This window comes from Ursus americanus, chromosome 8 (genome assembly GCF_024610735.1).
Source record: "Ursus americanus isolate L20-20 chromosome 8, mUrsAme1.1.p, whole genome shotgun sequence".
Lineage (NCBI taxonomy): Eukaryota > Metazoa > Chordata > Mammalia > Carnivora > Ursidae > Ursus > Ursus americanus.
In genome coordinates this window covers 30,157,440-30,214,068 of record NC_142134.1, presented here as the reverse complement: position 1 = coordinate 30,214,068, position 56,629 = coordinate 30,157,440, and the positions used below count along the sequence as shown (strand labels likewise).

General features: G+C 35.5%; 1 protein-coding gene across 2 annotated transcripts; it reads right to left on the bottom strand.

Moving 5' to 3' along the window:
* Positions 1-20,496: 20,496 nt before the first annotated feature.
* LOC123786752 (sulfotransferase 1 family member D1) lies at positions 20,497-55,957 on the bottom strand. 2 transcript variants are annotated; one of them, XM_045789128.2, is made up of 8 exons: positions 55,830-55,957; positions 36,810-36,967; positions 30,453-30,578; positions 29,547-29,644; positions 26,901-27,027; positions 25,920-26,014; positions 23,186-23,366; positions 20,502-20,869 (listed from the first exon to the last, which is right to left on the bottom strand). In XM_045789128.2, exons 2-8 carry the CDS (start codon positions 36,955-36,957, stop codon positions 20,757-20,759), a joined length of 888 nt encoding a protein of 295 aa, XP_045645084.2. In that variant the 5' UTR covers positions 36,958-36,967; positions 55,830-55,957; the 3' UTR covers positions 20,502-20,756. The 2 variants fall into 2 exon arrangements, with proteins under 2 accessions (XP_045645087.2, XP_045645084.2); XM_045789131.2 differs by lacking the exon at positions 30,453-30,578 and having other exon boundaries at positions 20,497-20,869.
* Positions 55,958-56,629: the final 672 nt, after the last annotated feature.

Sequence of the window (56,629 nt, the reverse complement as noted above, 5' to 3'; positions counted from 1 at the left end):
CACTCTAATCATCTCTACAAACTCTCCGGCTTTTGGTGTTTTTTTTTTTTTTTTTGTATGCTGAGTCACATATACACAAAGAAGGATTAAACAAGAAGCTTGTATGTAGAGGGGAAGAAACTTTGCCCCAGAAATATGATCCTGTTCTCTACCCCTGTTATCTCAGCCACCCTGTGAGATTCTCTTATGGTCTAGTTGCTGTAATCAACCCTTTAGGTAAGGGCCCTTAACAAGACAGATACAGCTGTAACTGCCAAGCCCTTGCCATGGAGATTATACCTATGCAGAGCTGGGAAATACAAAAAAGCCCAGAAGGAAACTAGCACGCTCTTTAAGACCCTCCATTTTACTTACAGATCTTTAAGGACATTTTAAAAATGTGTTTGTGTCTTTAAAACATGTCGCCAACAGATTCCTAGTTTTCTTTGAGAGCTGGTGTTTCATTTTTGGTTTGTGTGGAGGGTAGGCGTGTGAGAAAACAGGGAGAAAAAAATGTTCATGTGCAGGGGGTATAGGGCGTCAGGTACACCAATCTGGAGAACATCGAGATGGAGCATAGTAATGCTAACCTGGCTCTCTTTGACTGGGGATCCAGAATTCTGATTTTTCTGAGATCTTCTCTGAGCTAGTTTGTCCATTTTTTTATATGATTTTATGACGCTGTAAGCTAAGGCTTGGATTTTTTTTTCCTTTTGATGACACATAAAGCCCATAAAGCCATTGATTCCCACAAATCACCTTCCCTTCCTGCCACGCTTCGTGTAATCAAATGACACGTTCCAAAGATACAGGGTCAACACAGTTCTTCCACTTGCAGCAGTGGACCACCAAAAACAAAAGCTAATGTCATTGTATTTTCTATTAGGTATACAGATCTATGATTGAAAATGAATTTATTGCTGTTAGTTAAAAACCAGTTAAATAGACAAGATAATAATGGACATCTAGACAACCTGGAATCAGGCAAAATTTAGAGAGCTGTGAAATGGTACCTCAGGAATTATAAGAATTATACCTGCATTTCTTAAATGAACTTATCAGTGAAATAGATGACTGTGCTATCCCAGCTGCAATTAGTGAAGCTATGGAAAACAACATCAGGCAAATTGAAAACAGTGGGAGGAGCAAGAGGGTGGTCTGCAGAACCAGACTCCCTGGGCTTTAAATCTCCAGCTCAGTAGTCCACCAGCTTTGTGAATAAGCCCACAATTTCAACCTCTCTGTGCCTCCATTGTTCCATTGGGACGGAGAATGCCATCTTCTTTAGCTTTAGTTGTGGGAAAATACACATCATATAATATTTACTTTATTTATTTATTTATTTATTTATTTATTTATTTATTTATGGAATAAATGGGCAGAGGGAGAGCGAGAGAGAAAATCTCAAGCAGGTTCCATGCCCAGTGCAGAGCCCAATGTGAGGCTTGATCTCATGACCCTGAGATCATGATCTGAGCCAAAACCAAGAGTCTGATGCTTAACCGAGTGAGACACCCAGACACCCCTTAATAATTTTTAAATGTATAGTTCAGTAGTATTAAGGATATTCAACATTGCGGTGTAACCAATGTCCAGAACTTTTTTTCTTACAAAACTGAAACTCTATACCCATGAAGAAACAGTTCTCCACTTCCCCCTCCCCAAGCCTCTGGACTACTCTTCATTCTATTTCTATGAATTTGACTACTCCAGATTTGACATGACACTTACATGTGAGTGGAATCATAATATTTGTCTTTCTGTGATTGACTTATTTTACTTAGTATAATGTGCTCAAAGTTCATTTATATTTAGCATGTGTCAGAATTCTCTTCCTTGTTAAAGCTGAATAATATTCCATTGTATGTATAAATCACATTTTGTTTATTAAGTTATCCTTTGATGAACACTTGGTCTGCTTTTGTCTTTTGCTTGCTAAGAATTATGCTGCTATGAACATGGGTGTGCAAATTTTTCTTTGAAATTCTACTTTCAATTCTTTTGGCTATATACCCAGAAGTAGAATTGCTGGATCATATGGTAATAAATATTTAAAAGTTTTTGAGGAGCCACCAGACTATTTTCAGTAACATCTGTACCATTTTACATTTCCTCTAACAATGCACAAGGATTCTAATTTCTCCATATAGTTCTTCTGATTATTAAATGAGCCCACACAAACAATGTGCTTAAAATCAATCCTGACGATGGCATCTTTCCAAAAAACTTTATTATCATTAACATGCTTGTTAAAATTTCGGCATTTGTTATTACAGAGATACAAATGAGTTGAAACCTTGGCATCTGTCCTGTGAGAAATTTCTAAATAATACCTAATATAATCATACTACCAACAGCATGTAAAATCCAGTCATATGAAGCTTAAAGGAAAAAAAATCACCTGATTTTTTTGTAATTTTAAAAAAAATTAAGGCATAGCATTAATACAAGAAAAAAATTCTGAAAGAACAAATTAAAAGTTGCTTAAGTATTACTTGAAGTCCACATTAGAATGATCTTATGAGTTCATGCGTCATAAGATTATAAGGGAATGGTGGGGCTCCATGCTATAAACATGGGCCATGCTATTGGGGCAGCACAGAGAAAGACGTGTCCATTAGCTTAGTCTGTTGTGTCAAATATATGAGAAGAAAAGAGTACTGGTAAAGAAATTTTCCATATAATAATTAGGCTTTTGTCATTCTTGTTTGTATGTTTGTTTTCGTAAAAAGTGTACAAACTGATAAATATGTGTACATTTGCCCTGATGTAATGAGGTTTTGTACAGAAACCAAACCCTGTGGGTGGGGAGCTTCACCAAAACCACATGCACACTGCACCCAGAGCCACTGCATGCCCTGTTTCTCAGTGTTGCTCTGTATCGACAAAACCATTGACACGGTTCTACGCTGATGCTCGTTTGGTAAGGTTTCTGTATTTTGGCTGAATTCTCAGTTGTTTGGTTTTGTTTCCACACACAAAAATAATGTTCCAACAAAGAACAAATTTCTAAAACAATACATTAATCTGTCTTTACAAAGCATGTTTATTGAACTTTTATTTATTTTTTTTTAAAGAAAAATCTCAATCAACTGCTACAATGCAAATCTAAATTTTGTTTGGTTGTTTTGTATGGGAAAATTGCTGCAAAACAAATTAAATTACAGTTTTGAAAGAAAACTGATTGTGGAAGCTATGAGAAGTTTCAGATTAAATTTAGAATAAAGTAAAGAATGGTATCATCCACAATCTTCCCTTCCTGAAAATATTTTTTATGAATATTTCTAAAGAAAATAAAAATTGACCCATGGGTAACGTTTTAGTAACATTAAAGCACGCCTGAAAGGTCTCCACTTAATAATTATGCACCACTTCTGGCAAATCCTGGACATTTAAGTTTAGGCCTCGTCACGATCACCAAACCAGTAGAAATGATATTTTAACTTTTATACATGTATTTACAAAAGCCTGTATTCTCAAAATATTATAATGCCCAACTATGGAATTTAAATTGGTTGGAAGTTTTAATCTGTTGTGTATTCTTTTCCAATTCAATTCAGCCAAATTTCTGAAATAGATTCAATGTGAGGAGTCATACCCAATACAATGGTATTTCAACTGATTGAAATAGATTGCAGACAATTTTGTCCTTTTGTCATTTTAAAGCCATGTCTTTTAATTTTAAAATATATATTATGATGTAGAATTAAAATTTTACATAGAATTTAAAACTAAATACAATATTTTTATTTTTTATAAATCTTATATCTTTTTAAAAAAAATTTTTATTATGTTATGTTAGTCACCGTACAGCACATCATTAGTGTTTTTGATGTAGTGTTCCATGATTCATTGTTTGCGTATAACACCCAGTGCCCCATGCAATACGTGCCCTTAGTACCCATCACTGGGCTAACCCTCTCTCTTCACAGATGACATGATACTTTATGTGGAAAGCCCAAAAGACTCCACCCCCAAATTACTAGAACTCATACAGCAATTGAGTAATGTGGCAGGATACAAAATCAATGCACGGAAATCAGTTGCTTTCCTATACACTAACAATGTAACTGTAGAAAGAGAAATTAGGGAATCAATTCCATTTACAATAGCACCAAAAACCATAAGATGCCTTGGAATAAACCTAACCAAAGAGGTAAAGGATCTATACTCTAGAAACTACAAAACACTTATGAAAGAAATTGAAGACACAAAAAGATAGGGAAACATTCCATGCTCAAAATATAGCATTTTAAAGACATTGTATTCTTGGCATACATGATTTAGGCTCTGCTTCTAAACTTGCCCTCTCTTCTCTCCCCATACCTAGGATAGCATTTACCTTCATCTTTTGTTGGAGGATTTCAATATTAACTTTGAAAAAGGATGGTAAGTCTGGAGTTGTAAAAGCAAATACCTATGAATAGGGTGACCTATAATTTATCATCCAAATCAAGATACTTTGGAGACAAAGGGAAGACTATGAATAATTATGTGGGACAAAGGTATAAACTGAATGTGTCCCAGACAAACTGGAAAAATGAGTCACCCATGCATTCATAGACAGTTTGTGAAACAGCTTGAGATTAAGAAAAATGACAGTTCAAGCAAGATAATAAATAATACTCAATCTCTGGAGTGGCAGAATAATGTGGTGATGATGCTGGAGGAGCTAAGGTCCAGCATGTCTTGCCATGCAGAAAAAGAGAGCAACATTTTTTGAGATCTAACTTCTTTTTGTGAAGTGTCTGAATGCTTAATGTTCAAGTATTGACAACCAATTACATGCACCAAATAAATGAACACTTTTGTAAGGCATAGGGCAAAGAATGCAATTTGCAAACTTTGGCATTAGGTGTTAATTTCAGAAGAATTTTACATAGATGGATTGCCTGGCACCTACGTTATCAATGAACTCATCAAAATCCAATCAGTACATACTAATTGAAAAGCAACCTAAGTCAGAGATTTTTAAATTTTAGCATGCTTCAGAATCATATTGGAGGGCTTGATAAAATGCAGATTACTAGGTCCCAATCCCCAGTCTCCAAGGTGTAGCCTGTGAATTTGTAATTTAAACAAACTCCAGGGTGAAGTTGTTGCTACTTGTTTGAAGACCATACTTTGAGAACCATGAATAAAAATTTGCTCCTGCTTTCAAGGAGATACTAATATTCTATGGTCAATTCATTCATTAATCCATCTATCCATTCATTGATTTATTTAGTTTCCAAAACTATCATGTTCTAGACACTAGATTAGGAAAAAAAAGAAAGGGATTGTGTTTGCCTTGCTGATTTCTAAATAATTATTGTTTAGGGCAATCTTAATCTGTTAGTAACTCAAATTTTACCTATTAGATTCAGAGATCCTAAATCATTTGGCTAAGGTCTTACAAATAATGTATAAAAAATCAGCTTCAGAAAATAATTTGTGACTTCCAAGTCATGTAGGCTTAAATAATAGAGATGGTAGAGAGATTAAGAAAGTTTGTGGGAAAGATTCACAGTGAATGTATTCTTTTTTCCTTGAAATTGATCCTGTACGTCAACCATTCTAAACAGAAGTTTTTGAGAAATTTAGATTCTTTCAGTGCTACTTTCAGTGCTACAGGCTCTTTCAGAGCCTAATAAAATAAGTAAGTAAGTAAATAAATAAATAAATTCTATGAGGTGTTATAAATATTAGGAAATTTGTTTATGGCAGGTGGGAAAGAAAAAAATTTGAGAGGCACTTAACATTGTATAATAGTTGCTTTTTCTATTTATGAAAATGGTATTTGCATATTGCAAAATAATTCTAGAAGTTACAGAAAACATGGACTTAAATTTGTTCTAAATTTCACTTACAGAAACAATCACTATTAATATTTGGGTATTTAAAGAATATTCTAAAAACCTAGAATATTCTTTAAATCCTCCCCAAAATGAAATTATATTATACACAGCAGTTTAAGCTGAATTTTACTTTTTTTTTTTTTTTTTGAAAGAGAGAGAGAGCCTGGGGGTGCATGTCCAGTGGGGAGGATGAGAGGGGAAGGACTGAGGGAGAGGGAGAGAATCCTAAGCAGACTCCATACTGTGTGTGGAACCTGACACGGATCTCCATCTCAGGACCTTGAGGTCATGACCTGAGCCAACATCAAGAGTCGGTTGCTTAACTGACTGAGCCACCCAGTCGCCCCTAGTTTTACTATTAAGAAGAATTATTTCTTCAGAAACATTTTTGGAAGCAGAATTGCTAATCAAAGGTATGTACTTTGTAAAGTTCCTACTAATTTAAATACTCATCAGAAGAACACCAATGCACCTTTTATCCACCCTAGTGGCCAGCATTTGATGTGGCGAAACTTTATGGGATTGTATAATCTTATAGGCAAAAATTGTCAGTCATCTCATTGTTTTAGCTGACATTTCCTTACTTATATCAGAGCTTGACTTTTTTTAGCTTTCCTGATTTAATGTTGTTTTTAAGGGGGTAGGTAAACTTATTAATCTTTTCCGGTTTTTCTATTAAAATATTTATGTTCTAATCATTTTAAGATCTCTTTATATATTAAGGATAATAATCATTTTTCTTCCACAAATAGAACAAAATATTTCCCAAACTTGGCATTTTAATTCTATTTATTTTCTTGACAGGAATTGTGGCATGCAATTTACCTTTGCATAATACCATAGTGTTTATTAATAAATTTCAGGTTTTTATTACTTATCTTATAAGAAGGTAAGTTCCTCAAAGACAAAGAATGTGTCTTATGCTTTAAAAAATTGCATGTGCAAAGCAATTGAAAGGAATGCTGAATAAATACTTGCTTTTTATATCAGCATTGATAAGGAAAAGAGCCTCTAAATTGTAACCACACATGCTTACAATGACCGCAATGCACGGTATTCTTCACTGCATATTTTAAAAAATAATATTCTCAAATTGTGAGCCTAGTGATACTGAATAAATGTTCTAAAGTTTTTATTTTTTAAAAAATTTTAAGGATTTTATTTATTTATTTGAGAAAGAGAGCCCCCAAGCATGAGCAGGGGGGAGGGACAGAAGGAGAGGTTGAGAAGCAGACTCCCCACTGAGCAGGAAGTCCCCCACGCATCACAGGGCTGGAGCCCAGGACCCTGAGATCATGGCCTGAGCCCAAGGCAGACACAACTGACTGAGCCACGCAGGTGCCCTAATTTTTCTAAATTTTTTAAAGCGCAAGTTCAAAAATGGAAAGTGAGAGGGAATGTTAGAACTGGAAATGCTTTTTTTGTGATACTTAACTCAGGGCAATGACAGTTTTTCTCAGATTATGTTGTTTTTCCTAGTTTTCTTTTAAACTTTGACCACACTTGTTTTTATTTTCCTTATCCAAGACTGTGCAATTTAATATTCGAATATTTATGTTCCTCAATTTCTTTGTTTTTATATCAGTGGTTTCTGCATGTATATTTTTTTTAGTTACCTCTCTTATGAATGTGTGAGTCCAAAGGAGAAGCCAATCTTTTGTGCAAATTTGCTTCCCTGTAAATTCTTGGGCATAGAGCCATCTTTTCCTTCCATGATAGAAATAATGGTAAGAGTCACTTCCTTGAAATTCCTTGTGTCATCATAGCTCATTTACCTGAGAAGGCAGGGATTAGGAGGGAGATGAATCTATTTCCCTCTCTGAAGGTAGGTTACACTGACATGTCACCAGATGCTCTCTCCTCACTTCCTTCTTCAGAACTGAAGAAGTCTCTCATCTGAATATTGACATCCCTGTATACTCAGTCATCTTTAATGAGCAAGAAGAATGATAGCAGTAGAAGGGTCATTATTCGATAAGAAATATCCACAAGAAATAAAAATTATTGACATTGTGAACTAAGTGAAACTATCCCAAAGTGGGCTGTCAGAATCTGGATCTTCTTTCTTTACATGTCTTCAAAATCAAAGTCATCCACTTGTTCAACACTAGTCAAAGTCCTTTGATGATGGCAAAACCTGGAGCTTACTCCTCTTCATAAACTAATTGTCTTTCAGGGTTTCACTTAGGGACACCAGGTGGTGCACTGTAATATGAATGACCCAGAATTGTGGAGCGCACAACATAAACAACTGTACTTGCTGGTGCTATAGACTAGCACTAATCCCGACCTTTAGAATGCACTTGGTAGGGGTGCCTGTGTGCCTCAGTCAGTTAAGCATCTGCCTTTGGCTCAAGTCATTATCCCAGGGTCCTGGGATGGAGCCCCAGATTGGGTTCCCTGCTCCATGGGGAGCCTGCTTCTCCCTTTCCCTCTGCCTGCCGCTCTGCCTACTTGTGCTCTCTCTTTATCTCTCTGTCAAATAAATAAATAAAATATTTTTTTAAAGAAAGAATGCACGTGTTAAATGTTTTGATGAATGAAAGGCTTTTAGATTTATGTTAATAACCATAGTTAGATGATGTACTATATGAGTTTTTAGTCCTAAATACAGGAAGTGAATTAGTTTTACTTAGACAATTGTGTTTGGTAAATACTAGCATATAATTAATCTCACAATTATTTTTACCTCTAATTGTTAATTTGGCCTAAAGTGTAAGTAATCAGCCTTCAGTGGGAACATAGTACAGTGATGACATCATGAACTTCTGTATCTGGAAGATAAACGAGTTCAAATTCTCCCACTTACTTGTCACTTGTTGGGTAAACCCTCCTGAAACCAAAATGAGCACAGAAGTAAATTCTCATATATAACTGCCACCAATCAAATATATATTCTCTTCTTCCTCAAAAAAGGGAGGTTTTTTGGTTGGGCAAGACAAGGTTCTTGGGGCTGTGTGTATGGATATGTATTCTTTCTTTTTCCTTTTTTCTTTCTCATTGTTAATAAAACTGATTTTACAGAACAATAGACGGTGAATGTCTCAGCACCAAAAGTTGCAATCTTGGGTGTTACCGGAGTGTTCAAAGAGAAAATCCCAGTTTCACAGCTGTGGTTTTTGTATATCACCCTGGCCTTCTCTTGCCCCCGGAGAAGGAAATAAGAAAACCTCCTACCTGATGTCTGGTCTTCTTCCCATTTATCCACACCCCACCCCACCCCACCCCACCCAACACACACACACACACTCCCTTTCTAGGCAGAAAGGGAGGCCAAGACAGCTGCTTTCCTGGGAACCAGGCCAACACACACACACTCTGACTCACAAAAATACAAGGAGCGTAATCCCGCTCTTGTTCATCGTAATGTTAAAGGGCTTGATTTGAAGACCTTCCCTCCTCTTATTCCAAGTGGGGGAAGAAGCAGGTAGAAACACAGGTTAACTCTCTTTTCTTTAACAGACCTGGGAAAGGTGAGCAATTGCCTCCACTGTCCATACTTCTGCCTGTGGCTTCCATTTCTTGAAAAAGAAAGAACAAAAGCTCCCTTGAGGAAGTGAGTTTTTGGCCTGAGACCTCATAGCTGTCTCAGCAAAACATGGAAATGATGTTTTCTGTTAATATTTAATTTGCACTTTAATATCCCAACCTTCGCCCCATCACTTCTCCCTCTCAGATCTGTACAGCTTTGGAAACACCTGCCCCATATCTGAACCTTGTCCACTCTCAGCCTCAGGAAGCATGTGGCTGGGCGAGAGTCCCTACTGAAGAGGATGCATGCTATACATTTTTTTTTAAAATGGATATTTAATAATTTGTGTTTTAGATTGAGTAGTAGTTTTTTGGACATACATCAACAACTGAGTCAAAAATACTATACAACCAATTTTTAAAGATATCTTTAGAAATTATAATTCATAGCTGAACAAGTTCTTAGAAAAGTTTTCTGCTGTCTCTTAATCACCTACCTTCTAGATTTTTACTCAAATTGCTTTTGCAAATAATTGCCATCATTCACTGCTTTAGAAGAAGTTGTATTCTTAATGTTTTTAGGAATTTTAGCTTTCATAACTTGAGGTAAACATATCAAAGAGCAGCTAGTCTAAGATGTTAGCCTTACAACTATTTGAAATATAGAACAAATGGCTGTTTTTATTTTACCTTCATGAAATAAAATATATTTTACCTTTAAAAGGTATATCAATAAAACTTGCATTTTGCTTTTGGTAAAATCAGGGTGATACTATATCTTATAGTTATTGAACTTTTCAAAGTTCAGATTCATTTGCGATCTGTGAGGCCTTTTATGGTTTTGTATATCTCTAAAGAAATAAAGAGCTTACTGTCATGTCACCTGACTATATAGTGTATGAATTGATGCAGCAATTTGAATATACATCCTGTAAATATCTCAATGTACTCAGAAAATAATAAAGAAATTTACTGGGATGTACTATATGGTGACTAACATAATATAATAAAAAATCATTAAAAATAAATAAAGAAATTTAACCAGGGAGTTAACACAGAATGGTGATTCAAACTTCTGTAAATACGCATGGCTCATGTATTTGCTATCCTGGTATCATTTTTAACTTTTCCTGAAGAATTGTAACTGAGATAGCCTGACTACACTGAAAATCTGTAAGGGGCAAAGGCATAGAAAGCATAGAACGGTGTATTATAACTCACATCCTTACCTCATTCACATTGTCTGAGTCTCTTTTGTCCAGGATATAATCTGTTTTGTTGTGTTATGACCTCATTTTTAAATCCTCTTCACCAGGGCACCTGGGTGGCACAGTCGGTTAAGCGTTGGACTCCTGATTTTGGCTTAGGTCATGATCTCAGGGCTGTGAGATCGGGCTGCAGGTCAGGCTCCATGCTCAGTGGAGATTCTGCTTGAGGTTTCTCTCCCTCTGTCCCTCCCCCTGCTCTCTGTCTCAAATAAATAAAATAAATCTTTTAAAAAAATAAAAAAATAAACAAATCCCCTTAACTATCTGGTCTGCACCATTTTCAGCCAATTACGTTAGAGATTTAGAGCTGAGGGTCAGAACTGAAGATACTTTCTAACCTGGTCTCTGTCACTCTGCTAGCAGGATGGCCTGGGGAATATCCCTTAAATTGTCCAGTGCCAATTTTCTAAGTTAAAAGCACTAACGTTGGTCAGCATGAAGTAGGATTGTATAGCAAAGCAGAATTGCCTAGATTTAAAATGGCAGTTCTCCTGCTGGCCATTAGGGAAGCTATATACTATCTCTATATTTCAGTCATGTCTTATACAAAAGGGGACAATACTGTACTAAATTCATAAAGACAATGTGCACATTTCAGAAAGTGTCCCTGAAGTGCTTCATACTGTGCTCCAGTGATAGGCAGCGCTAAGCAAGTATGAACTTTTATCATTATTTTTCCTGCATTCACTTTCTAATTCAATGGCAAGGTAGGCTGGAGCTATGGATATGGCTTATGAGCAGTGACTAGACAGAAATGAGCTATTTCTCTGAATTTTTAACAAGCCAGTTGCAGTTCTCCTCAGAGTTTTATGCACAACAAAAGTAACTTTATTCCACGGAACTGCCATCCACAGCTGGCTTCCCTCTCAACTCTGCTAGATCTACTTTGCTTTAGAGGGCAGTCCCTAGAAATTATGTTTAGGGTTTTCCATTCTATTGTCTCAGGAAGCTCCATCAGGACACCCAACATTGCTACTATGTATCGATGTGTGCCATTAAAGCGTCAGTGCATGTCTGCGTTCTTTCCCCTCCTTAGTTTTCTTACTGTCTTCTTTTATCAGCCCAACCCCCAAAACGCAGACACCATAGGAATCCACTGCTCCCTACACTGTTCACATCTGCTCTTACCAAATTTGTTCTCAGGAATTTTGAAGCCCTTGTAGTGCTTTGGACATAGAAGCTCTTACTACAGACACAACAATAAAAATTGTAACTTCTGTTTTTATTGAGAATTTATTTGCTTTGCAAAGCAAAGCATACCATGGATTGCTGAGTTAAAATATGATTTTGATTATCGGGTCTCATGTTCAAATCTTTAGCAGATATCTAACAAGGTAATGTAAGTGGAGCATGCTTATCAGTGCAAATTATTTGACTGTCCCAACCATATTGGCACGGATGCTACTCTTTTCTTGACATTGCCTTAAATGAGGAGTGTTTGTAGTCTGAGAGTGAAACAGAACATAAGGCTTCATAATTATTAGCAAGAAGTCACTTGTTTAATACAAAACTGTTTCTTTTCTTTTCCCAATTTCACTCCAGCTGAATACTAATGGAGTCTGGTTTCACAGGCACATTTTTTTAAAAAGATTTTATTTATTTATTTCAGAGAGAGAATGGGAGGGGAGGGTCAGAGGGAGAGGAAGAAGCAGACTTCCCGCTAAGCAGGGACCCCATGCGGGGCTTGATCCCAGGATCCCGGGATCATGACCTGAGCCCAAGGCAGACATTTAACCAACTGGGCCACCCAGGTGTCCCTCACAGGCACATTTTTGGGAGTGTGTCTTACAGTAAAAACCACCACAATCTATCATTAAACTCCACAGTGCCGAAGCCAGTGCTGCTTCAAATTGCATTTTTTAATTTTTTGGCAAAGAATCCATAAAATCTTTTATTTTGTGCTATTACGTAGTAACCTCTAGTCACCAGGAGTTGTTAGAAATCAGAAGGAGGGGCGCCTGGGTGGTGCAGCGGTTAAGCGTCTGCCTTCGGCTCAGGGCGTGATCCCGGCTTTACGCGATCGAGCCCCACATCAGGCTCCTCCGCTATGAGCCTGCTTCTTCCTCTCCCACTCCCCTGCTGTGTTCCCTCTCTTGCTGGCTGTCTCTATATCTGTCAAATAAATAAATAAATAAAAATCTTTAAAAAAAAAAAGAAATCAGAAGGAAAGAATGGAAGCACAAAACAGGATTTTTAACAATGGCAAACTAACATTCAAAAAATCTCTCCAGGATAAAATAAAATTTACCACAACAACTATTGCAGAGCTAATGAAATCAGAGAAACCCAACAACGAAAGATGTCTCTTTGGTAAGACTGTGAGTTGATAATATTAATAATACTGCACTAGAATTTGTTACCATAAGCCTGCCTTCATGTGAGTATGTGATCAAATGGGCACTATTTCCAGACCTGCATAGACCTCCAAAAGCCCAGCTATTAAAGCTGCAATAAAATGATTTCAGGTTCGTAGTGGCCACTGATGCCTGAGAAATGCAAATACAAATATTCTGTAAAGAATAATGTCTTAACTATGGGTCTCTCGGGATTCCCATATGTAAAGTTCACCCAATTATTACCTCACAATAAAATTGCATAGTATAGGAGGAAATAATCCACTACAAAAAAAAAAAAAAAAAAAGATCGTGGAAACAAAGATGATGGATCTAAGTCTTTCAATATGTGAAGTGTTGGTTTTATCAGGTGGGGAGTTTAAATTAATTATGATTAAGTATTTTAAGAAATAAGATATCAATAAAATTAAACTATTAAAATGGTTATGCAGCTGCAAGAAAACACTGAAACACAATTTTAAAAATTAAAATCATAGAAATACAAAATTCAATAGATGGACATACAACAAAATAGTACAACTGAACAACACTAAAAAACTGAACAGTCCTAAAAAAGAATGACAGCAAGAGAGAATATGAAAGAAAAGAGTAAAAGAACAGAGATGTAGAAAATAAGATAACATGGGAAATTCTAACATATGTGTAATTAAAGTTCCAGCAGGAGAGAATAGAAAGAATAGGGGAAATAAGTTATTTAAAGAAAGGATGGATGAGAATTTCCGGAAATTATGAAATGTGTGGCTTCCTAGGCTCAAGATATACAGCATGTTGCAAACACGATACATATTTTTTAAAAATCCAGTTGTGAAACTGCAGATAACAAAACGAAGAAAATACCTTAAAAACAAGAAAAAAGATGAACCGTAAAGGAGTAACAATTGGACTGCCAATCAAATTCACAATCAATGATAAGAGCTGGGGTCAGTAACATAACACACTGAAGTGTTGTGAAAAAATATCTGTGCAATTTGAGTTGTGTGTAGCAAAATAATTTTTTTAAGAGCCAATTATTAAAAACATTTTGTGCCTTTAACTAAAAGCTGAGAGTTTATCACCAATGGAACTTCACTACAAGTTAAAGAATAAAATTCAAGAAGAAAGAAAGCAATCCTGGTAGAAAGTTCTGAGGTTCAAGAAGGAATGTTGAGGGACACCTGGTTGGCTCAGTTGGTTAAGCGTCTGGCTTCTGCTCAGGTCATGATCCCAGGTTTTTGGGATCGAGCCCCACGTGGGGCTCTCTGGTCAGTGGGGAGCTTGCTTCTCCCTCTGCCTGCTTCTCTCCCTGCTTGTGCTCTCTCTCGCTCTCTCTCTGACAAATAAATAAAAATCTTAAAAAAAAAAAAAGAAGGAATGCTGAGAAAACATGATGATAAATATAAACAAATTATGATTGTGTAGAACTGAAACAACTTGGGAAGCATAGGATTAATAATAAATGGCAAAACTTAAATACAAGACATATTAGTTGAAGAGATGTGTGGATTGTTACACAGGATTCTAAGTTTCTTTTATTACTTAGAAGGGAAAGTTCAAGATTTTGATTATTTTTAAAACTTGTTAATTATCCATGAAAAATTTTGAGAGGAGTTACTAAACTAATAATAATGATAATAAAGCATATAACTTCCAAACAAGTAGAAGTGGAGGCATGAATAGGGAAAAATCAATCCAAAAGAACCAAGAAATAAGAAAAAAGGTGAAAGGCGACAAAGAAGGAAGATAAGAAAGAGAATAAATATAAGTATAAAATAAAATGGTGGAAATAAATCCAAATGTATCTGCATTGTAACAAAAAATGGGTTAAATTTACCATCAAAATACAGATGACTAGATCAGGAAAAAAGATGCAGCAAAAGTCTTTCACAAGAAAATACATAAAGCATAAAGAAGAGTAAGACTAAAAATAAAAGGATGTTAAAGATATACCTGCAAAATACTAATCAGAAAAAATTATTAGGCACATTAAGATCAGTTAAAACAGACTTGAAGACTCATAGCAATTCTAAAGAAAAGCAAGGCTTGGAAAAGTGATATAAATTTTGTTCTAAAACTGCAAGTTACTGGACACAGACCTTAAACCTTTTAGAAAAATTAACTCAAAATGGATCACCTACCTAAATGTAAAATGAAAAGCTATAAACTCCTAGAACGTAACATAGGAAGACTATCCAGATGAGCTGAGCTGTGGTAACAAGTTTTTAGGTACGACACACCAAAGGTACAGTCCATGCAAGAAAGAACTGATAAACTAGAATTCATCAAAACTAAAAAACTTTTTTGGTCCTTGAAGCACACAGTCAAAAAGAATGAAAAGACAAGCCACAGAGTGGAAGAAAATATTTGCAAAAGACATATCTGACAAAGGACTATTCTCCAAAATGAAACAAAAAACTGTTAAAACTTAAAAGTAAATAAACAAACAACCCAATTAAAAGGGGCCGAAGACCTTAGCATGCACCTTACCAAAGAAATTATAAGGATGGCGAGTAAGTACATGAAAAGATGCTCCACATCATATGTCATCAGGGAAATGCAAAATAAAACATCGGCGAGATACCACTAAAACACCTATCAGAATGACCAAAATCAGGAATCCTGACAACATCAAATCCTGGCAACAGGAACTCTCATTCATTGCTGGTGAGAATGCAAAATGGCACGTCCTCTGCAGAAGACCATTGAGCAGTTACTTCTAAAAGTAAACGCACTCTTATCACATGATCCAACAATCACAGTCTGTGGCATTTTCCCGAAAAGGTTGAACATTTATTTCTACACAAAAATGTGTGCAGGGGTGCTTAGCACAGCTTTATTCATAATGACCAAAAGTTGGAAGCAGCAAAGATATCCTATGGTAGGTGAACGGATAATTAAACTCAGACAATGGAGTATTACTCAGCGCTCAAAAGAATTGGACTACCAAGCCACAAAAAGACATGGAGGAAAACGAAATGCTTATTACTAAGTGAAGGGAGGTAATGGGAAAAGGCTATCTACTATACGATTCTAATTATATGACATTCTGAAAATGGCAAAATTATTGAGACAGTAGTAAGATTGGTTGTTGGTAGAGGTTAGTTGGAAAGGAGATGAATAGGCAAAAGAGGATTTTTAGGGCAGTAAAACTATTCTGTATGAGAATGATAGATACATTAATATATGTTTAATGTAATTATATACAAAAATTATATACATGTGTCATATATTTTATATGTAAATATTATACCCAGTTTATATATAAAATGCAATCCATTTTTTAAGTAATCTTAAAAAAATAAATCTGGCTGTGACAGTATTGGTTAAAATTTTTCAGGGATTCCCCCATACCTTTTGGTTAAAGTTATAAACCCTTACATTTTCACAAGAACTTTGTTAAAGTCCTTGGTTGAGATAAAAAATTTAATATTTTTCCACTTTCTTCAGCATAGTATATATATGTTTTCCCATTTCAAAAAATAAAAATACAGGACATACTAATGGACAGGATTCATAAAGCTAGTTTATTTTTGGTTTAAACTGCTCAAGGAATCACATGTAATTCTATACTTGCTAAAAAGACTTCGAGAGAAATACTGATTTTTTATATTGAAAAATTTTATCTCCCTAAAGAATTGGAAGCGATTGAAGGTAAGTCTCTTTCCCTCTTTGGATGCAGTAGTCTTATAGGAGAGAGACCACATTTATAAAATGGAATTCTCTCTCTCATTCTCTCATTCTCTCTCTCTCTCCTTCTTCTTTCCCTCCTCCTTCTCTCCCTATCTTACTAATTCTTTAAAACTATTTTAATGAATTCTTCCTTTGTTTTCTTTAACATTTAATATGAAAATTCTGGTCCATATCTATTATTGTTTTGATTCTAATAATTCTCTCGACATCTTCCCACTCCCTATCTTTTGGCACAGAGACCAGTGATAGCTAATCGTTTAGAAAGTTCTAATTTATAAAATTCTAAAGAAAAATGCCCCCCCCCCTTTCCTACTAGAGACACAAACAATGTTGACAGGCAATATATACTCTGTCTCTCACAGCTGAAAGAATTATCGTATCAGAATTTCAGAGATATTTCATATCTGAACAAGACAATTTAACACTTAATATGTAGTCCTATATCTCTCTTTGACTTATTCATTTGTAAGCTCCCCAAAGAAAGAAGCCATGTGCTCTGCATTTGTTTTTTTGTTTCTAACACTGATTAGTGTAGTGATAGAAACACATATCCCTGTGTTCATTAATTGGTTGATGGAAACCACTGAAAACTAAGTACAGGAAAGTGTGGTTTAGAGAAACATTCCCTTTAATGATCCCTTAAGAATCCTATTTATTTTTATAGTTTTAATTTTTCTAAATGTTGTTGTTCTGAATAGAATATGCATGAATTTGAATCGTATGTATTTTTATTTATATTTCTCTTTCCTAGGAGCAGCTCCAATTTCTTCCTTTCTTTCTTTCAGCTGTATATAAGCAATAAGGCTTCCAAGATATAACCTAGGATGGTACACACATATTATAACATTATGTAGTACAATAATATGGTATTACAATTTTATAATTGATATAATTATTAACATATAATCTTATAATAATATATAGTTACTGAATTTATGAAATACTTTTCACACTTTTTAAAATTATATAATCAACTAGAATAGGTCTATTTATAATTACGTATCAGTAGGATATTAGTTTGCTAAATTAATATGAAAAGAAAAGTGAGTGCATATCATTCACTGCAACATAAAAGCAACCACCTACAGCTCTAATCTTGAATATCTTTTCTTTTTCATTTTACTTTCAAAAGTGTCACATGGCTCTGTCTGGCATAGTATCACAGCAATTGTCTTATTTGTTTTAGGTGAATGTCAGGTACTCAAAGTGTAACTACCACATTTTCTAGTAGAGATTACGAACATGCCAAGCTCAATCACTCAACTACTAATTTACTAATTTCAATAAATTGAGATCCCCTCTCTTCAAATTAGAAGTCTTGATGGTTATTATAAAATTAGAATAGTTGGGAGTTAAAAAGGACCTGGTTGATGAAATCACAGGAGATTATAGTATTTATCAATAAAAAGACCCTTCACATTATTTATAGGTCAAATGGTTTACATCAAATGTAGATTTTAGTTAAGTCCACTTAAACTTTCCATTTCAACTGAGAGTTGTGAGTAGACAATATTTAATATTTTTAAGGTCCAAAGTGTTATTTTTATACTAAGTCAAGAATTACAAGTGCAGCGCTAATGTTTTCTGAATCAAAATACTGGCAACATGATCTGAAAATCGCCTTCACATATATGAGAAAAGGGCGAAATATCTGAAGTGAGAACTGTTATGAAAATCCAGGGTATGTGATTACTGTAGTTCATGGCATTGTTTTCCTTATCAAAGCCTGCTGTGCTTATAGTTGCAGCATTAATATTGAATAGGAATTATGTTTTGTCCACATTTGCATGCGGGCTATGTTTTTTAGAAATTTGAAATGTGTTTGATTCTCCACTGTTGCTCTCCAAAAACAAAATAAAACAAAAACCCCAGAAAACTAGCATATTTTAAGCCAAAAATAATATATCTTGATGTATTCAAAACACAATTTTAAATCTTCTTTTTTTTTAATGTTTTTTTTATTACATTATGTTAGTCACCACACAGTACATCCCTGGTTTCTGATGCAAAGTTCGATGATTCATTAGTTGCGTGTAACACCCAGTGCACCATGCAATACGTGCCCTCCTTACTACCCATCACCAGCCTATCCCATTCCCCCAGCCCCTCCCCTCTGAAGCCCTCAGTTTGTTTCCCGGAGTCCATAGTCTCTCATGCTTCATTCCCCCTTCTGATTACCCCCCCTTTCTTTATCCCTTTCTTCCCCTACCGATCTTCCTAGTTCTTATGTTCCATAGATGAGAGAAATCATATGATAATTGTCTTTCTCTGCTTGACTTATTTCACTTAGCATTATCTCCTCCAGTGCCGTCCACGTTGCAGCAATCTTCATTGAATAGGGGGAGCATAGGACATAGAGGATATTGGCAGAAATTTGGGATGACCACTGGTTCATTGATGACATTGTACTGGAAAACCAGTGTCAGTTATTTGTATTATAGAACAAATCTTATTACTTCCTAAATTTATAATTTGGGGAAAATCATTTAAATTCTTTGTGATTTTCTCTATCTTTAAAGTAGTCATAATTAATATTATTTTTAACTATTTTTTATAAGAGCAGGGGGAGAAGCAGATGGAGAGGGAGAGAAGCAAGCCCAATGGGGGACTTCCAATGTGGGGCTCAATCTCACAACCCTGAGACCATGACCTGAGCCGAAATCAAGAGTCAGGTGCTTAAACAACTGAGCCACCTAGGTGCCCCAGTCCTAATTTTTGAGAATATCTATAAGGTGAAGAAAAGTGAGGACACTTCAAGATCTACAGTAAGTCAAAATAGGAAATAAATATGGATTAAAAGAAATTTGAAAACTCAGTTTGGAGCATCTAATATAGATTCTTTTATTATTAAATCTCTACTATGTGTATATATCATAGTCAAGAAAAAAATAAAAACAAAATCCAAGAATACTTATTATTTATTCTAACTTGAAGATTTTTGAAACAAAGCAGTTTCTCTTATTGCCTCAAAATGTATGAAACTTGAGAACATCTGTTATTTTCCCCATCAGAGAAGATTTTCAGTGATCTTTGTAAATGTAACCACATCTGGGTTAGCTGGAAGTCATGAGGTATGATTAACATTCAATGGCAGGGATTTGAGAACATGGAAGAGGGAGAATACAGGATAAGTTAGTGAGGAATATGGAGATAAGTGTAAATGACTGTTTAAAAAAGATCAGAAACCAAACTGTCCTTTCTTTATACTTTTACTCAATATTTGACATGTGTGGTTAGGGGCACTGTCAGTTTACTAACTAGGAAAATTGGGAAAAATTAGAATATCTTTAAAGAATTGAATGAAGATCAGTTAAAGTAAAGCCATGTACATCGTATAGCATGGTGTTTGGCACATAGTAAGTTCTCAGTAAATATCAGCTCTTGGTATTGTGGCTCTTTCTTATGTTCTTCTTACAATTACTTCTCTGTATATTCTTTTTACTGCTAACCTGTCTTAAAGTTCTTTGAATTCAGGATCCATGTTTTATACTTTGTTTTCTCTGAGGCACATTATTTATACACAATTTATTAGTTTGATATTATGATAACTGGTGATTTTGTTTCTCTGACAGTAACTACTGCATTATTATGCAAGCAATACTTTGGTAACGTTTGTTGATTACTTTCTTGTTGCTGTTTAAGATCATTAACATATAAACTGTAGCAGGAGACTAAGATTGATTGATAAACTATCCAAAATGTAATCTACAGTAAACCATTCTAGGGCAATACTTTTCAGTGAACTCCTTGCACAAAAATGTCATCATCCTTGTATTACACTGGCATCATTCTAAGCATATAACTAGAGAAATTAAAGCCTTTTTAAGGGAATATTTTGGTTCTAATCTATCCATCTTGAAGATCCCCCTAATTATCTTTTTTGCAAGTCCAATGACCCAGAACTTGAATTTAAAAAATAAAGCAGGTATATTTATAGATTTTAAACTTCATTTTATTATTCTGTCTTTAAGAACATTGTCGAAGGTGATTAAAATCATAGCGACAGTATTGGTTTTTCATACGTAGACTTTGAAATTCTTTGAATATTCTATTACAAAGCATAAATATTAGTAAATACAGAAATATCAACATACAGAATTTTTGTCACTAAATGCTCGAAGGAATTGTTTTTCTTTTAATTTAAGTGCCAGCTAAAGGAGTCAGAGAAAGAACAGGATTTCTTAAATCTCTGAACGAAACCGCAGTGTAGACCCTTTCATTTTCTTTTCATAATCTTTTTCAAATCTTTCATACTGGGCTACAGTGAACTGGTTTTTCCAATCTCCTGAAATACCTGTAAAGAAAGATAAAGTGGTACATTTGAGACTACTATAAAATTTCCTTCTTAGATCAGTTTTCGTTTGAATTCCCACATGTGTGTTTTTAAACCTTTAACTTTTTCATATCTGCTCCATAATTCCATTCCTCACTCCCAAACTCTTGGACCTTCTTAGTTTTCAAAAAACAAACAAACAAACAAAAAAAAAAAAACAAAATCATGGATTTTTCCAGTAGCTTATATAAAGAAGTAATCCCTTCAATATTTCAAGAAATGTCACTGGGAGAAAATCCAGTGTCTCAAAATCTTTATTCTTTGGCCTCAAGAGCTTTGTTACCAAAAAACAGAGAATTTTTCAGTCCTTTTAAAACTATATTTTCCAGTGTCAAGTGATAATTTATGAAAAAAAATTTCTATGATCAAGCAAGATTTGGAAATGAGTGGGTTAAATGTAATTAAACATATATATTATTACAGGATAGCTCAATTTTCAAAAGACTAACCGTATCTTAAAACCTTGAAGGAAGGACAGAAGGTGTAGCATTTGCAAAGAATATCTGATAAAAACAATGCCATTTCTCACAGGTAATCTAGAAGTCATTTGCAAGCTGAGTTTTAGGGGGAAAAAGGGGGCAGGGAAGAAAACATGCCAAGATAACTTTGTTAATCCGTTCCAGAATTTCTCAACTTTGGCATTTTATTTTATTTGTTTATATTGCTGCTGTTGACATCAGCAGCCAGACTGTTGGCTGGGCAGACGTGAGACTGCCCTGTACATTACAGTGTGATTAGTGGCATCCTCAGCCTGTACAGATCAGATGCCTACAGCACACCCTTAGTCATGACTCTCAAAATGTCTTTGGATGTTGCCAAACATTCCCTGGGAACCAAAATCATACCTGGCTGAGATCCAGAAATTCCTAGAAAGACTTGTCCATGGCCTACTTTCTAACTTTCTAAAAAAAAATAAATGAAACAAATCTCTGGGATGCACGAAGACACATCATAATTAATGAAATTACCCTTAATAGTCCCTATATAAGCTGTTACCAAAATACTTGTTTCTCCAAAACTGTCTTAGATTATTTTAATAATTATTCACTCTCTACTGTAAGATTTTACACTTTGCCCACTGACATGTGTTGTGTGATTCCTCTTTGCCTCATTAAGTTTGGGCTTGGATTTTGGATATGCTTTGGTTAATGGAATTTGAATATGTCCAATATATACCACATCTAAACAGAAACTTTAAAGACATTGCAAGTTTCCAACGCCTCTCCTGCTCTTCCTGTCTACTATGATATTGGGCATATCCCACAAATGGGTGCCTTTTTCAGCCTGTGTTTCAGAAAGAGAAGACGTAAGAGGCTGAGACCATGAAAGTCAAGTAAAACTGATCAGAATCAAAAAGAGCAAACAAAACTGCCCCAGCCACTGGTGGCCAACATTCAGCAACATTAGACAAAAAAGAAAACTTGTGGTTTTAAGCCACTGAGATTCTTGGAGTTGTTGTGGGTTTTTGTTTTTTTGTTTTGTTTTGTTTTGTGGCTTTTGTTTGTTTGTTTTTTTTTAGATTTTATTTATTCATTTGAACAAGAGAGACAATGAAAGACCAAAGCAGGAGGAGGGTCAGAGGGAGAAGCAGGCTCCCCGCAGAGCAGAAAGCCCATGACCCTGGGATCATGACCTGAGCTGAAGGCAGACACTTAACCTACGGAGCCACCCAGGTGCCCCTTGGAGTTGTTTGTTTTATAGCAAAACAAATACATACACAATTAACAGAATATCTCCTTCTCTCTCTCTCTTTTTCTCTCTCTCTCTTACATACAACACATCTTTATTAAGGGACTATTTTTGGCCAAGATGCTAGCTATACATTGAGATAATGTTGAGGATGCAATGATTTACAATATCATAACAACCTCAAGGAATTGACGCTTTTCATTATTCATTTGGTATGCTTAACATCATTTAAGCTGGCTACCCACCACAGCAAAAATTTTAAGGAATATGAAGCATATCTAGAGAGTTCAGACAAATGGAAGGCATTCTTCTGATACACCAAAGGATGCCAAGACCCATGCTTATCAATGCATAGGCTCTTGAGTAAACATTTCTCATTAGAAGGTCTGTCTTACCTGTTAGGCTTATAGAAATTATAGTTTATTTGCCACAAATTATTTCCCTTAAGGTTTTTTTTGTTCCTATTTTTTTTCTTGCCAGCATACTCAATCTCTTTCCTTTTCCTATAATATTGCTCTTTGCTTCCCACCTACACTCTCCATAACTGTAATTAGCAAGTTGTATAGAAACTAATATATGATTTCTCACCCTTTCTCATGAAGGGAGATACAGAATGATCCATATCAAAATCTGGTACAGTGCTGTAATTTGCACTTGGATTCTGCTTCATCACATTGAAAGAGCTATGATAGAGGATTTTATCCACTGTTTCTTCTGATAGATCTTTGTCTAGAAACTTCAACAACTTCTGAATTTCATGCTTTGGATCCTAAAAAAATTATAAAGAAAAAGAATTATTTCAGGCAGATTTAGTCATGAAATAGGCAATGTATTTAATAAAGTTCTACATATGTCAATGTGGTGAAAGAAAGGATTTTGTATTTTTATGTGCACTGTTCATTTTGCTTTCCAAAGTACACATCCTATTCTTGGCCAGGCAACCATCTGCTAAAAGGAAGAGTAAATTTTGTTTGTTTGGTTTTTTTCTTTTTCAAATTTTTATTCAAATTCTAGTTAGTTAACATAGAGTATAATATTGGTTTCAGATGCATCTCTTACATATAATACCCAGTGCTCATCATAGCAAGTGCCCTCCTTAATACCCATAATTTTGTTTCAAAAAATGCAAAAAAAATCTTTCACACTCAAATAAGAATTAACCTGTAGGATAACAAATGGTAATAAAGCAAGCTACTATTATCATAAGGTATAATTTTCAAAATCCTTGATCTCCTTTTTTAAATCATATCTAATATGAAGAATAGATCACCTACCAAACATTTTTTTAAGATTTTATTTATTTATATTAGAGAGAATGATAGTGAGAGAGAACATGAACGGTAGGAGAGGAAGAGGTGCTGAGGGAAAGGGAGAAGCAGACTCTTTGCTGAGCAGGGAGTCAGATGCAGGACCCTGGGATCATGAACTGAGTGCAAAGCAGATGCTTAATGGACTGACCCAGGCACCCTTACCTACCAAACATTTAAAGAATAATTAATACCCATTCCCATGATTCTCGAACTCTTCCAAAAAGTAGAAGAGGGAGTAATAATTCCAAAAACATTTTACAAGGCCAGCATTACCCAAAACCAGATGAGAACAACACAAAAAAATAAAAGGCTAATATCTCTGATGAACATCAATGCAAAAATCCTGAATGAAATGCTAGCAAACAAAATTCAACAGCACATTAAAAGGTTTGTATACCATGATCAAATGGGTTTTATTCCAGTGATACAGAAGTGGTTCAATATCAGCAAATCAATCAATGTGATATATCACATTAACAAAAGGAAGGATGAAAATCTTATGATCATTTCAAAAGATGCAAAAAAGCATTTGACAAAAATAAAACAGGCCATATATGACAAGGTCACAGCTAATACACTCAATGATGGAAAGCTGATAGCTGTTCCTCTAAGATCAGGAACTATAGTATGTTTCAGACTCCTTAGGATAGCATGTAAGAACAGTGAAAGAGTAGCATTCATGCCAAATAGTTTGTGCCCTATTACCCATTGGAGAGGTGATCTTCTTGGTGGCCCAAACCAAACTGAGGTTGGGAGCCAGAATCTTAGTGACCTCGTGAGATCAGGCAGAAAGGTAATCTGTTTAGCTTTATTGAGGTACCCATCCGAATTCATGGAAACAGAACCACAAAGTTTCTATAGTGGCTCTAAAAGAATCTGTTTCTTGTAGAAACAGAAATGAACTTGGTGGAAATCAGATACACATCTTAATTATTCAAGGGGAAGAATCAATCACAGTGAAATCCCAGTTGTGTCAGGTCTATCCTGTGAAAGTTAAATGGAAGAGTGTTGGGGAAAAGGTACATTGCGCAGGCTTGGAATGGGAATATTTGGGGTGGATTTGATGGCACAGTGACTCTGGAACTCTTGAGTAATTTTGAGCCTTTTCCACCAACAGATGTAGATTCTCCTTCCATATTTGAGGAGACTAAACTTCTTTTGCTTAAAGACCTTATTATATCTAATGTGCGAAGTTTTCTTTCCAGATAACACCTATCCTCTTCAAGATCCTCCCCAACCGCTACTTGTTGCTTCTAGACACATAATTAGGGTAATATGTCACCCCTTAATCCAGAGTGGCAGGTAAAAAAAATGCTTTAAACAAGATGTAGAAGAAGCTGGGAATTTAACTAACAAATCTGACAGAGGGGGTCACCTTAGCTGGGTAAAGTGGTTTCCCTAGAAACTATAGAACAGATTTCCCAAATAAGAAATGAAGGGTAGTCATTGTTATCTAAAGGAATTTAGGTGTGGACAAGCTTCCTGAAACATTCAATTTAAGAGACATGGAACATTTCTTAAATAGACTATTTAAATAATCAGATCAGGATAAATTTTTTATCAAATTAGAGAGTGAATTAATTTTCATGCTAATAACCAGATAGAAGATGAAAAAATAAAAACAAGATGTTTTATAAATTAAATTACATGTTTTCCCCACTCTAAATTGTCTTAATGATTTTGTATTTCATGTAGAGGCAGAAATCATTGGCATATTTGAAGAAGGCAGTGGGCATACTCTCATTTAGGTTTCAAGATCATTTTCTCTGAGTGGACAATTGAAGGAAAATGAGGTACTCCAAATAAGTCAAGTTAGATGCCTGAAGTAGAGCAGGAGGCAGTAGTACTAGAAAAAAAGTAGTTGAGTAAAAGATCCATTTTCAAGGCAGAGTTACCAGGAGAGTGGATTAGTAATATTTATAGATTAAGAAGAAAGGAAAATGATTAAGAACAAAAAAAAGATGAATCTTAGGTTTCCTTAAAAATAATTAAAAAATTTATAATTGCCTCACCTCTTTCATGTCTTCATAGAATAGGTAAAGGATACGATAATCATTCCTCTTCTCCCACCAGCCCTTCACATGGTCATACCAAGAACCAAAAGCCACTAAATTGGAAGATATAATGTTTGGAAAATTAAAACTATTCACATAAAGAATTGTTAGATATTATTCCAAGTCATCATTATCAACACAAACACACTTATTAGTTCAAGAAAGAGGGATGGCAGGATAATTCCCCCTGTTCTTACTGAATTTGCAATCTATTTGGAAAAGAGTGGCAGGGAAGTTCATAGAAGAAAGAGAAAGGGAGAGAAAATCATAGGGATGTAGAGGTTAAGAAAGGGTTGCAGAGGAAGAAGAGTATATTTGGATCTAAGAAGAAGAATTGGGTTTTGATAATAATAAGAATAAGTAGACATTCTATGGACAGAGAATAGTCCAAGAAGCATTGGGAGTAAAAATTTGCAAGATATTATTGAGATGTTCTTGCCTTGAAAAGATAGTTTTTATAGAAGAATGTTTATATGAAAACTTTAAGTAGAGCTACTACTATTGGCATAAATATGTTTCCCTGAAAGAGAGAATGTACAGGTAGAGAAACAGAAACTTGAGGATAAAATCTTTAGCCAAGAATTTTCAGTGTATATAATAAAAATAAGGGAATGGTAGAGAAAAGAGAGTCCAAGAAATATGCATAAAATCAAAACAATACAACAGATGCACAGTAAGAGAAGAAAACGGTCATCACTAAGCACTAACGAAACAATAAGACTAAGAACTGAAATATTTGCATTACATAGTCCCCAAAAGTTCTTAGAGGGAAGAGACAACTATGTATTCTGCTTCCTCTATAGTCTTCCTAAAACAGTAGTAGAGTGTTGGGCACATATTAGGTTTATAATAAACACAGATTTAAATTTGACCTTTCTATCTCTTTGAAAAAAGACTCTTCATAGAGAATTCCTTGATTAAAGTAAGAGTTGGACCCACCATTCCCAGTGATGAATTTATCCAGGAACTCCTCCCAGGTGCCAGGCTCTGGGTGTAATTTTGCCATCTGGTAGAAATAATAGTAAGACACAGCCACGTCCTTAGCATTTCTTGCCACATAGACAATCTGTGGGGAGATATGGGAAGTCGTCATTTCACTTATATTATTTAATAGTTTGTAAACTTTTGCTTATCTTGAAAGAATGCTTATTTCTCTTTTGTATTTCCTTTTTAGATTTTGAAAAGAATATCTCTTAAAACACAGAAAACCAAGTATCATAAGAATTACAGTAAGTATTAAATTAACAAAAATGAGCTAATATTGTTCTTAAATTTAGAATATTTTTCTGTATCACTTATTAAAACATACAAAAAGAAACATAAAAGTTACAAAACAAAAAGATAAACTTTTTAAAAATTTTTTCATTATTAATTTTTTTTAAAGAGAGAGAGAGAGAGCATGTGCGCATGAATTGGGGGGAGGTGCAGAGAGAGGGGAAGAGAGATAATCTTAAGCAGGCTCCACGCTCAGCACAGAGCCCATTGTGGGGCTCCATCTCATGGTCCTGAGATGACATGAGCTGAAATCAAGAGTTGGACACTTAACCTACTGAGCCACCCAGGTGCCCCTAAAGTAAAATTTTTAAAGCTGAAAAATGCCCTATTTTTAATTGAAAATAAATTACTATTTGGGTACATTTAATCAATAATGATTAAACCTTCTTCATTCTGTTCATGATCACATAACAAGCATTGCTGATTTGGTGTGATATTAAAATTTATTTTATTATAGATCCCTAAAATCTGCTTGGAAACAGAAATTTTGAGCATATTTCCCAATAGATATGACATTGTTATGTCTCAGTGGTGATTAGGTTTTCAGACAAGTCCACTGAAATCCATTAAGCTTACTTCTCCCCTAAAGTACATCTAATAATACTGAGGGCCCAGGCACCCACGCAGTAAATAAATCCCTAAGGGAAAATGCATTCAGGAAGAAATCTCCTTTCCTCTAATTAGAAACAGTTTTCTTCTTGTCTTCCAGTTGATGGGAAAAGGAAATGGGAAATTTTATATCCCCGAGTCACTGAGAGTAGTTCTCATTTTCTGGGATAAGAAGGGATTGGGTGGAAAGAGGTTTTTCGAAAGATTGAGTATAGAGTTCTAAGAGTTGAGATTGTTGCTGATGTAATTTCTTGAGATAAACATTTCCAATAACTTCCTAGTTTGATACCAAGAGACTATGGTAATGAGCCAACTGTTTTCTTCTAATATCATCACCTCTAAGTTCTTTAGTGAGGACTGCTTCCACTTGCCTCAGTGTAGATAGAATGTGCATTGAAGTACTATTTTAGTTACTGACAACTAGCAACTACCCAACTGTCCATTGATAGTCCTGTGAGTAAGTTGGTTGTGAAATATTCACGTAGACATAATGGAATTCCTTATATTAGTGGTTCTCAAACATGAGCATGACTCAAATTCACCTGGAGGTTTTACTAAAACTCAGATTTCTGGACCTCATTCCCATGATCTTTGATTCAGTAGGTCTGAATTGGGCCTGAGATTTGCTTCTCTCACATGCTACTTTTGCTCAGGGTACCACATTTTGTGATCCAGCAGGCTACATTAAAAAAAAAAAAAAACAAAAAAAACAAAAAAAACAAAAAAAAAACAGGGTGACAGCATGATAAGACTTGATCTCATAAATATTGTGTTAAATGAAATAAGTTAAATATTCAAGATTACATACTTTCCTATGACAGGCAAACTATAATAAAAACATTCAGGATAGTGGTTATCTTTGAAGATAGGGATTGTTGCCCAGGGTGTGAAGAAGCAGGGCTGTTGGGGTGCTGGTAATGTTCAATTTCCTGATCTGGGTGCTGGTTTCATGGGAATGCTTACTCTGTAAAAATTCATCAAGCCGTAGGCCTAAGATTTATGTACTTTTCTCCATATATGTTATACTTGAATTAAAATGGTTATTTTAGGGGCGCCTGGGTGGCACAGCGGTTAAGCGTCTGCCTTTGGCTCAGGGCGTGATCTCAGCGTTATGGGATCGAGCCCCACATCAGGCTCCTCCGCTGGGAGCCTGCTTCTTCCTCTCCCACTCCCCCTGCTTGTGTTCCCTCTCTCGCTGGCTGTCTCTATCTCTGTCAAATAAATAAATAAAATCTTTAAAAATAAATAAATAAATAAAAATAAAAATAAAATGGTTATTTTAAAAAGAAGCCTAAAATGAACCCATTATATATATAAATAATATAAAAAATATATAATTATAAATCCATATTTGTAAATTATAATTATATTGAATTCATGAAGAAGCAGTTCTAACATTATTTAAATATTTGGATGTTAAATATTTAAAAGTAGATACTAAGTAAAGAGATTTAGACAGAAAGACAGACATTTTAGCGGACAGAATACCTGAGAGATTCTCAGTGCTTGGGCACTAAGTCTATATCTATATATCAATAGCACTGGTGTCCGTCGGTGTTATTTCAATCCTTGGGTATAGGGACCATACTATTATTTTTGCAGTGATTTATCCAGGGATTGCAATATCCCATCATAATTTCTACATAATGAGCAAAGGAAATTTCAACACAAATAAGGATTTTTTTCTTTAAATGTTGCTACCTTGCAGTTATTTTTCCAAAATGAAGAAGGGAGAAGTTGAACAGGCAGGTGTGTTTTCACTAATCGAGGAGGCTGCATTTTTTTCAACTCCTCCACACCTACAAGTGCAAAAGTTAAACTATATAATAAATGTGGAATCATAGAGGTCAATTACAATAAAATCTAAGACTTTGTAAACATTAACTCCACTGTATGGCTTGAAATAACTATATGGCTTCAGATACATATAAAATCTACCATGAGATCAAAACTGATAAATTCTGGTTAGTGATGCTGTTTTATTTCCTATGTAGAACAGACAATAACTGTCTGTAGAATCTTCAGATATAACACCTTGCTGAGGTAGAAACAGCAATAGGCCAATATCAAGACATCCAAATTTTTCCTTCATTTATCTTTCTTTTTCTCATTTACTATATGGGAAACTTGAACTAGAAGATTTCAAAATCCCTTTCCAGTTTTCTTATATTCAAATTATAAGATCAAAGGAAGCCATGAAGCTCATAACTAATTTTTAAAATTTTAGTAATGCAAGACCATCCATAATTCTGTTTCTTGACTCTGTGAACATCAACTAACAAGCAATAGACATGATTTTATATTGGATCAAACCCTGACTTTTCTGTATATAATGATTATACATTTAAATGTTGAAGACTTCCATCTGTGCAATTAAGAAAAAATATATACTCATCAAAATGTCCTCTTATGCAGGTATTATCCTTGGGTGCAGAAGGACTATAATATGCACATTAGTACAACCAAATTCTTACTCTTCTATTATAGACACTTAGGATTCACTGTCCAAGCTCTGTATATAGCAATTCCTATCATGACTCCCCCAAACACCACAAAATGATAGGAGGATTTATTCCTACGGTAAAAAGGAACATTCAGAGAAAATACCATTCTCGAGTCCAGGAATGATCAATTCCATGAATGGCACTCGTTTGTATATTGCGTCCCGCTTACATTTCTCCGCATCCCCGTTGTTATAGATCAAATCCAATATTTCACTGACCCAGGTTGTTCCTAAGGGCAAAAAAATGAAACAACTATAAACTTTGTCAAAAGGCTGTAAGAGGTTCAATATAAGATCGAAAACAAGGGGCGCCTGGGTGGCGCAGTCGTTAAGCATCTGCCTTCAGCTCGGGGGTGATCCCGGTGATCTGGGATCGAGCCCCACATCAGGCTTCTCCGCTAGGAGCCTGCTTCTTCCTCTCCCACTCCCCCTGCTTGTGTTCCCTCTCTCGCTGGCTGTCTCTATCTCTGTCAAATAAATAAATAAAATCTTTAAAAAAATATATTGAAAACCAAACAGTGCTCTTCCTTTCCATCCTCCTTTTTTCTTCCCACTTTTCTGAGGAGACATCCTAATCTAACTTGAACATATACATATGTGTTGTGTGTGAGAGAGTGAGACTAAATTTAATTAAAATAATCATAAAGTAAGTCACAAAAGGTAAGTGAAACACGGATAATTTAAGAGACAGTCATGTAGCACACCCTCCTGAGTGGAATGCAGAGGGAAGGAGCCAATTTCAAGAAATCTGACAGCAGCAATTTGTACAGTTTTTATTAATGTCAAAAATGTGATTACACTTTGGGACCGAAGAGTAATTGAGGCAAAAACATTCCGTGGAGGTGTGAAAAAAGGATAGAAAGAGAACTTTGGGATTGCATCTGTGGAGCCTAGGTGCTACTCAGAAACAAAAGACCATAGATCCTAAGTGAGCGGAGTTAGATGGAGTCCCTGTGGTCGTTATGAGATTGTGTCTCATTAGTCTTGAGAAATGGATCTAAGGTACAGATGGTCCCTCCTTTTTTAACGATAATTTTTTATTATGTTATGTTAGTCACCATACAGTACATCCCAAGTTTTTGATGTAAAGTTCCATGATTTATTACTTGCGTATAAACCCCGTGCACCATGCAATACGTGCCCTCCTTACTACCCATCACTAGCCTATCCCATCCCCCACTCTCCTCCCCTCTAAAGTCCTCAGTTTGTTTCCCAGAGTCCATAGTCTGTCATGGTTCATTCCCCCTTCTGTTTATCCCCCTTCCTTCTTCCCTTTCTTCTCCTACCAATATTCCTACTTCTTATGTTCCACAAATGAGTGAAACCATGTGATAATTCTCTTTCTCTGCTTGACTTATTTTGCTTAGCATTATCTCCTCCAGTCCTGTTCATGTTGCAGCAAATGTTGAGAAATCATTCTTTTTGATGGCTGAGTAATATTCCATTGTATATATGGACCACATCTTCTTAATCCAGTCATCTGCTGAAGGGCATCTCAGCTCCATCCATGATTTAGTTATTGTGGACAATGCTGCTATGAACATTGGGGTGCATATGGCCCTTCTCTTCACTACGTCTGTATCTTTGGGGTAAATACCCAGTAGTGCAATTGCTGGATCATAGGGTAGTTCAATTTTTAACTTTTTAAGGGACCTCCACACTGTTTTCCAAAGTGGCTGTACCAATTTGCATTCCCACCAACAATTTAAGAAGGATCCCCTTTCTCCACATCCTCTCCAACAATTGTTGTTCCTTGCCTTGTCAATTTTTGCCATTCTAACTGGCGTAAGGTGGTATCTCAATGTGGTTTGATTTGAATTTCCCTGATGGCTAATGATTTTGAACATTTTTTCATGTGTCTGTTAGCCATTTGTATGTCTTCATTGGAAAAGTGTCTATTCATATCTTCTGCCCATTTATGATTTGTTTATTTGTTTCAAGTGTATTGAGTTTGAGAAGGTCTTTGTAGATCTTGGATACCAGTCTTTTATCTGTAGTGTCATTTGCAAATATCTTCTCCCATTCTGTGGGCTGCCTCTTAGTTTTTTTGACTGTTTCCTTGGCTGTGCAGAAGCTTTTTATCTCGCTGAAGTCCCCAAAGTTCATTTTTTTCTTTTGTTTCTCTTGCCTTTGGAGATGTGTCATGAAAAAAGTCGCTGTGGCTGATGTCAAATGGATTACAGCCTATGTTCTCCTCTAGGATTTTGATGGATTCCTGTCTCACATTGAGGTCTTTCATCCATTTGGAATTTATCTTTGTGTATGGTGTGAGAGAGTGGTCAAGTTTCATTCTTTTGCATGTAGCTGTCCAATTTTCCCAGCACCATTTATTGAAGAGACTGTCTTTTTTCCACTGGATGTTTTTTTCCCTGCTTTGTCAAAAATTAGTTGCCCAAAGAGCCGAGGGTCCACTTCTGGGTTCTCTCTTCTGTTCCATTGGTCTATGTGTCTGTTTTTGTGCCAGTACCATGCTGTCTTTGTGATCACAGCTTTGTAGTATAGCTTGAAATCCGGCAACGTGATGCCCCAGCTTTGTTTTACCTTTTTAACATTTCCTTGGCAATTCGGGGCCTTTTCTGGTTAGTCTTATTCAAAAGAATAGAGAAAGGACCCAGATTAATAAAATTGTGAAATAAGGGGAGAGGTCACAGCCAAACCAATGAAATAGGAAAGATCATTGGAAACTTTTATCAACAGCTTTATGCCAATAAATTAAACAACCTGGAAGAAATGGATGCCTTCCTGGAAACCTATAAACTACCAAGACTGAAACAGGAAGAAATTGATTTTTTAAACAGACCGATTAATTATGAAGAGATTGAAGCAGTGATCAAAAACCTCCCCAAAAACAAGAGTCCAGGGCCTGACGGATTCCCCAGGGAATTCTACCAAACATTCAAAGAAGAAATAATACCTTTTCTTCTGAAGCTGTTGCAAAAAAATAGAAACAGAAGGAAAACTACCAAACTCAAACTATGAGGCCAATATTACCTTGATCCCCAAACCAGGCAAAGACCCCATCAAAAAGGAAAATTACAGACCGATATCCCTGATGACTATGGACACCAAAATTCTCAACAAGATCCTGGCTAATAGGATCCCATAGTACATTAAAAGGATTATCCATCATGACCAAGTGGGATTCATCCCTGGGATGCAAGGGTGGTTCAACATTCACAAATCAATCAGTGTGATAGATCATATAAACAAGAAAAGAGTCAAGAACCATATGATCCTTTCAATTGATGCAGAAAAAGCATTTGACAAAATACAGCATCCTTTCCTGATTAAAACCCTTCAGAATGTAGGGATAGAGGCTACATTCCTCAATTTCATAAAAACCATCTATGAAAAGCCTACAGCAAATACCATTCTCAATGGGGAAAAGCTGGAAGCCTTTCCCTTAAGATCAGGAACACTACAAGGATGCCCACTCTTGCCATTATAATTCAACATAGTACTAGAAGTCCTTGCAACAGCAATCAGACAACAAAAAGGGATAAAAGGTATCCAAATCAGCAAAGTAGAAGTCAAACTGTCTCTCTTCACAGATGACATGATACTGTATATGGAAACCCCAAAAGACTCCACCCCCAAACAACTAGAAGTTATAGAGCAATTCAGTAATGTGGCGGGATACAAAATCAATGCTCAGAAATCAGTTGCATTTCTATACATGAACAATGAGACTGAAGAAAGAGAAATTAGGGAATCCATTCCATTTACAATAGCACCAAAAATCATACGTTATCTCGGAATTAACCAGAGACGTAAAGGAGCTATATTCTAGAAACTACAGATCATTCTTGAAAGACATTGAAGAAGACACAAAAAGTTGGAAAAATATTCCATGCTCATGGATCAGAAGAATAAACATAGTTAAATATCTATGCTACCCAGAGCAATCTACACTTTCAATGACATCTCGATCAAAATACCAATGATATTTTTCAAAGAACTGGAACAAACAGCCCTTAAATTTGGATGGTCCCCTCCTTATAATGATTTGACTTACGATTTTTTGACTTTACAATGGTGTGAAACTCATAGGCATTCAGTAGAAACTGAACTTTGAATTTTAAATTTTGATCTTCTCCTGGGTTAGTGATAAGCAGCAATCTGAAGGTTTCTGTCGTGAAGCTGGACAGCAGCAGCAAGCTGCAGCTCCCAGTCAGCCAGGCAATAATGACGATAAACAACTGATACACTTACAACCAGTCTTACCCACACAACCATTCCGTTTTTCACTTAAGGTGTAGTATTCAATAGATTACATGAGATCTTCAGCACTTTATTATAAAATAGGCTTTGCATTAATTTTGCCCAATTGCAGGCTAGAATAAGTATGCTGAGCACATTTAAGGTAGGCTAGGCTAAGCTATGATGTTTGGTATTAAATACATTTTCAACTTATGATGAGTTTATAGGGAGGTAACATCATCATAAGTCATAAGTATATAAGGATATGATCTATTTAATTATCTACAGTATTCAATGATCAGGTTATTGAGGCTGGGCTGAAAAAGCAATTATAAGATAGGAGAACAATATCTTCTTAACTCTTCCCATCCCCTTCCTCTTTACCGAACATGTAATGAATGATAGTCTCTAAATTGAATAATCATGGGTGGAAACTAAAAAATTAAATGAAGTAATTAATCTATGCACTACATAGATTTTTGGCCAATGAACTGCACAAGGATATACTTTTGGATTGGTTCCATAAATTAGAATACTTTAGGCCTTTTTAGTCCTTTCTTGTGGACAATTCTTCCTTTTCATCCCTAAATCATGAATATGAGACTATCTCCCTCATCCCTTTAACACAGACAATTACAGTGCTAAGAAAAAGGTGAGTCAAATTAATACTATCCTTGAAGATTTTGTTGCCTCATCTGGCTTAGGCTTAAGCAATGATTCATGGGGAAAAAAAGAGACCTAAATTCTAAAGTACAACAGAACACATTTCGTTTCCTGTCAGTGAATGGTTCAAATTATGGCCACTGAAATCTGATAGAAAGAAAAACCATTTTAGCTATGCTTCAAATTGGCAATGTTTATTTTCAATAGTTTTTGAAAAAAAAAAACACATGATTTACCTCATATAAGGAGTAAGTTAGCTTGGATCCTTTACAACAAAATTAACAGGGAAATGATATATTATTAACTTTAAGACATGTTCTCAACAGTTTATAAAGAGAAAAAAAAGCAAAGAAAAAAATGACCAAGAGTATATAATTACTTCATGTGTAGCCATCAAGCCACCTAGCTTTTACTATGTCAGAAGAAATCCAGCTTCAAAGACCACTTTCATAAATAAACTATTTGTATAGTGGTACCTTCCAAAGATGGTCTTCATGGTTCTCTGCCTGTGAACATATTTTTTAAAATAGCAAAACAAAAAGAGCGTGTACATTTTCAGTAACTGCCCTACCTTTTCTAAAGTTGTATCTCCATAAGGAGATACAGAGTAGTTTTGGTTCCAAACAATTTGGGATTGGTGAATTGCTCAAAGAGCAATGTATGTAGTAAGAAAAGAAAGAAAAAATAAGCTTTTGCCAAAAGAAGCTTGTTTTCTATTTCTTCAAAGTTCTGTATTGTACATTTGTTTATTTCCTGACAGGATCTCTGTGTTGTCATACAGTGTTATAATCTTGACATTAGAATCTCCAAAAATTCAGGTGTTTTCTTCCAGGCTTTGCTACATATCCCCATGAAGTAATTTTAATATTTATCATATAAAAAGATTAGTACTTATTAAAAACTTCTTGTCCGTCAGTCCTTTAAGAAATGAAGCAGACATATAAAGAAAAGTTGACTTTAGGGAATTTAGCAATTGGAACAGTTGATTGATTATGGGCTCAAGTTAATTAAGTGGATAAAAGGCCAGAGAAAACCCATTCTCTGATCTCTCTGTACATCTATCACTGAGTGAATTGGAAGACTCTGTCATGAAAAGATTTGGAGAAATTAAAATTATGGATTCTTACAGAGGCATCTTAAATTCTCCTTTCTGAGATCATATACTGAGGTCAGCAGCTGTTTAACTTTATAACAAAATATTTCTAAATGCATTTATAAAGTGTTTAAGATAATAAAATATTAATATTTTATGCAGTATAATTAAAATACAATGAACAAAATATGTAAACATTAAAATGCATAGAATGACTATAGATATGCAAATATTCTAATGGACCCAAATCATTTTAGATAAGCAGTTTTAATAATTTTTATTTCAATTTAAAAAGGAAAATAAAACAACAGCATTAATTTTCCCTCAGGTTAGCTCCCATTCAATTGCAGCCTTTTGACAATAAAAAGTGAGTTTATCTGATTTGCGACAAAACTGTCCCAGCAAGTGCTACTGTGTTCCCTTGACCAATGATCAGAAGATCAGTGGGCTTATACATATGGATCTATAACCAATCAGTGAGTAGAAATACATAAAAAGATCTTACCAGATTTGGGGTAGGTTGAGATCAGAAGGTCATCTGGTCGACTCTCAAAGGACTCCACCTGGGACCACTGCTCAGCAGTGCTCCAGAAGAGGGGGACACCCTGAACATCCACTAACTCCCTCCTGTAGACATCCAGCTTCTTGTCCATTTTTCAGAAACTAGATTTTAAACAAAAGGAAGCATGTTAAAAAGTCTTTGTTTTAATAGCATTAATAATAGGGCTCCTGGGTGGCTCAGTCGGTTAAGCATCTGCCTTCGCACAGGTCATGATTTCAGTGTCCTGGGATGTAGGCCCTCATCGGGGCTCCCTGCTCAGCAGGGAATCTGTTTCTCCTTCTCCCTCTGCCTCTCTCCCTCACCTGTGCTCTCTCTCTCTCCTCTCTCTCTCAAGTAAATACATAAAATCTTAAAAAAATAAATTGATATTTTATTGAATAAATTAGTATTTCATTACTATAGATCCAACAGCACTAGATCACTTTCCTGTGGATTATGAATCAGTAGAAGAAGAAAGAGTATACAAACTAAAAAGGCCTTGCAGGATTGATTTCATATACGCTGTTTATATGTGAAATAGCAACACTTTCTTTTGGTATATTGAATTGTACACGATTCCTCGGGCAAAGATTGCTGGGATAGATAAAGAAGTATTGGACTTTGGAGTCAGGGGAGTGTAACCACAGAGCTGCCCATTCATTGCTGGGGAATTTAAATACGCCCTATAATGCACTGGGCCTTCTTAACTGACAACTGAAGAGTGGCCTAACATAGGGTGGGAAAGAGGAACTAAATGACAAAAAAGGCTGGGAAAAGAAACAAACTGGAGGTAGGTGTAGCATCAGAGAGATTGCTCTGATGAACTTTTTAACACTGGCAACATGTGTCATTTTCCATTCTGAGCAGGGCTCTAATAAAGGTAGTTTTATGTCTCTTTAACTATCATATATAAAAAGTGGGTGAGCTTGAAATAGACATCCTAAGTCCTATTTCAAAACATGTTGTTATTTTCCCAATTTTGCAGGGGCCGAAGTAGTTATTTTTCTTTCTCCGAAATTCTATAAAAACAGAGACTATCTAACAAGCTCAGGTTTATAAGACTTCATGAGGTCCTCCGGCACTTACTAAACTTCTCTTCAAGAATTAAAATCAGAAGTCTCTGGAGTCGGTGGCTATAATATAAACTGCACCTTTCCTGATGTGCAATTTCTTACCTTTTTTTTTTTCAAGACCTCTCAGCTCCACTTCTACCCTGCCCCATGCAAATACTTTTTATTTTAAAAGGTTATAAAGTTGCAGGATACAAAATCAATATACAAGAATTTTTGTGTTCCTATGTGCTAACAAACTATCAGAAAAATAAACGAAGAAGACAACCCAATTATAAATCCATTTGCATCAAAAATAATAAAATACCTCAGAATAAATTTAACCAAAGAGGTGAAAGAACTGTACACTGAAAACTATAAGACATAAATGAAGAAGACATAAATAAATGGAAAGATATTCTGTGTTCACGGATTGTAAAAATTAATATTGTCAAAATGTCCATACTACCCAGAGTCATCCCAGCTATGTTCTCCACTATGTCAAAGTGTATCACAGAACAAAAGACAAACTGTACAAGTCCTTGCTTGGCTAGCTACCAGGTTTTTGTTTGTTTTCTAGAACAAGGTGTTGTTGTTACTGATTTTGTTACTTGTTTTGTTTTGTTTTTCAATACACTTGTACATAGTAACATAAAGGACAATGTCGTGAAGGCAAAATTAATTAATTCAAAAATATTTACTGAATATCTGGCTGAAACTGTGCACTGGGAATCTAATGAATATAAAAACTTGTGGCTATCTTCATGGTGCTTAGAAGTGAGGGGGAAAGATAGATACCGACTAAACAATCATACCAATAAATTGAAATTTTCATTGGAGGTAAGGGCTATGAAACAGAGATATATCTATAAATAAAAGGAACTTGACAGTATCAAGCTGCTTAGAAAAGTTTCCCCTGGGAAATAACTAAGAGTTAATTTGGAGAAGAGGCCAACTTCCCAGCCAGGAAAAAGCATGTGCATAGATGCTAAAATGGGAGAGAGAAATAAGGCCTATGAGCGTGGAGTGCTGATGAGGAGGAGTGTGTAAATACTTGCCAAGTTATGTGGTAAGACACTAGAGACTTCAGGATTTTTTCCACGTAATTAAGTGTGTCTGAAATATATGGGGTTTCTGGCTATTCTCTACCCAAACAAGGGAGTCCGCTGACCCACCATGATGTACAGTTTCAACCATAGTTCTGTCCTAATATGAAAGGGTAGTGATACATTAGTGGTTCTGGGATGTTCGTGAGCATCCCTGGGGAGGAGTATATATTCGAATATTATTATTATTCTGCTTTTACCAAAAGTCTTGGGATTTATAAATACCATAGGTTTGCTATACTTCAAAAGTAAACTTATGACAGCACTGGGTTATGATTTGATGGTATTGGTACTATCATATTTCCTGTTAATATTTGCTAATTTTCATGGATATCTGTCTGTGAAAAAAAAGCATAAAAAATGTAAGAAACAAAGTTTTAAAAGCTCGTAGTAGACGTTGCCCCCGTTCTCCCCCCAGTTGCTAAATAACAAATTCCAATTTTTTTTAATAGTATTTGCTGGGAAGTTCTGGGTACCACAAGCTGTTTGCAGACAAGAACTGGGGCAGAGAATATGCCATACATTCATAACAACTTTCTTTCTTTCTAAGCACAGAAAGTATATTTTTCAATCCCTCTTGCAGTTGGAGCGGGAGCATCTGACTAAGTTCTGGTCCCTGGGCTATGGGTGATGTAAGTCCTTTCCTTGACCTTCCACTCCTCTCTTCCATGGTCACAGAGCCCTTCTAGTCTGTGAGTTCAGATGCCTAGATCCAAGATTGAGGTGGTTTTCCCACCCTTTATCAGACTGTGACAGTGAAAAAGAATTCTTCATTATGTTAAGCCATCGTATTCTGGTGTCTGCATTTTTTTTTTACTATGGTATAGTCTATATTGTACTTTCCAACATACTGTGGATGCCACAGGAAAATTTGCAGATGAAATATCTACTCTAATGGAGCTTACAGTCCATGTGGATTTAGACAAAGGAAGAATAGGCATACTATATGGAGATAAGCACCATGAAGAAAAATAGAACCTGGTAAAGTGATAAAGAATGAAGAGTTGAGTAGTGAGAGAGAAATGATAACTAGAATTCATACAGAAAGGGTGTCTGAGTTAGACAAAGGAAGAGTTAGACAAAGGAAGAATAGGCATACTATATGGAGATAAGCACCATGAAGAAAAATAGAACCTGGTAAAGTGATAAAGAATGAAGAGTTGAGTAGTGAGAGAGAAATGATAACTAGAATTCATACAGAAAGGGACACTCATACAGAATGAGTGTCCATACCTTAAATATGATAAGCCTCAAATGTAGCTTCAGCCTCCTCATCTACTCTGTGAACCCTCCCTATGCTGAGCTACACATGTAAGTGTCAGTATCACCAGCCTGACAAAGACTTACAGATTCTGAACATTTCCACGAGTGTCCCAACTGCTGCGCAAATTTAAAACATTTAAATCCGAGGTCATTTCTTTCATCCCAAATATGTTTTTCCTACTGTGTTATCTAGGCCCTACCTTAACTGCAAATCTCTTGAGAAACTCACCAGTAACAACATAAGGGAACGTCTCTCTACTTGCCTGATGGGAGGCTACCCAGTTCATGAATCACTTAATAAATTAGATCTTAAGACATGCTCAGTTGAATTTTGTTAGCAGATTTGAGATCCAAAATGAATGACATTTAGGGACAACTAGAAACAGGGGTGCAGCACCTGCAAGCTCTTTTGAGTCCACTGTTTTTCTTGCCCTTTTGGAGGGCTGTCGGTAAGTCCTCTTGGTTTCAGCTCTGTTCTTGCGTTCAAGCTACTGATCTAATTGGCTTTCCAGTCCAGGGTTAGCGAGTCAGTCTAGACTCACAGGAAGCTCTAATGGCGCACCTCCTGAGCCCTTGGTTCAGTCCACAATCCCATGTTGGAATCCCTTCCCCATTCCAGTCTGAGATCCTTATTTACTGGAGTTTGCTGGTTTAGTCCTTTCCCCATTTCCTGTCCAATGGAGTCTGCTGGTTTAGTCCACACTGGGGATGGCTGGTGATGTGCATGGGGACTTCTCTTGGCCAGCCCACAGTGACATGTTTTGCTTACTGCAGGTGTGTTAAGGTGTACATGTTTGTTTGTCTTATTTTGTGCAAGTAAAGGCTATTGCTAGAGGGATCTTGGAGGCCAAAACGCTGAAAAATTAGTGGGCACAGGTTGAGGTAGAAGACAGCAAAAGGTAAAAATTCTTTTTTTCTTTTTCTTTTTTTTTAAATTTGGATTCAATTAATTAACATATAATGTACTATTAGCTTCAGAGGTAGAGTTCAGTGATTCATCAATCTTATGTAATACCCAGTGCTCATTACATCGTGTGCCCTCCTTAATGTCCATCACCCAGTTACCCCATCCCACACCGCCTGCCCCCCAGCAGTTTGTTTCCTATGATTAAGAGTCTCTTATGGTTTGTGTCCCTCTCTAATTTCATCTTGTTTTATTTTTCCCTCACTTCCCCTGTGTCCCTTGTTTTGTTTCTTAAATTCCACATATGAGTAAGATCATATAATTGTCTTTCTCTGATTGACTTATTTCGCTTAGCGTAATGCCCTCTAATTCCATCCATGTTGATGTAAATGGTAAGCATCCTTTCTGATGGCTGAGTATATTCCATTGTATATATGAAACACATCTTCATTATCCATTCATCTGTCAACAGATATCTTGGCTCTTTCCACAGTTGGCTATCGTGGACATTGCTGTTATAAACCTTGGGGTGCAGGTGGCCCCTACAGATTACTACTTTTGTATCTTTGGGGTAAATACCCAGTAGTGCAATTGCTGAGTCAAAAAGTAGCTCTATTTTCAACTCTTTGAGGCATCTCTGTGCTGTTTTCCAGAGTGGCTGCACCAGCTGGGATTTCCAAGGGTAAGAGGGTTCCCCTTTCTCCACATCCTCATCAACATCCATTTCCTGACTTGTTAATTTTAGCCATTCTGATTGGTGTGAGGTGGTGTCTCATTGTAGTTTTGATTTCTATTTCCCTGATGCTGAGTGATGTTGAGCATTTTTTCATATAGTTGTCGGCCATTTGGGTGTCTTCTTTGCAGAAACATCTTTTCATGTCTTCTGGCCATTTCTTGATTGGTTTATTTGTTCTTTGGATGTTGAGTTTGATAAGTTCCTTATAGATTTGGGATACTAGCCCTTTATCTGATAAGACATTTGCAAATATCTTCTCCCATTCTATCAGTTGTCTTTTGGTTTTGTTGACTGTTTCCTTTGCTGTGCAAAAGCTTTTTATCTTGATGAAGTCCCAATAGTTCATTTTTGCCTTTGTCTCCCTTGTCTTTGGACACATGTCTAGTAAGAAGTTGCTGTGGTAGAGGTCAAAAGGGTTGCAGCCTCTGTTCTCCTCTAGGATTTTGATGGATTCCTGTCTCACATTTAGGTCTTTCATCCATTTTGAATCTATTTTGTGTATGGTGTAAGGAAATGGTCCATTTTCATTTTTCTGCACGTGGCAAAAGGGAAAAATTCCTATCAGAATGAGTTCTTCTTTTTCTTTTTTTGATATTTGCATATAATTTTAATAAAAGATGGATTCCAAATTTCTATGACAATATATTGAGTACAAAAATAAAAAAGACAAGGGGGCAATGTTCATAATTTATCATAATGAATGGCATATATCGTATTCTTAAAAATTACTATTATATACCCAAAATTCTGGTATCTTCTACTTGGCAGTAGTATAATAATCTTGCTCAAAAATCATCATGCCATAAAATAAGTTAACATTAATATTGCAATCCCTGTATTTTTTTTATTTTATTTGTTTGTTTGGTTGGTTGGTTTGGTTTCAAGTTTTTATTTAAATTCTGGGTAGTTTACATATACTGCAATATTGGTTTCAGGAGTAGAATTTAGTGATTCATCACTTACATATAACACCCAGTGCACATCGTAACAAGTATTCTCCTAATACCCATCACCCATTTAGCCCATCCCCCTGACCACCTCCCTTCCATCAACCCTCAGCTTGTTCTCTATAGTTAAGAGTTTTTTATGGTTGACCTCTCTCTCTTTTCCCCCATTCCCCTATGTTCATCTGTTTTGTTTCTTAAATTACACATGTGAGTGAAACCATATATTTGTCTTTCTCTGACTCTTATTTCTCTTAGAATCAATTTTTCCTAATGTCTGCTCGTAGTGCTCAGTAGAGATTACAAAATAAAATGTCACATTGACCTTTTCTTTCCAAATCCAAACCCACTGTTAATTGAATTTTTCTATCCCAGAGAGAGCTGTGGCCTTCTTGCTTGTCTCATTTTCATAATTGTGCTTGGCTTTCTGCTTGCCTGGAACATGCAGGTTGTTGGGGTTTTTTGTTTTTCTTGTTTGTTTGTTTGTTTTTGTTTTTGTGGTGTTTTGTTTTGGTTTTAGGTTTTGATTTTGGTTTTTTGGGGTTTTTTATTTTCTTTTTTTTGGCAATTTTTGTAAGTGCCTCTGGTTTTTGAGAAGGTAATATTTTTTGAACCATCTCTGGGACCCATCTTACATCTGACGGAGATATTCAATATTGCAGAAATATTTAAAATTAAAAATAAGGCTAAAACCTTAAAGTTGTGTTAAATTAAATGATGAATTAGGTTAAATTAATATCTAGAGGGCCGCCTGGGTGGCTCAGTCAGTTAAGCGTCTGCCTTCGGCTCAGGTCATGATCATAATAATTTGTGATCTAATTTAATGAAGTGCTATGAAACTTTTTTAATATTTTTGACAAACTTCTTCAAATGAAATTCTAAATGAAGTCATTTTTCGCTGTAATATTTCAAAGGATTTTTAGATTAATCAGGCTTATTTGATATGTAAATTACATGAGAAGCATTGTCAAAAAGTAATACTAAGCCTTCTTTATACTGTATTTGTAAGATTGTGGCACTTGTACGTAAAGTCCATTCTGTTTCTGCAAAAACTGACCCCTCATGGTCTGACTTTTGCCTTCCTGATGGCCTTGAAACAAGGCAATGGTCTATTCCAAAATCCGAAATTTAGATGAGTAAACAATGGCTGTAAATTAAAGAATGTCAGGGCTCTAGGAAACCCAAGACACCTGCTTGGTTCTCTCCAGCTCCCTGACCAACCCCATTTTTCAGTTTTTGCATTCTTTTACCCACCATAATGCATTTAAGATGACTCAAATTATAAACAGACATTAACGGAGAGATTTCTGCAAAACCGTAAAAATAGCCTATCACAATGTCTGACTTGTCAGGTCCGTAATCCTGGAAAAACAATCTGTGTCTCCAGAGGCCTCTGACTCCTCCCTCTGGACCCTCTGGACACCCACATCTGGACTTCATTCTACTGTCACTTAGTGTGGGTTATCAACATGCTCTAGTTACTGGATGAGTGTTTCCCAGATGGGCTGAAGCTTTCCCCTGCTGCAAGGCTAATGGCCCCACTGTACACAAGAAACTGTTAGAACGTGTATTCCCCACTCGGGGTATACTGTGCATGATCTCCAGTGATGGAGGAACCCACTTCACCAGACAAATCATATGAGCCTTAACAAAAACCTTACAAACGTCTTAAAATTCTTTCAGTGTACAACTTCCTGCTGGTCCCTCACCATCTTATACTAGCATGACCAAGTACTATAAGTCTCTAATGTCTTATGCTCAAGCCTATCATCAGCAGGTTGAAGAAGGCTTTTGGATCTAAATGCATAGGGTCCTGCTGGTCATAGTCTGGCTCCTAATGGCTGGGTATTGTAGAAACATCATCAGAGGAAGACCCATCAGAAAGGACCTTACTGAGTGATCCTGACCACTGACACTGCTACAAAACTAAAAAGTATTAAGCCTTGGGTACACATCACACAGCTAAAGAAGGTTGCATGTGTCACCTGGTCCCGTAGAGACACCGAAGACCTCTAAATCAAATGGAGGAAGAAGAGAAGTAGCTGACACTGAGGTAGACTGCTTCCACCCAAGACAACAAATCAAGACCTCATACTTTTAAAATGAAGCCTTTTCTCCTTTTCCTTTCCTTTACTCTGACCCTGGAAAGATAATGCCCTTATCTGTATCTCCCAGGTCATTGCTAAGGCGGGGAAGGATGGATATAGGTAAACATTTAAAAAAAGAAAAAAAAAGTTTATATTTCAAACCTGATTGAATATAGTAGCATAAAATAATGTTTTTACAAAGATTCAAAAAAGAAAGACAGCAAATGTGGGACATTAGGAAAGACCTGGAATGGTATAATTACATTGAGGTAATATGTGAGGGGTTAGTAGTGTTTTAATGAACATAGACATTAGGATTATTCATGACAGTGTGCAAGCATGAACAACAGTAAAGGAGAAGAAAAGTATGAGATATGTTCAGGAGAGGATGAGCAGGTCACATTGACTGAAAGTTATACATGTTTAGGAAGTTGCCTCATCCATTCATTGACTTCTTTAATGATACCTGGTAAGTGCCAACCATGTGCCAAAAATTGACCAGGCAAAAGACTGTAAAGCTTTTTCACTCCATAAAATGTGCTATCTAGTGGATAATGAAAGACATGGCTGAAAAATTGTCCCTATTGTGGACAGCCGTGAATATTGGAATGCCAAGTGTGTATTCAGTTAATAAAGAAACAGAAGGCCACTTCAGATTTTGAACAGAGGAATCATGTAAATGAACTAATATGGAAATGTGAGGAAAAGAAGTGACAAATGTAAATAAAGAAATTTATATAATTCTCCTTATAACTTGCCAATGCCCTTGCAATGATCAAACACAATATAAATGATTAAATCCGTATGTTCTTCTGAAGTTCTCCTCTCTTGATTTCCATGTTATCACATTCTGACTGATATCCTATCTCTTTGTTAATTCTCAGTTTTCCAAAGGAATATTTCTATGGATTGAAGCCAGAAGTGTTGTTTTTCTTTGGATTCCTGTAGTTGGTTCTCTTCAGTTTCCCAGATGTTTTTCAACTTTTTCAAATTCAGTAATCATAGTTGAACTCATTAGCCCTGCTCTCCACTGAACTAGTTCTTGTCCTGGATTTTTTGTGTATCTCATATTCTAGTGATACTGCATTCATCCCACACTCAAGTCAGAAGTCTGTAAGTCATCCAGATTCTGCTTTCTTCTTGAAGCTCCCAAATCCAGATGGCTCACAAATCTGATTATTTTTATCTTTCAAGTATTCTTGCGAAAAGCAGCTTCTCTTTATGAACTAGCTTAGTGGTTTAGACTGTAAGGTCTCTACATTCAGAGTTCATATGCCAAATCTGTCATGTACTACCAATTGGACTCTGGATATATCATAAACCCAAGTTTCAATTTCCTAATCTTAAAACAGAGGTAATGATTTATTTAATATATAGAGCTAGCTTGATGGTGAAATAAGATGATGGATATAATGTGTATATTGATAAAACATGGGATACATTTGGTAAGAGGTAGCCATTATTAATATTATCATTAATATGATTGCCCCCAAATTTGCCTTTATTTATATCTTTTTCATCATCCACCCTGTAGTGTGGCAATGATCTTAAAATTAGTTTTAATTTCTTATCTCCAAGCTCAGTTCCTACACTTCCACCTGCCAACTACCAGTATGATCTCTATAACCTAATCACAACCCCAAAGTCGAAAGGATAAAGTTTAAAGAGCTTTTCCCTGGTTTTCACATTTAATCTCTATGACTCTGCTTATCTCTTCCTCACTTGGACATTAACCTCCAGCAACAAGACAATGAAAAAAGTATCTCTACCTCTATATCTATATCTACACCTGTATAGATGGCACCACCCCCTCACATCCAACTATTGCACCTGCATTTTCTGTCTTGGAGCTGATACTCCTCTCTTGTGCATCTGGAAAACTCCTATTCATTCCTCAAAACCTTGCACAAATTTCACATTCTCTGAGAAGCCTTCCTAGTGACCTAAGGACAAAATCAATTACCGTCTTTTCTCCATTTCTAAATCCTGAATAGACTGATACTCTTTTCTATATTTCAGTGTGTTGCTATTATCTGTTTACAATGTCTGTTTCCATGATTAGAATTTAGATTCATTGGAACATATATTTGATGCTGTAATCCCAAAGCCTTTACTTTATGGATGTTAATAAATGTATATTGAAATGAAATAAAACCTCTGCAATATTCTAGGTGGAATAATCAGGGATTAAATTATTTTATCTTGCCACTGTAATTATAGTTATGAAGCCAGCACTTCAGGATGTGCTGAGAAGTATCAGTAGGTCACACCCAATCAACAAGGAGCTTACATTCTAAATCATTATTCAAAATGCACACACATTTATACACATGTGCACAGACACACACATGGACACACACACAAACACACACAACCCTGCTTTTAGTGCATGTATTTTGTTATTTAATCCTCATAAAAATCTTCTAAGTTAAGTCCTATTATACCCATTTCTCAAGGGCAAAATTAACATAGAGAAACTTTAGTAACTTGCGGAGATCACACTGTCAGTAAGTGGCAGGACTGGGTTTGAACCCAAATAGTCTTGACTGCAAGGCCAGCGATCTTAATTGCTATTCTATCACTACCTTCTAAGTACAAACACTGAAGACTTAACTCCTAATACAAGATGACATTTAAAAGTGCCAAATAATGTGGAGGTGGTCACCTAATCTATAGTACAAGTGGTGTGATTTGATTTTGACCATGAGGTTTGGGAAATTAAAGATACAGAAGAATATTCTAGGTAGAAAAGAGAAAAAACAGTATTCCTTTTTGCTCAACATCTCACACACACTAAAAGTACTTTATAAATACATAGAGATGTCATCTACTAAAATGCATATAAAATGATTTTTAGAAAAACTGAATCTTGCTAATGATTTCTTTTAATAATGTTTATTCTCATTTATTCATATATTTTATCTGATTGCATAAGATTTTATTTGGAACCATTTCTAAAGAGAAAAATTGTACATTTTAGCTTTGTTTCATGTGTGAAAACTGTATAATGAAATGTTTTAATTTATATACAATTTTTTGTTACTTTTGGAATATTTGTGTTTATAACAATATTTGGCTGTTATAGATTGTACATTAAAGGTGACGTAATCAATGGAATATTTTAATATTTCCTAAATCTGATTCAGATTTTGCATGAGTTTAATATTCTAAGTTGGCATCGTGACTCCTAAAAAGCCCCAAGCAAAAAGTATTTGTTGTAAAGCATGCAGTCAAATTTAACTTACCTTTAAACTCCTGAGAGCTTTCAATGAATATCCTCAAGTTACGAATCAGAGCCAAAAAATCATTAAAAGAATGACCCCTTTGAGTTGCATATAAGTTACTATGTGAGAGAACTTGAGTTGATGAGAGCTCAGGACATATGGAAAGGTGATTGTTTCCCTTAGGTCTCTTTGTTTGCTTCTCTGAAATAGTCCCTTGAAACATAACTTCCTCTGGAAGATCATTATAACCCCTTGGAAAGATCATTATAACCCCTATTTAATACTCTTCTCACTGATAGAAGCCAATGTTAGTCCATGTTAACTTGAACAAAACAATTGACTTGCATGCCCATTCATGAGTTAAAATAATGAAATATCGTACCTGAGCATATGTTGTGTCTTAATCATAAAAAATTAACATTAAACTCACAACAATCAATACATTATTCTCCTGGAAAGTGATAGTATTTTACTGTTTAACAGATTCTGACCTTTTGGGACAGAGTTTATTAACTCCTTTTTAAATGTGTAAAAACTCAACTGTTTTGACAATACAAATGCTGTATTTGTGGGGCTCTTTGCAGTGCAGCATTGAGAACCTGAAGAGTGACATTTGGGCACAGCTCACTCACAGCTCTCTCTACACCAGCAGTAGAGCCCTGAGCTACTCACCTCATATTTCTGAGCCATGTTTTACCTGTCTAAACGTGGGAAATGCACAAAATGGTCACTCCAGGTGGTTTCACCTCTAACGTTACACAATTCTAAGTAAAATGAATATTCTTACCAATATGTATGCTTTATGTCACCACAGTAGAAACAAGAAAGGAGGGAGATGTGTAACACAACCCTCCTTATTGCTAGAAAGAATTCCGTTAGGGTACTACTAATTAAAATGCTGCTTCACTTCTATCACAATTCAAAGCGCACATTTCTAAAAACTTCTCATTTATGAAATCTCAAAAATAATACAGAGTGTCCTGTATTTCTCACATGATCTTGGCAATTTATCTCTGTAAGAAATCATCCACTTATGTGTCTTTTGACTGTTGTTTTTTGTTTGCTTGCTGTGTACGTACAAATGAGGCCATGTTTTTTTCCCACACGTTGTATCTTATAAATGATCTTAGTTTATATTATCAAATTAAATGGCTAAAATAACATGGATTAACATTAAAGTGTAATATATGAAGAATATTAAGATTTATGAGCACTTACAGTCATTCTAATTTCCACATTGTATATTTCCATTTCAACTTAATAATAGCTTTGACATTCATATTATCATTGGAAATTTTCAGAGTTTAAGCAACTTGCCCTATGATACAAAATGTATATATGGTAAAATCAGATTTCAAATCCTGGGAATACACATCTAATGGTAAAAGCACTCAGCTTTGTTGCTGGAAAAGCCACTGTTCGAAAAATCTCGAACTTACCAACTACGTAGCTTTGGGCAAGTGAACATTTTGTGAGCATAGAATATTTCATATGACCAGATAGCATCCATTTCATAGAATCATTGTCATTGTGTCTTTGTCAGTGTTATAATCTCAAAAATGAAACTAACTGAAATTTAAATAAAACTTGAAAAAAATCTCACAAATGAAACAATTTAAAGTGTATGAAAATGCCGTATGTTGTCTGGCATGTATTTCTAAACGTGTTATCATATTAGCACCATTTATATCAGCATAATCTCAAAATTCATCCTTTTTGAAAAATTTCAACCCTGACTCAAATCAGAAAAGAAAAAAATACATTCTCTTTCACCTGGAGAACTGTTCTCTATCCTTGATTCAGTCCCACAAAAAAAGATTATGGGCTGAAGTTTTTATATTTAATCTATGCTTTATAATCAGTCTTGAACAAGTCATCAACCCTAAAAGTGCTTGGCAACTTTAGCCTTTAAGTGGAGATAGTTGCACCTTCCTGTCTCCTCCACCTCATACAGATATCCCGCAGTTAGATGTACCCTATTACTTGATATCCTCAGGCAATTCTTTGTACATAGGCAGGAAGTACCAGGCACTCTCTTATTGCCAGGATCTTTTATATTAGTGAGTATTTGATGGTGAAGAGTTAATTATACTCTTCTCCATTTGGGATCCCCAGGGCCTAATAAAATCCAGAAAACAGCTCTCCAGTACCATAGCAATGGAAGAGATTGGTGAAGTCATCGTCTCAGTTCCTGAAAGCGTAAACAACTCTGCTTTATAATGAGGCCGGCTTGTTTGAAAGCCTAAATGAAATGTTAGGAATAGGATAACAAACATGTATCTTCCTTAAAAATGTAATTGTGTTGTGTGTGTTTGTATATGGGTTGTTTTTTTCTTTACCTCTATTTTGTCTTTGTTTCTTTCTTAAAAATTTGGTTTTTCTGTCACCATGGTGCTGTAGGATTTCACCTGAAAAGTAGAAGATTTGGATTTCTCCTGCAGAGAAAGTCAGTATCTGCAGAGTTGGTTAGAGAGTTGAACAAGTTTCCTATTTTGGAAGGTCAAAAGTAGGCAAGGGCAGATGGGAGAAGGCAAAGAAAGAAACATTTAGGGAGCACCTACAATGGATTGGAGCCAGTTTTCAAAAGGACCTTTCAAGTGTGATTTTGAATAATTTTTGTAAATTTTCTTTGCCAGATTACCCTCCTCTGTAAAATATGAATTATTTTACATCCCACCATGTTGAATAGTCATAAGAATTAAATAAGTAGGGTGCCTGGGTGGCTCAGTCGGTTGACTATCTGCCTTCATCGCACGTCATGATCCTAGGGTCCTGGGATCAAGTCCCTTGTTGTCAGACTTCCGGGAGTCTGCTTCTCCCTCTGCCTGCTGCCCCCAGCCCTCCCCTGCTCCTGGTCTCTCTCTCTCTGTTTCTTAAATAAATAAATGAAATTTAAAAAAAAAGAGAGAATTAAATAAGTAAAGTACTTGGAACAATGCTTGACACAGAGTAAAAATCAATAAATATTAAGATTAAAAATAACTTTAATAATAATTTACCTCTATAGCAGTATTTGAGATAGATATTATTTCATCCTGTCTTTCAGTAAAGGAAACTGAAACTTGAAGGTATTCTAAGCAATTCCCAAAGTCAAACAACATGTACGTAGTGAAATAGAGAATCATAACCATGGGCAGTAATTTCTCTGACATCAGCCATAACAACATTTTTCTAGATATGTCTCTTAAGGCAAAGGAAATAAATCCAAAAACAAACTATTGGGACTACATCAAACTAAAAAGCTGTTGCACAGCAAAGAAAACCATCAACTAAAACAGAAAGTCAACCTACCGAATGAGAGAGGATATTTGCAAATGATATATCCAATAAGGGGTTAATATCCAAAATATATAACTAATTTATACAACTCAATACCAAAAACATAAACCAACTGGTTAAAAGATGGGCAGAAGACCTGGTAAACATTTTTCCAAAGAGGACATACAGATCCCTAACAGACACATGAAAAGATGCTCAACCTCACTAATCATCAGACAAATTCAAATCAAAACCACAATGAGCTATCACTTTCCACTAGTTAGAATGGCTAAAATCAAAATGACAAGAAACAACAAGTGTTGGTGAGGATGTGGAGAAAAGGAACCTTTGTGCATTGTTGGTGGGAATGTATATTGGTACAACCAGTGTGGAAAACCATATGGAGTTTCCTCAAAAAATTAAAAATAGACATACTCTATAATCCAATAATTCTGATACTGGGTATTTTCCCAAAGAAAATGAAAACATCAGTTTGAAAATATATATGTTTATCCTATGTTTAGTGCAACATTATTTACAATAGCCAAGATATGGAAGCAACCTAAGTGTCCATCAATAGACAAATGGATAAAGAAGATGTGGGATATTTCTCAGCCATAAAAAAGGATGAGATTATGCCATTTTAGACAACATGGGTGGACCTAGAGTGTATTATGCTAAGTGAGATAAGTCAGAGAATACCGTATGATTCCACTCATAAGTGGAAACCAAAAAAAAAAGAAAAGGAGTAGAGTAAAAAACAAAAGGCAGAATCAGAACTATAAATACAGAGAACAAACTGATGGTTGCCAGAGGGAGGGGTGTGGGGTTGGGCAAAATGGTGAAAAGACAAGGGAAAAACAAGCTTCTAGATATGGAATGAGTGTATCATGGGAGCTAAAGGCATAGCATAAGGAACAGGCAATGATATTTTGATAGTGATGTAACAGGACAGCTTGTAGCTACACTTGTGGTGAACATAACATAATGTATAAACCTGTCAAATCACTGAGTTGTACACCTGAAATTAATGCAACACTATGTATCATCTGTACTCAGAAAAAATCATAACCAATTTTAAGGATTCTGAAGACCATCCTGTTCCTTTTTTTTGTTTTTTGTTTTTCAGTTGAATAATTAGGGTTTTTTTTTTCCTTTGATTTAATATGAAAGCATTTAAAGTTTTGTATTTGTCCACAGTCAGTTTTGGCCAAAGCCCAGAGACTTTAATAATTTTCAGTTTTTATTGTTTACTATATAATTTGTATTTAATTAAATGATAACTGCTAACCCAACAGATTATTTTAAAGAAAATATATTTGATTTGCTAATTTAATTTGTTGCATTTTACAACACTTTTTAATTACATTCTCTATGTTAATTTGCTGGTCTAGAGAATGTAAACATCATAAATTTTGTATTTTATATCTGATTGTGATTTTGTGTCAATAAATGATCATTTTGTTGCAAGTTTTGTTACCTATTGGTAGTACAAGCAAAAATGTGTGTATTTATATATGCATATACACAAATTAATTCAATATCAATATATTTTTAAATCTTTAAATATCTTTTTTAAACTATCTATCAGATAGATTCATATTATGTAAGATTTCCCTCTGTACATGGTTTTTTTTTTTTAAAGATTTTATTTATTTATTTGACAGAGAGACAGCCAGCAAGAGAGGGAACGCAAGCAGGGGGAGTGGGAGAGGAAGAAGCAGGCTCCCAGCGGAGGAGCCTGATGTGGGGCTCGATCCCAGAACTCCGGGATCACGCCCTGAGCCGAAGGCAGACACCTAATGACTGAGCCACCAAGGCGCCCCCCTCTGTACATGTTTCTATCAATTTCTATCAAAACTTTTAACATACGCTGTATATGAGTTTTTCTTTTTATTTTGAAAATATGCTCTCTAAAATATAAAATTATGATTGCATTTATTATGGAATATGATATTTATTATCATAGATTGACTTAACACTTGATCATTTTGTTTTGATTCCTATCTTATGAGACAATAGTATTGGTATTTTGGGGGGTTTTTTTGGCCTATATCTGTTATCTGTTTCTTAACTCATCATTTAAAAAATTGATATATATGTGTGAGAATTGAAATATTGGTATATATATGTGTGTGTGTGTATACTGATATATGTGTATATGTATACACACACACACATGTTTTTTCTGTTTTAATGTTTAAAATAATTTGAGCACTTGTGTTAACAGAAGTATTTCATCATTCTCCTTTGAAATGTTTCCTTCCTCTTCTGCGTGGTTCAGTCAGTTAAATGTCTACCTTCAGCTCAGGTCATGATCCCAGGGTCCTGGGATTGAGTCTCCCATTGGACTCTCTGCTCAGCAGGAAGTCTGCTTCTCCCTCTGCCTGTAGCTCCCCCTGCTTGTGCTTGCTCTCTCTCTCTCTCAAATGAATAAATAAATAAACAAAATAAACAAAATAAAAAATAAAGTGTTTCCTTCTTGCCTCTCTTCAACTTCTATAAGTACTGTAATTTTTATAGCACAACTTTTTTTGGAGGCTGGGATACAAAATTCAGTGTCTTTGAGAAATAACAACATTTATATAGGCTGAAAACATTGATTTCTGCTAACTTGAGAAGACTGGAGTTAGATCAAACCTTAAATCCACATTGCCAAGGGCACAGTGGTCCATAGTGGGCTGGATCAGAACTAAAGAAATGTATCTGAGGAATGTCACCAAACCTTTTCCAAAACAACGAATTTCTTTTCACTAGAAAAGATTAGTGTTCTCTCCACTCCTCCTCTTCTCTAAAATCTATTCTCAGGATGTGGTGCTATGAGATGTGATGTGACATGTACATTGTGAAGCTTAGTAAAGCTTCAGTTCTTCACAAGAGCAGATGGTTTTGCCTCACTTGTGCATAGACAGGAACATGCTAGGTTCTGCCTGGACACAGATCCTTGAAAGTATTCTGCAAATTCACAAAAGCTTTGGAAAGCTAGTACCAAATGACTTTTGAAATCAGTTTCAAACTCTTTTAAGTTTATTTCTATCGTTTCAGAACACAAGAGGAAGTTGCTCTTAGATGCAGTGAAGAAAGATATAAATTTGTCCACATTCCAGAGAAAACAGAGAGTCTAATTGTTGTTGCAAAATACCCTCTGCAGACTCTGAACCATCGGGAGATACTAAATGAGTCATGTGACCGCAAATGAACTTTTTTTTTTTTTAAACCACATAAAATACCTCTTTTAGTACATCTGGAAATTTAGGTATCATATGATACTAAGGCTTCAACTACATTATCCCCAATTTCGGTGGGGGATGTAGTGATTTTAAAGTTCAGTATAGACTTATACATGTTGATAGCTAACAAATCTACATAACATTAAAGTAAAAATATAACTTGGAACATTTTCAGAACAATGGCTTATGAATTTTCATGTATCTGAGGAAAATATTTGTATCTTTTTAGAAAAAAAAGTGACTAAACATTTATCCATTGAAAAACTTGCATTATTTAGGTTAATGTTAATTTAGGTTAGGTTAATAATTTAGGTTAGTCCAACCTACTAGAATTACTTTAATTTAAAATATTTGGATTTAATATGTGTTAAGCTTTTTTGTCTGTTGTTAAAATATAATGCTAAATATTCTCATTACTACAGTAAGAATTTAATGGTATCAAGCAGCTCTTCATTCATTAGGACTTTCTCTACTGATGTGGTGTTCCTAGAATATCCCTTTGATAATAAATCCAAGGTAAAAGTCAAAGAGATATAGAAGAGACTATTCTCAAGTGATTATTCATTAAAGTGACAATAGAAGGGTGCATGTGAAAAAAAACATAGCTCAAATTTTGTTTCAAAACCTTTTAGGAAGTAATAAATTTCTAGAAATTGAAGAACACATCACAGTAGTGGTTCTCTAATTTAAAGATAAAGAAAGATCATACATGTATTGCAGTGAAAAACATGCTATGTAGTCAAATTATTTTTGAAAAAAGGAAATAAAGCAGTCATCAATGGAAAATGCATTTATCTACTATCTATACAATACAATTCTTTGGGAATCTCAAGACATACACAAAACCTGACTTGTATCTCTGCCTAGCAGTGGACCATACAAGAATATTCCTTTCAACTAAACAGAAATACTAGAAGGTGGAAGACTAATAACATTTAAAACTAGTTTTTAGCTTTATGAAGCTGAAGTTAGTAGACTACCTCAATGCAATTTTAAATATGAAAAATAATCCTGTGAATTTCTGCTAGAAAATCTGGACCTAAGAATCCCCAAATATTTCTCTTTGTATACCAAAACATCCACACTAGAATTTTCCATTTCACATTTTCTAATTTTTCACTTGTGAAATCCAGTTTTATACAAAATATGGGCACTTTAAAGACAGAGTTGATAAATCACTTACCAGATGCCTGTCTTGAGGAACTGGAGGTCCAGATTTTGTTTCTACAGGAATTGATTACTGAAAATTTCCCTCTGTATGTTGTTCAGTCAACCAAGACAATCCATCTAAGCATTAGGAAGGCAAACGATGAAGTCCGTAGAGCTGTATGAGGTTAATGATTAACTGTAGAAAGTCTATTATTGGCTTAAATATTAAATGCTTAAGGACAGCTTTTCGTTGTTACTTGTGGTGGTAGATAGAAACAAAGAGCCCATGGAAATCTCTTAAGCCTGGCATCCGGAATTAACTGCTATCCGATAATTACATGTAGTAAATGGAGGCCCTTTATTTTACTTTTGCTTCTGATTTCAACTGTAAAAGCCACACAAAACAGACACGTGCTGTTTCATGGCTCCAGTGCTCTTATTAGAAACCCTCACTTAAAGGTGATTTATCTGTGCCTCTAGAACTGCATGGACAAGTTAGACCAGCAAGAACATGGTCCCTGTGTAGGAGCAAAGGAAAAGGCATGTGGAGCCAAGAAAATTTGTAGTATATTCTGTTCCTTAAATGATGCCTGCACTATCCAGAGGCAGATCCGTAGATCACTTTTAAGCCGCCTGGTAATAGTGGTGACTGTGTAAAAACTCTGTTTCAAAAATAGAAAAAAACTGGTTTGAAACTCTTGCCATTTTCCATATGATCAAAATACGGTTCCTTTTTGTCTCTAGGTCTTTATATTGTGCTGCTTTATATTGTGCTGCTGACAAAAGGCAAAGTTTTTTAAATCTGTGAGTTTATCAATCTGTACAAAAACAGAA

Bases quoted from the DNA above. Each gene is read 5' to 3' on its own strand.
- LOC123786752 (XM_045789128.2), bottom strand. From the start codon at position 36,957: ATGGACAAGAAGCTGGATGTCTACAGGAGGGAGTTAGTGGATGTTCAG. The intron at 30,579-36,809 runs GTAAGATCTTTT...TTTTGCCCTTAG, and splicing joins CTCAACCTACCCCAAATCTG to GAACAACCTGGGTCAGTGAA. The intron at 20,870-23,185 runs GTGAGAAATCAT...CTTTCTTTACAG, and splicing joins ATCTCCCTTCATGAGAAAGG to GTATTTCAGGAGATTGGAAA.